A 72089-nucleotide genomic window follows, 5' to 3' on the forward strand; every position below is an offset into this window, starting at 1 on the left:
TCGGAGTCTCCCATTTTTTTTTTTTTCTTTTCCGAAAGCCAGTGACCAGTGATCACTACCAACTTAATCTTTGTTTTCGGTTATTTGTTCTATTATGGAGTAATTATATTGAAAGGAAGAGAATGATAAAATGATAATATTTATCTTTTGATTTTTTATTATTTGGTTGACATGTGAAAAACAAAAATGCAGATGGTATCAGATTAAGAGGAGCCTTAAAAAAAACAAAGGACATATGGTATCTGTTTGGATCCACGTTTTTCTCTCACATTTGGGGGGTTTTTTTTTTTCTCCGGCACGTACAAACAGTAACTGCACTGTTCATGCACATGGATTATTGTACAAGAGACAAAGTGCACTGTTTACACACTGTTCACGTATTGTTCATGGGTCTCACGGCATTATTCACACATTTAAAAAATATTTTGTTATAGTATTTTTAGTTTTCAGCTAAATAAATTGTATCCAAACGGACCTATAATTTACAACCTGTTTTTGACCTAAATCAAGTCGGGTTGAACCATTGAATTCTATCAACCCGGACCTGTCAGGTTAGGTCCAAAACCAAGATCGTATCAAATTTCACCATGTCCAACAAAATCAATGGCAAAAGAACACCAAACCCATCGTGCTCCACAGAGCACTTGATTTTGCCTAGCAGCCCTACAAGTACAAGACTTGCCAAGTCGAAATCCGACGTGTCACTTTGAATCTTTCACCATTTTAATCATTAAATTTGGACATTGAAGGAAGCACCAGCACTGGCATAGAAGATCCCACGTAAATACACATAAATACATTCACGAATAAAATCACAGCTGAACAAAACATACATATAAATTATTAAAATGTGTAATAAAACTTATTAATAGTAAAAAAGAAGCTAAAAATTTAGATAAACTGAAGTTTGTAGCTCATCTCAAACGGGCTCTTACTACACCTCAACTCTCACACCCACGTCTTTTTATTTATTTATTTAAAAAAAAAAAAATGCTATTTCCTAAGTATTTTTACAGCAAAAAAGTGGCAAGTTATTATGTTATTTTTTTTTCCTACGTCTAAAATTTGGCAAAAGAAAATTATGTATTGTTATTAACCGAATCAGTCAACGCAGCCCTCTGGATCCCCGCATCCGCTTCCTCTCAATCGTTCCTCCTTCGTACATAAAAACAAAATACAGCCACTAATACTCTCTGGATCTGAGTTCTGAATTCCAAGCGATCCGAATTCCGATTCTCGATAATTTGTCTTCCAGGTAATTCGGACTTTCTTGTTTTAATCAAAAATTTCAATTCTATAAATTGAAAGAATGGAATTCCTTAGCATTCTCAATCTGTGTTATTGAGTATTGTTTGGTTGCTGAGAATGTTAATGAATCCGCTTTAGCTTTTATATGTTTTGGTTTCCGTTCAAACGTAACGTGTTCGCTGAAGTTACTGAATGAGATTGCTTTAAAGCTGGTCGTGCAAGAGTACGAATATTATAACTGGTAATACATTTTTTTGATGTGGAATATTCACTTTTAGCTTTCAAACTATGATTCTATGTTCTCAAGAATATTCTTTGGTATTCTTATTGATTTTTTTAATCAAATTTTGCTAAAAATATTCATCTTTAATATTAAATTTTGCTAAGAAATTGCTTAATTAGTTTTCTTTTTTTCCCTTCAAGCCTAACTGATGTTAACGGAGACGTTTACGATTCAAATTCCCCTTCTCTATTACTGTCACTATTGAATTAGCCAGAAAAAAAGAAAAGAAAAGAAAGTTATCGTTTTTTTGTTGTATTTGAGATGAGCATGATTCGTAATTTCGTATTGAAATTTTGATAAGGCTTACATTGTGTTGCAATTTCAGTTAAGAAAATAAAGATTTGATTCTTTGGCTGTATTTGATAAACACGTGAATTGGTGGTATGGGTGGTATTTCTCGTGATTCTTGTAGATAAAAGAAGAAAAATATTTATTTCTTGGTCCCTGAAATTAACAAACAGTGATTAAGTGATATGCAGTTAGAGGCAGTAATGGCGGTTGCTGATTCCACGTCCGTGAAATTAGAAGAGTTCAAAATCCCTACTTACATGCTTGTACATGAAGCGAAGGTTGAGAACGTTCCTGAAGAGCCTAATTTTCCAGTGATAGTGTTCATCAATTCCAAGAGTGGTGGTCAGCTGGGTGGGAATCTTCTTGTGACATTTCGTAACCTTCTCAATGAAAAGCAGGTAAATATTTAGTCGTGTGTGGAATGTGGTAGATTTCTTATATTTAAGCATCTATTTTTGTCATGAGGTCTGACTTTAAAAGTAATTAATTTTCAGGTTTTTGATCTGGGGGAAGAGGCTCCTGATAAGGTGCTGCGCCGAATCTATGTCAATTTAGAAAAGCTCAAGATTAGTGGAGATGAATTAGCTGTTAAGATTCGGGAGAGATTGAGATTAATTGTGAGTTGAGTAGTTTTGGATGCTTTCTGATGCTTATGTTTCCCTTATAAGTACTTGTTAATTTTACAATGTATTATTGCGGCAACCTTGTATGCAGGTTTCCCTTTATTATTTCTGACTGTTATTTCCCTTTTAGGTTGCAGGTGGTGATGGAACGGCTGCCTGGCTTCTTGGAGTTGTTTCTGATCTAAAATTATCTCATTCACCGCCAATAGCTACTGTTCCCTTGGGAACAGGAAATAATCTTCCATTTTCTTTTGGATGGGTAGGAAATGACTTATCATATTAGCCTTTATGACTTAAAACTACCTATAAAAAGTTATAATGGCTGGATGAGCCATCTTCATTTTCAAGCTCAATATGCCGTAGTTTTTTTTTTTTTTTAATAAAAGCTATTCAATTTTGCATGCAATTATCTAATTTGAAAGCTTGTATTTGTCTTGATCCATTCCATTTTACTATTTTGGATAAAGCATTTGACATTAGTCAAGCATCTCAAAGACAGCACGTGAGGATGTATGTTGCTGTAGTATCTGGAAGATATTTTTTTACTTTACTAATGTAGCCTCTGAGCTTGAAGATATGTTGCCATCTATATTTTATGCAACATCCACTTTTGAAGATTGTGATTATATTGCTACCAAGAAGTTTCTCCATTTTAATATGTAAGCAGTATATGCATCGATGATTTGAATTGGGTAATGTGTATTTGCTTTTATAGGGAAAGAAGAACCCCGGGACAGACAATAATTCTGTGAAATTATTTTTGGGTGAAGTAATGAAAGCCAAGGAAATGCAAATAGACAGGTTATGAAGCTGGCTTGATCTCTTTTTTTAAAGCATAGCTTATAAAATTTTCATGAGTTGCTGCTTAGATGCCTAGATCTATTTGTGTTATACCATTTCCTTGGTGATTTATTCTTCATATATTTTATATTGGGTAAATATACTTTTGTTCCTTGAAATATAGATTAAGTTTGATTTTGGTCCCCGCAAATTTTTAAATGGTGACAATTTGGTCCCTCTAATTTTCTATCAAGTTTTTGCTATGTGGCTAATGGCATGCTAAGGTGACTTCTGATACACAGATACAGTAATATAAATTGCTTCTTTTTTGGACACCATAGTCCCACACATGTGCTTCCCCTTCCCTGCCCCAAAGCCTGTTTAGTAGGACTGAGAACTCCATGGCTGCTTACAAGTCCACACAAACTCCATTTATGCTTGAAATCTGAGGCCGGTGAAACTTCCTTCATTTGAGCCGAAATGCCATAGTCATCACTCCACTACCACTTTGCTAAAAAATTACAAGTAGACAATCAACCAATGCAATTCCCAAACAACCATACCCCCATAATCCCCATTAATGCTAAAATCCAAAATCTTTCTCAAAACCAAGCCCCAAGCATCACCACTGTCAAATCAACCTTCATGGCCAGCCAACATGTTATCGAGTCTCAGCCATGAGCCACCACACACTACACAAGTCCAAATCAAGCTGGCACCACCAAACTTCCCTGGTCAACAGGCACCAGTCAACCTTCTTGTGGAGTACCTCGGAAGAGGGGCTCAAATATTCTTTGGTTGAGTGGGATAAGGTTTGTTCACTTATTACTAAATGAGGTTTGGGGATTAGGAAGATAGGAAGCTTTTTTTATAATTTTTTTTTATGACATAGGAGACCTTCACTCAAATTAGTTGCATGTTGTGGAGCATACTGCACAACAATCCTCATTGTTAATCAAACTTCTACGAGCAATTGACCCTACCTGCCAGAACTAGTTACCGAGTAATTTAGGAGCTCTTCACCCGTGACGAGCTAAGCAATTTATCCTCAGGCCCATAGGGAGCTTTAATCAAGCCTTAATGAGGAAATAATTATGGTGCTTTGGGAATGAAGATATGCACGTATGGCGTAGAGTGATAGCTTCAAAGTATGGGGTGGTAGGAAAACCAAGTTGTGGGGCTCATGGGCTTAGCTTTTGGTGTAGTGTAGAGCAGGATGGATAGATTCCTCTGGCATGTGTCCTTTGTGGTAGGAGTTGGCACATGATTAAGGTTTTGGTATGCTCAGGTGACAGAAATACCTCAGTTTTAGCATGTTTGGATAGCCAATCGGATAGGGTGGACTGAGTTCGAATATGTAATTTCACAGAAACTTTCATGATTGGGAGTTAGAGTTGGTGAATTCCTTTCTAGAACTTATTTACTCAGGTGCCTAGGGGAAGAGGGATGTGATAGGATGAGATGGCAGTTGAATGGGAGTGAAAAGCTTGATGTCCATCCTTATTAAAAGGCTATCTAACTTACTTATGCTGTTTCATACTCTTGGAAGAGTATCTGGTGTGTCAAGGCCCCAGTGAGGGTGCCCTTCTTTGTTTGAACGGCAGATTGGGGAAATATTACTACCTATGCCAGCCTTATCAAGAAGAATTTATCTTTAGCTGGCTGGTGTTGTATATGTCAGTGTAGTGGGGAAATGGTGGTCTATTTGTTGCTCCATTGTGATGTTTTATATGTTTTGTTGAGTGTAGTCTTTAGGGTGTTCGGGGTTCATTGGGTGTTGCCCAAGATGATAGCATACCTACTGTTTGGGTGGAAGAATTGGTTTGGGATGCACTCTTCACATGTTTGGAATATGACTGATATGTTTGATGTAGATAGTGTGGGGGGACGTAATAGCTACGATTTTCAGGATATTGAGAGACCAGTGGATTAGTTGGAATCCTTGTTGATTCAAACTTTGTTTGATGGGTATCATCACCTGGGGTTTTACACACTATAACTTTATCCTTGAGTTCCAAGATTCACTTCACCTTTTTGTTTACTTTGTAATTTTTTTAGTTACTTACTTACTTTGAGGTCATTGTGAACATGAAGTAATATACTCTCTAAATATAATGCCATTACTTATAATGAAAAATAAAAAATAAAAAATAAACCACAAGAGAGAGGTCTTGTGATCTTAGTGATTTGAGGCAGTGTTTGGTTTTTATTGAATGGGTTTCATGGGCTTTGTGTGGTGAGGCTTTGGAGTTGTGGTGGTGAGCTTTTTCTTGCCGGTGGATTTCTGGTGAGGAATTTGGGAGTTCATGGTGGCTGGAGAAGAAAGGTAAAAGGAGAATTTATAGAAGAAGAAGGAAGTGAAAAGAAGGACAAAGAGGAATGACCAAGAAAAAAAAAGAAAAAAATTAAACTAAACTAGAGCCACATCAAATAAAAAGTTCCAAATCAGCAGCCCATTAAGGGATGTGTGCATAAAATTGACAGAAAATTACAATGGCACTAAATTGTCACCTTCTAAAAATTCAAGGAACCAAAATCGAACTTACCCCAATTTTCAAGACCCAAAAGTATAATTTACCCTTATAGCGTTACTCCCTGGAAGATGCTTTATCAAAGTATCAATTCCAAGATGATTTAGTCTTTATCCTTTCAACTTTACTCTTCTAACTCTAGAGTTTCACACAAAAGTGATCTAAAACTGAAATGATGCTAAACTTTTTAACGTTACATACTTTCCTTGCGATGTACATCTTAGATGAAATGAAGGCAATGTACTTTTGAGGAGCTGCCCTTCTTTGGCACAGTAATCTTTAGCTTATTATGAACTATGTTATCTACATTTCTTAGCAAGAGTGATTACTGTAGCTTGAGGTTATTCCTTCTTTAGTATACCATAAATAAGTTGGAGCTTGGTTGAAATTCCAATACTAGTTTGTGCATATTGTCAAAGAATTTTTGGGCACTCATGGATATGTGTGAGGTCGGCGATGTCAGTAAAGTTGGGAGGGATGTACCTTTCCTCTTAAGGTCTTTTTATTTAGTGCCTGAATCTTAAACTGCCATTGTGCAGCTGTGCTCCTTTGTTCCGAACATTTTATGGCTGTGCTACTTAATTTAACTGCCACTGTGCGTCTGTGCTGCTTAATTTAACTGCCATTGTGCATCTGTGTTCCGGTAGTACTTGGTGTTTCACAAGGCACTTATCATTTACATGTGGAGTTGTGGACAATGGATATTAATAGCCTAGTTCAATTTTGTTACAACAGCTATCCATCAGTTTTTCTTTCCTTTGTCTTCCCCCTTATCATCCCCCAAGATATGGTTATTGAATTTGTTTATTGTAATCCAGCTGGCATATTATCATGAGGATGAAGACTCCAAAAGAAGGTTCCTGTGATCCCATTGCACCTCTTGAACTACCACACTCTCTGCATGCATTTCATCGTTGCTCTGAGGCTGATGAACTGAATGTGGTACCAATCTAAACTTATATGCACTCTAAACAAAATGTATCTGTGACCCTGTGTGGCTTCTAAATTTAGATGCTGTATCTTGCATGCAAGAAGTTTTTTTTTAAAGCCCTCTTTTTCTAAACCGTAAACTAGTTTGTTTTTGGTCCTAGTAATACTTCAAAATTTTCACAAATATGTTCGAATATATCCATTTCTTTTTTCTGAATGGCTGGCTGTCTCCCTGGTCTATTCCCAAGTCATTCTGTACAAAGACCCAAGCTTCCATTTTTAGGGATGAACAAATCTATTATGACAATTGTGAAAAAAAAAAAAGGGTAAATTTCATTCATGTGGCATGATACATGACATTGAAGTTAAAGGCAGAAAAAAGGAAGAGAGAGAGAGAAATTTACTGCCCTGTTCAATGGTCATAGGGGGTGGCAATATTGAAGGTGGATGTAAGTCTCCATGACAGTGTGCAATGTTAGCTTTGTGATCTACAGAGATAATATGATAGATTGGCCGATATGCTGGAACATGCCTAGGCTGAATGATACAGCTATTATTTATTTGTAACCGCTAAGATTTGACCCAAAAAAAGCTTCAGGTAGCAGAACTGGAACTTATCATTAAAAAAAAAGGTAGCAAAATTGGAACTTCTAATTAATATACCTGATTATGATTTTCAGCGATTTACACAACTGATTTAGTCATGCTATCTTTAAAGAGTCTGCCCAGTTGGTTTCAGGCGGCAAATTTTTATGTGAAGAATTTGGAACAAAATATTTTAACTTTTGTGTGGCAATTATAATTGGTTGTTCTACCTGACTATTTATAATTTGACACTTTTGTTTTAGATTCTCAAATGAAACCTTCCTCAAGCCCAATTGATCAGTATGTAATTACTTCTTCTGAACACATCAGTCTCCATCTCTGCTAAATCGTAAATAAGCACTCCCAACCCAAATTCTGAAGTAGTTGTATAGAGAAGAAACAATAACCATAACGATAACATTAATGTTTTGTCCTGCTTGACATTCTTTCAGTGAAAGCTGTCTCCTTTTAGTGTATACTGCATTTTTTTGACCTTGCTTATGTCTGACATCTCCTCAGGAAGGTTGCCACACATTTCGTGGGGGATTTTGGAACTACTTTAGCATGGGTAAGAGTATGAGTCCTGAACAAACTTAAGCTGATACTTCGCAAGCTGTTAAACTAAATGTTTAAGTTACCTAAGTATGATTGTCTTTAGAGTGTATTACAGTTTGTGATATTCTTTGCATTACCTTTTCCTTTTGTCCTGTTATCCTCTGGTTTTAAACTTTTATATTCTTAACATTTAAACTTTTAAACCAATACAAATCTGATATTGGAGAAATAAATCTTACCATTTAATAGGAGCCTGGTTATTCAAAAATCCATATAAATTATGGCCAATAATTGAAAAATTAAATTCTTTTGTGCGCATTGATTTGAAATTTCTAGTTATTGATTGTTGTTTATCATTAGTATCCTATCAAAAAGTGATTAGGAACTAAGATTGATACTTCTATTTATTTCTTTTTTTCACTTGATTTCATAATTAATATCTTTTAGCTTATTTCTTGTGACTCTTTATGAATCCATCTGGTTTTGGAATAACATGTTATTTGTTGTCTGTAGGAATGGATGCTCAAGTTTCATATGCTTTTCATTCTGAGCGAAAGTTGCATCCTGAAAAATTTAAAAACCAGTTAATTAATCAGGTATTGCTATTGTTCCTGGACCATTTATGCTTATTTGTACTCTTCTATGGAGATATATTGAGACCTGTTTGAATTTTGGAGTACACATAACTGTTCTTAAGGATCTTGATGGAGGACTTTGATAAGCAAACTTGTCAGAGATGAAATAGTGTAGTAATTTTGCAATGAAGAATGTGATACTTGTAGCACAGATGTTCCTGGAATGTACACAGTTGTTATGTATAATTGCATTGACTAGCTATAAGAAAGTATGTATAATGCTTATATTGATTAGCTACAAGACGGTATGTATATTGCAGTGGCATTCTTATGCTTCTCATAATCATATATATAGTTTCCCTTTCTGAAAATATAGTATAATCATACATAAAAAATATGGACATTGAATCACTGTTCACATAGTGACAGTCAGGTAGACTTTTTTGGATCTTCGAGGACTAATTGAGATAATCAGTAGTGTAGTGACAAAATTGAAATTTGACTCATAGTTTGGGGACTAAAATCATATTTTGACCAAAAATTATATTTGTTGGAAGCAAATGCTACTTACTGCCTCCCTTTTCTTTAACCCTTTATCTAACTTTTATTCTTATTTCAATCCTCAAAATTAGAGTACTTATGCAAAGCTTGGATGTACGCAAGGATGGTTTTGTGCTTCTCTTTTTCATCCTGCTTCCCGGTGAGTCCAAAGATACGACCCTTTAAACAAGTCAATACTATTCTTTTCTTGTCCTTTTTTATATTATCGTCCCACTAGTCACTATAGATTAGCACCATTGGCCTTTGAGCCAAATGGCATTTCCACCCCCATAAGTATGGTGGGGGGGAGGGTGAGGGCGGGGATTCAGTGCCCGTGTATTTACCTCTCAAAATGAAGAACTAGTTGTCATTGGTTGTCTTTAGTTTAACTCTCTCTCTTTTTTTTTTTTCTTTTTTTTTGGTAGAAACTTTTCTAGGATGGATTAATATCAGTTCATGAATATTTTCAACTGTGCAACATGAGCCACTTTATGTTATCAACATATTACTAATGCACCAATGAGCTCTAACTCAAATGACACATCCTTTCTTTGTAAAAACAAGGTGAAGGGTGAGGTTGTGGGTTTGAGACCCACTGGGTGCCTAAATTTATCGGTAAAAAAAATCAACATATTACTAAAGTATACTGATTGAACTTCTTTACTTATTTATTTGTTTGTTTTGATAAGTGATCAAGAATTTTATTACTAAAAGAGGTCAACTAAAGAATTATAGCATAACCCACCCCCCCCCCCCCCCCCCAAAAAAAAATAGTGCAACATTCAATCATTAAACACAAGCAAAAAAGAAAAAAGGAAAAAAAAAAAAAGACTTAATCTCAATTAGGGGTGTCCACTGATCGGTCCCGGGTTGGGTTTGTGCCCAACCCGGACTTGACCCAACCACTTCGGGTGGGGTAGAACAGAACCAAAAGAAGATTCTTACTGGAATGAGGCGAAGACAATGAAATCTGGCCAGAATATTGATGGGGACGGCAAAGGAACCCTCAAATGGGCGGAGAACTCGCTGGAAAAGGGTGGAAGAGAAGGTTTTCGGACGGGTTGGGTTTGTCCTGTTTCAAGCTCTCTCACCCATCACTTGAACCGACTTCGTCGGGTCTACACCTTTCAGAACTGCCGCTGACTGACGGGCTCATCGGATTGGTTGGATGACAATGGGTTGGTCAGTTTCTTCGGGTTCGGTTCTTATTGGACAGGCCTAATCTCAATAATAGATCTCCATGCATTCAAAGGTTCGGTTATTACGTTCTCTCCAAATTGCTCACATAAGACAGTAAGGACTCACATCCAGATGATGAATTTTGTCATATCTTAACATGGGTTTCAACATGTATATTCCCTAAGGGGTTGCACAATTGGTTAGGGATCACACCTCATGAAGCATAGGCCACTAGTTTAAATCTTCCCTTCCCACTTTCCTTGGGCCCAAAACTTACTTAAAAAATAAAGAGTCAGTGTGTATCTATGCTTGCTAAATTATTTTCTAAAATATCACATGTAATAATATTATAATTTTAGTAGCTTAATTAAAGCGTGTGTTATTAACAAATATATTGAATTAAATTTACTAATTTTTACATTTGTGTTCAACAAGATAATTTAAGAAAATGCTATGGAAGCAACAATTACTTTTCGGTGATTTGGGATTTATATTCTGCATTTCATTAAGAAGAAAAAAGTCTTGTATTTCATTACTAGTTCTTTATTTGCAATGTGTCTTTTTATTTTAATACTGCATATTATTGTATGCCATATCTTACTGTAAAATTTTCTGATATCTAGCTTGTGCACTTAATAAACTTCCAAATTATAATAAAGCGGGATTCTTATGCACTTTCCTAGAATTCAGTGTTTGATGAAGGGGAGGAGAGGAAAGTAGAGGGAAGGGGAAGGGGAAGGGGAAGGGGAAGGGGAGATGTTTTTAAAGGGAGAGAGAAATGGTTTGAGGAGATTTGGAGGGATAAGATGCCCCTCCCAACCCCAAATTTTAAATTCCCCCAAACTGGGGGAATTTTGAGGGGGAGGGATTCCACTTATATTAAAAAAAAAATTATCAAATTTTTTGCTCTTAGTATGACCATTTATAAATATTTCTTTAAATTAAAGAAAAAGTGTATAATTTTCAATTTATATGACGTTGTATTATTTTCTCTCATTTCCGTTTTATTTTTGAAAACATCCAAACAAAGGGGAGGGATATCTATTCTGCTCACCCTACGTAATTGCACGTTGTATTTGTTTCCCTTACCTCTCCTCTCCCCTTTCCTTCCCCCTTGTAACTTCTACTCTCATCTCCCACCACACTTCCAAACACACTTTAAGAGTTTCCAAAGGGGATGTCATATATGCACCTATTAAGTTTATGAACATAACTCCTTAAGTCTTATTAATTATGGATTCTAGGAAAAAAATCATAGAGAAAAAAGAAATAAAGAAAGAAAGAAAAAAATTGATCGAGGGGCCATTTTTTTTTTTTTTGGGAAATTCATATCCGGAAAGCCAATTCTTTATCTTAACACTTGCTATATACAATGGATCACAATTTTGACTTTCCATCAATTATTATTTCATGTAAGCTTACATCAACAGACCATATGTTATCCATATTGTCCATATGTTATGGATCTTTATAAAATTTGGTAATTCTTTCAAAAGATGCATACTATGCATAAGCCTTAGCAAAACCAACTACCAAAATTTTTAGACAGAATTTATTCCTTATGTAAGAGATATAAACACTTATAATTATCAATAAGTCTAGAGACAATATTTTTCATAATTTTTTTCACAATTGCTAACATTGCCTGTTGTGATTGGTGCATAATAAAAGTGGTGTTAGTAGTGAACCAAAATAAAAATGATTTTTCTTCTAAATAAAAAATTATAAAAATGATGTTGCTCCAATTATAACAAATCATGTTAGTGGTTGTGAAAAAAGTTGTATAAACTTTTGTGCCCCTAGCATTGCTAATTGATTAGCATTCCTACTTATATTTGCTTCTTTTTATATATACATTTAATCATCATGGAAGTTGAAGAAAAATAATCTTTGATATCCAGTCTTACTATAATGCGTTACGAGGGTCTTCTTTTGTCATCTTTCCCTCGGGTTTCCTTTCTTTTTTGGACTGTGAAGTGAAGGAAGATACTCGCTGGTGACAATCTGAGGAGAAGAGGTCTTTCTATTGTGGATTGGTGTTGTATGTGTCGGCATAGTGGGGAGACAGTGGATCATCTTTTGATTCATTGTGAGAAGGCTTATTAGTTGTGATGTTTTGTCTTTAGATCATTTGGGGTTTTGTGGGTCTTACCTAAAAGGGTGCTAGATCTTTTCTTTGGATAGAGAAATTGGTTGGGGAAGCTTTCATCTGACATTTGGAATTTGACACTATTGTGCTTGATGTGGTGTATTAGGAGGGAGTGCAATAATTGCACGTTTGAGGATGTGGAAAGTTCAGAGAATCAGCTGTTTGTCATGTTTATTGGTACTTTGTTTGATTGGTTTCGGGCTTGGGGACTCAAATCTAGTGATCTCCTTCAAATGTTTATAGAGTCTTTTTTTATGTACGCAGTTTTTTTGTTCTTTTCTCTTTGTAATTTCTGGCTGCTTCGTGTCGTTTTGCATGAAATAGTCTTTTTTTTGGGTAAAATTTTACTTATAAAAAAAAATAAAAAATTGTTTTTTATGATGTATGAACAATTACCACTATGTAATGGAAGGTAAGGTTTTCAGCCTGTATTACCTGCTTTTGTTAGCAGTTTTTAGTAAAAATTGCAAATGTTATTCTTTCAATACAGGAACATAGCACAACTTGCAAAAGTAAAGGTTATGAGGAAACATGGTTCCTGGCAAGAACTCCACATACATCACAGGTAAATCACTGTGTTTATTTTTAGAACTAATTTAGTTTAGTTTTCGTGTTCCCAGTTTTATGCTGGTTGCTGCTTATAGACTACTTGGACAGTATATTATTGATCCCTTAAACAGAAAAAGATCATGCATTTATATGTGATTTGAATGTAATCTCAGCTATGTGTAAAAAATGAAAAATTACGACTGTCTCATTAAAAATTTGTGCTTAGATGTTATTGGCTGTTGTCTTGCAGGTGACAAAATCACATCTGCTTCCTTATATTAAACGTTAAAAAAGAACATACATAGCATGCAAAAGTTTTTCATTAGTCATTCTCATGTGTTAATGTCTGACTGCAATCTGTTTATCTAAGGTGTGAGATTATTCATCATCTATTTTATTTTATTTTTACATATGCCTTGGTGGGTTTTAAACCCATAGACAACCTTCATCATGTTTTTATGGGAGGAGGAAGTACGGTTTGAACTATTGCTCATTGGGGCTCTACATAATCTGTTTGTTGCTGACATTGTAGAATCCAATGCTTTAGTATGAGGTCCTAAATTCTTACCTTTTCCATGTAAAAGTTTTTTGAAAGCATTAATCTATAGTGCAACATCCTTTACCTGTAATGCTCCTGTATATAATTCCTTGATTTTTTACTCTTTTTTTAGGGGGGGAAGGGGGGGGGGGGGGGAGAATCAATTGAGTTCTTGCCTTCTTGGTTACTAAAAAAAAAAAAAAATGCAGCTACTAAATTTTTTCTGTCACTTCTTTGATCATGAGATGGTTCATGTGCTATCATAATGAGATAGATGTGTGTATCTCTTTTTTATATTTTTTTCCTAAAGTTAGATGTATCATTAGATTATTTAAGTTCAAGTTTCAATATTATAACCCTTTTTTATTTTCTGTTAAAAATACAGTATCCGGTCTATTATATGCCTGAACTTGCCTAGCTTTTCTGGTGGACTAAATCCTTGGGGAACACCAAATAGCAAGAAAAAGCGTGATGTTGGTCACTGCATTTAATCTTCTTTTTGCAAATCTATGTGTTGATCTTGAATAATTTCACACAAGTTGTTTCTGCTTACACAGTTCTAATTTCATATCCTGATGGAATATGATCTACAGAGAGAGTTGACTCCACCATTTGTAGATGATGGCCTTCTTGAGATTGTGGGGTTTAGAGATGCTTGGCATGGGCTTGTTTTGCTCGCTCCAAATGGACATGGAACTCGTCTTGCACAGGTAAGAAATCAACTGTTAAAGTGCTAGCCTCAATTTATTGGTAGAAAATTTTGTAGTTTTCCGGTGAACTAAAAGACAAATCTCACAAAAGGGCGTGCACAAGGAATTGCATAACTTTGGATATGGTCATAATCCATATATGTATTTGGCAGTCTATGGCTAAGAGGTTCACCATCTTGGTGTTCCAGAAAAGTCCAAAAACATTGGAAGTTTTATGTCATGGTAATGAGGTAGACAACTCTATTTTTGGTAGGTAAATGCAACTCACACCCCTATATGGGATTGATCCTATTGGCAGAGGAGACACTAGTTAGAAGATCATAGGCTTTTTTTTTAAAATTTTTATCTTGGTCCTTCGGAGAACAAATTTCTGAGTAGTTCTCCCAGCTCCGGTGGGTTAAGCATACAACCTTCCCTTGTGAACAGGTTGAGTGGTACTTTTTGGTTACAAGGTTTGGTTGTATCAGAGAATGACTTCACTAACCTACCATTTGACATATATTATTTTGAATTACTCAATGAAAGGATGAGTGAAAACCAACTCACCAATTGAATGACCCAGTATATAATTGTTTTTATGATTTTTGGCATTAGGCACATCGAATCCGCTTTGAGTTTCACAAAGGTGCATGTGATCATACGTTCATGAGGATTGATGGGGAACCCTGGAAACAACCTCTCCCAGTTGATGATGACACTGTTGTGGTAGAAATCTCTCACCTTGGCCAAGTAAACATGCTTGCCACCCATGATTGTAGGTCCAAAAGTATTAATGATCCCAAAACAACACCTAGCAATCACAATGACGAGGAAGAGGATAGCAATGAAGAAGACACTACAGAAGATCCAGAAGAGTATAGGAAGTTTGGTGCCGCAGATACATTTAAGATCCCTGATGAGATTGATCTTTCCCATCTTAGTTAAATCAATTCCTCCAAGCAATAGTTTGGCCTGTTGCTGGAGTTCCAATATAGTTTTGGGTTTCAGCACTTCTATAATTGCTTGGGCATAATATGATCAAGTTGATTGAAGCTTAACTGCCGTTGGTAATCTTAGTCATATTTTGGAGGAAGGGTGGGGAACATTTTAGTTTACATTAGCTTAGAAGAATTATTGCTAAACAATTAGTGATTTTTCATTATTAAGTACTGATTCTTGGTAGTTATTTTCTGTATTTGCAATTATATGTACTGGGTGCGTACGTGTGGATTTAGTCCTATAGGATTCAGGGGGGAAAAACAATTGTTGTAGTGAATAAATGTGAACTGGTCTACCTCAAAAAATAAAAGATAAAAATTGTGTACTCGTGATTTTTTTTTTTTTTTTAACAATTGAGACAGGCTTAGATATTCAGTTTGTAACATTCTCATCGATAAGTTTTTCCTCTCTCTCATGCTACTTCCAGCCTAATAAATAAAAGTCAAATTAGAGAATTTGCAAAAAAGAAAAATAGTAATAATTTACACAATTTAATTAGAGTTTGTTTAGAGAAAATCAAACCTAAGTTAAGTACCGGGTTGCTTTAACCCTCCAAATTTGAAGTTATTTAGGGAATATTTATAACGCAAAAAACCAGATAATAAAATAAATATTAGAGTGATGACATGGATAAATATGAGTTTTTAAAAGTTTAATGGCAACGATTAAAGAAGTATTAAAAAAAAGTTTCAAGTCTTCCCTAAAATTTTCATAAAGCTTGCTTGGAACAAACACGGAAATCAGAAAGAGTGCTCAGCCACTTAATGCAAATAGTCACCCTTCGAAGAAAATAAGAAAGGGAAGAGCAGAGTTGGGAAATAGGTCGGGTTATGCGGGTTTAGTTTTGACCCGATCAGATGTGAACTTGTTAGTTGAAGGCCGAATGCCAACTCGATATGAAATCAGTTAAATAAGCAAAAAATGGACGCCAAATAGATTTGATATATGTATTAGCGTTTCAAATTTTGTGACACTAATAAATAATATTTATAACTGATTAAAAAAATAATGTTTATAAAACTAGACCTAGCAAATGGGTTTGGTAGGATAGGTTTCTGTTTATCTGGTTGGGTAAAAGTCAAATTGGTTACAGATTATTAAATTATTGGATTAAAACAAATTGTCCTATGAACTTGCTCATTGTTTGATGGGTCGGATCTATCAATCAAGTATGATACATAGGAGCCCTAATGCAATAAAAAAATTTCGTATAAAGATGAAACTTATCCCAATACACTGTTAATGAGGTTGGAATGATACAAAAATTTTATTATTTTTATTAAATATAACTAATAAACAAATTTATACAATAAAAGTTTTTTTTTTTTTTTTTGTGTGGATGACAACCATTTCTGTCTTAATAAAGTGTTGGAAGATTTTGAAAGAACCATTATTGCTTAACCATCATATTGTTGGAGAAACAAGTTGAAAGAATGATACAAGAACATGAACGGAAGAATAAAAAGTTAGAATATGGAGTAAGATTCAAGAACTTGAAAACATGACACAGGAAAAAACTTAAAAACTTAAAAACTTGAATGGAAGAATTAAAAACTTGAACACATGACACATGGTTGTCCAATATGAAAGCCTAGAATACTACAACTAATAGGAGTAAGATATGAAGCATCTAAAAGGCAATTTGACAATGATCCAGCTCAACAATTATAGCTGCTTATCAATGCATTTGAACTAAGCCCTACAACACATTTTCATTCCAAGTTACTCCAACTTCCATCCTGACCTGATGCGTTCTAAAAATGATCTTAGACATACTATAAATCTTATTTTCAAAAACCAATGCATCAATTGATTACTGCAATTTCTTTATTTACCTGTTTTCCTATTTTATTTTAATTTCATTCCCTCTCGTAATTGAAGGTTATCCTATACTATACCATTTCCTTTGATTTAGTGGTGGACTCATGTAATAGTAATTTATTACTGATAGATTTATTGTTCTAAATAGCTTTAACAGGAATCCTCTAACATTTTCCTACTTGTATTGGACTTTTTTTTAAAATATGCATTTATATTTTGAATTTTACACTACACCCATTAATAACAAACAAGATGGGTTTTTTTTTTCAAAGCTGTAAAGGAGAAATTTGATGCAATTAATCATCATCAAGTTGCATGTGATGAAAACAATATGATTCCCCTCAACTCAAACTCCAAATCAAAGAATAATGGTGTAGAATCAATGCTCATGGTAGTTGGAGCCTGGATGAAACAATTGTAGGGTTTTAATTTCCTCCAATATTTCACATGAAAAATTATATTAAAAATAAAATGGTATTTTTTTTTTTATATACATAATTCAATAGTTGAGGGTGAAGCAATTTGAACTCTTGATGATGTCAGTTAAACTACAATGTAATATTTTATATGCTTTGATCACATGAAAAGGTATCCAAAGTAGGTTGTTTTTCATGAGTAATGGAATTCATAATAATTGTCTAGCATACAACATGCAACTTTACTTTTTATGTGTGAGTTACAAAACAAAAACAAAAACAAAAACAAAATATGAAAAGGAAATTTGATATTTTATTTTTTGGAGAGAGAATGATGAGGCTAGATCAAAAAATGAACACTGAAATGTGTTTTTTTTCCCCCTAGCCTCATCATTCTCTTGGCTATATTAGTAGCTTGCAAATTCATAACACTGATGGACAAACATGTAAACTTCAAATTGGAATGAATAGAAAATTTTGACATTAAACTAGAAAAAAAAAAAAAAAAGAGTGGGGGGGGGGGGGGGGGGGGGGGGGGGGCCTTGGAGCACCCACATAGCAGTGTGTGATTAGCCTAGTATAAATACTACAAATAGATTGAGTAATCATGTAGTGACAATACAAGAGAGATTTCTCTTAAGCATAATGTTGCTAAGATCATTTTAGGTACCTAATCAATAATTATAGTAAATTCAATTTTTTTTAGTCAATTTAAATTGGCTTCGAATTAGATAATTTATGAATCTAGTAAAATGTTTTGAGACCAACCCTCTATGAACACTCCTTATTTCATGTCTAAAAATCTATAAATATAAGAATTTTGTATTGATAGACCTTTTCAGCCTACACCAATCAATTGGGATTGTGAAGAAATAATATAAAAGTGCATTCATAACGAAGTGGAACCTAAGATTTCCCTCAACTCAATAAATCCTACTTTAAAATTAAGTGCTCACCTACAAAAACCCAAAAAAAAATAAAAAATAAAAATAAATAAAAATAACACACACAATTAATTAAATTGTCAAGTGCTTATTCAATTAAATAAGAAATATATATATATATATATATACACATATATATAACGTCTTCGTAAAAGAATTTCTTTTGATTATTGATAATAATAAATCTAAGTTAAGAAATGCTGCTAATACCCTAGCAAATAATGATTTGTTTCATTTTCAAACATTGCAACGTGTAGATGACTTGCAACTTGGCATTGTGATCCTGCATTTTAAAACACATGATGACCACCTTACCTTGTATGTAGCAATTGTCGCAAACAAGGACGTAGCAAATCCTCTCCCATATTAAAATTGCTTAGAATACAAAGAAAAATCTACATAGCAAAATAGAAAAAAAAAATCAATAATATAATTTGTGGGGGGAGTGGAAGAGTCCCCATCCAAGCCTTAAGTCCAAGAAGCAAATGGGCTGCAGAGAACAAATTGGGCCCAGCCTATATGATAGAAAGAAGGCCCAGGGGACAATGGGTTGTGAAAGAAAGGAAGCATCCTAAGTACTACGGAAGAAGAGAGCGACGCAGGAAAGTCATTCCCATTGAGAGAGTAAGGAACGAGCCTTACCCGAGGAATGGTGCTCGAATGATCCATGTATGGATTCCAGGATATGCCTGGAACCACGAGAAACTTCAAAAACAAGCAAGAAGGTTGAAGATTTTTTACTCCGCATTATTAATGGGGTTCTTACCTAAACTCTACCGCATTGAATGCATATGAGACAACCTGAATAGTACGTCAATCCCCAAAAGTCAGAGTTCCAGAATAAGAGTGGGGAGGAAACCGATAAAGTAAAGGAAAATATTCCTATGAATCTGACTGGCAACAAGACAGCTGTAGTGATAAGAGTAAGGAATGTCACTATAAAAGGGGGGAGAGAGGCAAATGAAAGGGCAGGAGCTGGAAAAAAGAAAAAAGAGAGAAAGGCGAACAATCTGAAAGAGAGATAGAGAGAAAGTGTGTGCAACACCATGGGAACGAGAGAATTTTCTGTTGTAACATCTGAGTGTGTTTATAATTAATTATGTGAGACATTATAGTGGTGATTTGTGGAGAACACCTGGGGGGCCAGTTTTTGTCCACCCACATAATTCTTTTATGATGATGATGATGATGATGATATAATTATATATATGGGACTCAACAATGTCAATGATACCAAAATATTAAGACACTATATGAAGGTTGGAATCTAGAGATTGAAAATTCACACGCTTTAGTAAATTACTGTGTAAGTGGGGATATTCTTGACACCTACACCTTTATACATAGATTCCATAGAATATATTCACACACTTGTTATGGTTAAATTGTAAAGGAGTGCATTTCTCTCTAAGGAATGGGTAGATCTCTCTCAAACAAAAAGTTGAGATGTGTATATGGTTTCTTTAGTCTTATAAGCTCAACTCACACTCTATCCATGTCCTAGAAGCAGAGGGTGGAAGTCTTAACTTATATGATAAAGCTGAAAAAGCAAATCAAGAAAAAATAAAATATTTATTATTTGCATGCCAATCGTGACCTACTAGCCGCAAGTAGGTCGCGACTTTCCTAGTTCACTTATTGCCTGTTTGGAAGTTTAGAGAGGGAAGAGAGTAGAGGAGGATAGAGAGGAATGGTTATCCTTCACCTTGTTTGGATATTTTTAAAATTAGTAAGGGAAATGGAGTAATTAACCCTTCCTCTTATTTGGATGTTTTAAAATTAAGATGGAAATGAGAGGAAATAATTTAAATAGATAAATTTACCCATATTTGAAAATTTTTTTCTTTTATCTAATTAATAAAGCAAAATCTTTTTTTTTTTATCTGTTCTTTGGCTGTTTGGATGCCAAGAAAATGCCATCCCATACCTGCACCACATTTCACCAATCCCTTCAATTTCCACATTTCAACAATAACTCAGCTGAGCATAAAAACTCAATTTTCAATAACATTCTATGTCAATATTAATTCAAGTTATCAGTTTTTTTCTAGGGAAAATTTGTACAGTTTCCATCAAACCAAACAGAACCAAATCAAAAGAAATAAAATAAAATTGACCTGCACTCCAACATCATGTTAGAGGTGACGACAAATTTCGTGCCGGCGAGATTTTCGATGATGAGATTGTTGCAGAAACCGATTAGATTGACGATCAAATCGATCAAAAAGCACAAAAGCCATTTCATAAATATGTACTGGAAAACCTTCACTTTGCCATTTCATAAATATGACCACCTTGACAGAAAAAGAAAGTTACCAAACACCGATACAAGCAGTTATCAACCAGCCTCACGTTTACAGAACCGAGTTGGAGCCCCATTAGAGGATCCTGTATGGGTCCAAACAAGTAGTTCCCTCCAAGCAACAACCTCGTTAATGGTGAGATTCCAGGTCCGGGTATTACCGCTTTGAAGGCGTACTGGGTCGGTATCATACCCGTGAACTTGTTGTTCTTCAAGGACAAAGTGGAGAGCCTTGGCATTAACGCCATGAATGAAGGTAAAAAGCCTCGGAGCTCGTTGTTGCTCGGTATCATACCTAGTGCTGTGTTTGATTCATGAGAATATGCTTTGAAAAGTTTTCAAAGTCAAATAATTGATTGTCAGTTTGGTTACCGAGGAACATAGTTTTTTAATTAGTAATTATGGAGGAAAATAATTTTTTAATTAGTAGTTACTGAGAAAAAGAAAAGAAAAGAAGGATATGTGTTAATTTTGTGGTTTGTAATTTTGTTAATTTAGAAAAGGTAAATTAGGGAATTCATTTGGTTAATAATTTATTTACTCTACTCTCCCTTCAAATCTTTCCAATTTAGGGAATTAAAAATGAGCAGTTAGAGGTAGTTGAAACCCCTCCAAACCCCTCCCCTCCTTTCTTAAAAAACTTCCAAACAAGATAATTGAATTACTCTCCCTCCCTTTACTCTACTCGCCTACTTTTTTGAATATCCAAACAGACCATTAATCTATCTACCATGTGTCATGTGCGGGCTGATACGTCACACTGAGGTCACTTGCAGGTCACAAAATATAGTTTTGAGACCAAGTTTGACTAGTCTTAATTACATTTTACCCAAATACGTTTTTTTCCAAGGGAAAAAAAATATTAAAATCAAAGAAAAAATACATAAAACTTTGTCACTAAATTAAGCCAACAAAAGCATGGACTTAACATAAGTAAATCTAAAATTAAAGCTCCAAAAGTCTATTATTTCAAATAGCATTAAGGAGGCCATGAATAGTGTTGAAAAACAATAATCATCATCACCCAAAACAATGCATACCCATTCACCAGAACACTAAAAAAATAAAAAATAAATAAAAAACCTTGTAATAAACTATAAAATTAATATTTGAAACAATAATAAGACACATTCATTGTTGTAGTGGCCATTGAATGAGCCAAAGGAGGAAGGAAGGATTGCATAAAGAGGGAGAGGAATGAAGAAGAAGAATGAAGTTTTTTAAAATAAAAAATTATCGAGAATTTTAAATGTATATATATTTTAAGAAATGAAAAATCTAGGAATAATATAAGTTTTTATAACAAAAACAAAAGACAATTTGAAATATGCATGCTTTCAAATTTTTAGTGCTCTTAATGCAAATAGTCATGCTTTTAAGGAAAGAAGAGAGGGAAATATAGATTTGAAAAACAAGTCAGGTTAGGGTTCAACCCAATCAAATGAGAGTCTAATAGCTGAACGTTGAATGCCAACTCAACATACAATTAGTTAAATAAGCAAAAAATGGACGAGAAGTAGATTAAGAGATTATATTAATCAATTTGATATATGCACGCTTTCAATTTTTTTGACATAAATATGTAATGTCTATACTACTAGACTTAGCAAATGGGTGGAGGATAGGTTTAAGTTTGATTTCGTTGAGTAAAATTCAAATTGGTTAAAGATCATTAAATGTTTGGAGTAAAACAAGTTGTTATTCCAATGGCGATTACCTCACAAGTCAAAAATCAATAAACGAATTCTGTACAACAAGTAAAACTTATCCTAATAGTATTTTTTTTTTCATGTTTTTTGTATTAAAAAAAAAAAGTTAACATGTTTTATAATTTCTTCTTTCTCAATTCTTTCAATAAAACACTAAAAAATAAAAAGTTGAATAATACATAAATTATTAAAAATTTATAGTTAGGTAAATTAATCCTAAATCTACTAGTTTAATGATTCTAAAAATGAATAAAACAACATGCATTTATATGTTATACATAAAAAATGGAATAAAGTTACATCACCTAGAAAACCACTAAGTGTGCATATGGACGAAGCTTTTGTTGAAAAATTCTTTACTTTTTTTTTTTTTTTTAAGAGAGTTTTAACTTATGGCGTCTAATCCTGATAATAGTTTTGTACCATCAGACCGACATCAATCGGTTTTTTGGTGTCGGCAGGAATTAAACCATAAATCTCTTGTTTAACCATCAGAGACTTTACTAATTAAGCTAACTGGAATCCACAAAAACTCATTTACTTATATTGCAAAGTATAGCTAAACTTTAAAAAAAGAATTTAGACTTTAGAAAGGTATAAATAAGTAAATGGCCTAAAAATTTAAAAGAAAAAACACTAATACAAACTCACATGGTAGAGCTTTAAGACTAAAAATACAATGTTTTAGGTAAAAATATAGTTAGGAAAAATGTATAATGGACTTATATGAAAAAGTACTCAAAGTCATTGTAACAGTAGATCTAATATTGAAAGGACAAAACTTAGGTACAGTATCTTAGGTGTTGTTTCTTAGGTTCCTCTTTTAAGATTTAGTCATGTGGCTATTTAACTAAAAAATACAATTCCATCCTATAAAAAAAATCCACATGGCAGAATCTTAAAAAGTGAATCTAAGGAACAGCACCTAAGTACTCTACTTAAGTCTTGAATTATTAAGGGACGAAAAGTATTAATTGGCTTTGTGTAATGTGTGGTGGACCACTTAAATAATAAAGCTCTATATATTATCTCTTTCTAAATTTTCTGTATTTCTCCTTCTTATTATTATTATTTTTTTTTACAACAAATACTTAAATTTGACAACCGCACATCAAATTTGCTAAGGTCAAGTCAAATAAGTTATATATAAAAACAAATCGGACTAAACTAGTTGCTATTTCTATTACTCTTACCCTTTTTTCATGCAAGTTTGGACGGTTTAATGAGTTCAAGTTTAGGTTATGTTTGGTAATTATTTTTGTTTTAAGTTTTCAAAAACTTGTTTTCATAAAAAAAAATAATTGGGAAAAAAATTGTTTTATTGTGTTTTCAAAGTTAAAAACATTTTTGGTTAGTTTAAAACAATTAAGAGTGAGCATTTCATGGACCTATTAAATAAGTGATAAACCAATGTTGTGAATTTCACTACAGTATTTGTTCCAGTTTTTTTGGTAAGAGCTTGTTGATATTGTATTTTGTTTGATCTTTATTAGCATGCCAAAATTCAAGCTTTAAGCCCTAATTTTTTTAAAATTGTGTTTTTTTGATAAGAAATAACATGAAAAAAATTCTATTTATGCCGATCCGATATTGGATCAACCATTTTAATGATCCAAGAGTTCAAAATCCCAAAAATTGACCAACGTCAACTAACTTGAACCAGAACTAGTCAAAACATTAACTAAAGATCTGACTATCTGATCAAGATATTTTTTTTTTCTTATTAAAGATCATAAAATTACCTCTAAAACAACAGTTTACAGACCAAAATTAGAGTAGAAGGATGAAATATCATAAAAATATCAAAATCCTGATTAAAAACATTATTTCATTCCAAGTCAAAATGCATTATTTAGGGATTTTTCGTGCAATAAACTTTACAAATACAACCACAACGGGTGCAAACGGCCTAGATCACATTAAAATATGATAGATTAGCTACTCTACAAAAAAAAGGGCTTGATGATATCCCCTTCGAATTAGGAGGAATTAATTTTCTAAAAAAGTGTTACATAAATTTTTATACTATGTCACCTCCTTTCTAAGCGTAATATCTCAGTGACCATAACTCCAAATTGGATGAGGCTATAACCTTTGGAAACTATACATCTAAATTTTTTTGAAAATGTCTAGTTTGAAGAAATCCGAACTCCTGAATAGCTCCAAAAAGTAGCACAAAACTAGGTTGAAAAAAGGAAAAATCAGAAAATTAGGAAATGAATAATGGAGGAGTTTCTAAAAGAAACGATGAGATGGCAGTAGGATACCATTAAGGTGTGCGCCTCAATTTTCTATAAATACACCCCTCCTCTGGTGGTCCTCTTGGAATTTTTGGGGAAAATTATACTTTACTCCCTAAATTATACTTCATTTTACACTTACACTCATAAACTATGAGAATGCACACTTTACCTAACACTTGCCCTCTTAAACTATGAGAGCGCCCACTTAACCGCTCAAACTATTACTCATATAACACTTTACATCCCATCCTATGGGTAATAGTTTAGAGAAATAAGTGTGCATTTTCATAGTTTAGAAGGGTAAATGTAAAATGGGTCACAGTTTAAAGGGGTAAGGTGTAATTTCTCCAAATTTTCATACACAAAAATTCCCTACCTTATCCAACCTCTCTAAGATTCTTGCTAGGCATATTTTCCCTCTCTACAATAGATACCAAACCCATAAATTCGAGCCCCTTTTTTCTCCCAAAAACCCATAAGTATGCCTCCAAAGTTCTTTGCTAGAGCTAGGGTAGTGTAGCTACTACTCTATTCCCCTTTCTCTTTCTTTCTTTCTTTTTTTTTTTTTTTTTTTTTTTTTTTTTTTTTTTTGCATATACATTCCTTTTACGTCTTCTTTTGTATATACATTCTAAATCTACAAAGTTCATTTATTTTATATTCTCTTTTATTATTCTAGCTCTTTAGTACATTCTCTTTAATTCCCTTTCTCTTTACAATTATGTCATTTACTTTCCTTGCTCTTTACATTCATGTCATTTATTTTCCTTGCTATTTACTTTTCAAATCATTTACTTTTCTTGTCGTTTAAATTATTATCTTTATTTTCTTGTTTGAAGGTAGTGTTTTCCTTTATACGTGTTCATGGGTATATGCTAACTGTGAAGGTTTCTACCTTTTGCAGTCATATTAAATCCCACAGATTTAAAAGAAAAACTAACCGGTGAATCTTTATATTCTAAATCAACATGATGAGCGGTGGCTTATCTTTCCCTATATTTTAATTTAAAAAATAGTAGTAGGAGGAGTAGTGTGTGTATATATATATAGTACTAATTTAAGCAATTTCGTTCAATAAAATTACATTTTACCTCCTTAACAGTATCATTGCTCATTTTAAGAGAAATTCTACAACTAAAAAACCTTTTACAACATTTTTTAATACTATTGAGGTAGCAAATTCTTACTGATTTGCATCTGGGCCTAACAATTACATCACCTTTTTTACTTATTGATAACCACTCATCACAAAACAATTTGGAAAATGGTTTGTAGATCTAGTATTTTCCTTATTTAAATGCAATAAAAAACTTATAAATCTAAAATCTAAAAAAAAAAAAACACACATACAGGCCCAAAAAAATTAGCCTAAGAACAAAAATTACCAATAGCAAAGCTAAAAAAAAATTAAGACCAATCAACCAATTTTATAAATAAAAATAAAAATAAAAACTTGGCCTTTTAAAAATTTTTAAACAAAATAATTTTTTCCTTATCTACAAAAGACGCACTCTACACACACACACACACACACACACACACACAAATAATTAAAGAAAACCCTTGCTAGTTAAGTAGCAAAGCCAAAAGTCAAAGCCATCGCACACAGCCAACAACAAAGTCGTCTCCCCTAACTCCAAGTCTTGGCTCCGTCCCTATTTGTGCATAACCATTTTGGTTTACTATGAGTATAAAGATTTAATTAAGATTGGTCTTCCTAGTCTAACCCTATACTGGGAGTTTAGTTTGTTGTGATATGTTCTTGATGTGATACACATTATGATGATGTGTCATTGAAGTTTTTGCTTTATTTTCTTTTTTCTAACATTACAATAATTTAAAACTATAAAATATATCACATCATCTTAATCTCATCACCTTCCTAAAAAATGTAATATTATATTATTGTATTAAGATTACATTAATATAATATTACAATAACATAATATTACGGCCTAATGTAACATCATAACGAACTAGACGCCCCCTAAATCAATATGATGGGTGAAGGTTTATATTTGATTTGCTATCTGTATAGATGTTTATTCAAGGAAGACTTTCTTTAATATATATGTGTGTGCGTGTGTGTGTAGATGGAATGAGTTCAAGTTACACTTAGTGTAACTTTAAGTAATGTTACACCATCCAATAACTTGTTATAAAATTCATATTTTGAAAATCCCACCGTTGAATTATATGTTCTATATGTTTTTAACATTCATGCCAATTTTTATGTCAATTGAATGTTATTTACCATTCGATCCATAAACTCATCTTTTATGCATTATTTTAAATTACAAGAACTTTAATTTAAACAATTGATTGATTGATAACATAACTATTAATTTTTTATCACCTTGGAATTTTGCAAGTATGGAGAATATACAAAGATAATGTAATCTAACGGTGGATTTGTCAAAATTCACATCCAATTAAAAAATATTGAGTGACGTAACTTGAACCAAACCCAATATATATATAAGCTAGGTTGAAGTTATACCTGATGTAACTCTAAGTAGTGTTACATTATCCAATAACTTGTTATATAATTCATATTTTAAAAATCTCACCGTTGAATTACATGCTCTATATGTGCTTAAGAAGCATGCCAATTTTCATGCCAATCGGATGTTATTTACCATGTGATCCATAAACTCATCTTTTATGTAATATTTTAAACTACAAAAACTTGAATTTAAATAATTGATTGATAACATAATTATTGATCTTTGATCACCGTGAAATTTTGCAAGTATGGAGAATATATGAATATAATGTAATCCTATGGTAGATTTCTCAAAATTCGCATCTAATAATAAGTTATTAATTGTTGTAATATCGTTTAGAGTTACATTAGGTGTAACTTGAACCCAAATATATATATATATATATATATACATGAAATTTATGGATTTTCTTGCCATCCACGAGGACCCCAACATAAAGCTGGAAAAACCCAATTCAAAACCAATGTCCCAAAAAACAAAAAAAAAAGTGAGAGAGAAAGACCATTACAAATATTCTTGAAAAAAACAAACAAACAAATGAGAAGTACTCAAAAAGTTGAAATCAAATTATAGTGGTCAAAAGAATGCATAATCACACTCTTTCTGCTAAAGTTTGTTATAGCTGGATATGAGGTCAATTGGGCCTCCTTAGAAATGGAATGGATTAGAGAAGTTAGGGAAGAGATGAGGAAGAAATAATTTGTTCTTATTGCCTGGAGATTCAATACAATCAATAGCTATTTATACAAGTCTACAAGGCTTACTGCACCACTAACTAACTACTGCCAGTTGTCCACCCCATACTAGCTAACTAACTACCATACAACTGTAATACCAGCTACTCATGATCAAACTGAATCAATCTTCCTAATTACAATAATCATGATCAAACTTAGTTGGGCTCCTAACAATTGCCCCTCCTTTAAAGCACCTTGCCCACAAGATGAGAGAATTGTTGCTGAAGTTGATACAAATTCTCCCAAGTAGCATTATCTTTAGTTCCTCCCTGCCACTAGATAAACACTTGTGTGACAGTTCTATTTCTGAGCTAATGGGACCTCTCTTGCAGTACAACAACTGGCCCTGGATTAAGAATACCTTCTGAGGTCACTGTTAGAAGAGTAGAACATGGTGTCACTTGCTGTCCAAGCTTAGCCTTAAGGCATAAAACATGAAATACATGATGAATTTGAGAGCCAAGAGGTAGATCTAGCTTGTAGGCAACTGCCTCTATCTTCTGTAGCACTTTGAATGGATCATAAAACCTTGGAGACAGCTTATTAAAGGTCTTATGGGAAATGGACTTTTGCCTATAAGGCTGTAACCTCAAGTACATCCAATCCCCAACCGAGAATGACCTTTTTGACCTATGCTTATCAGCATGAAACTTCATTCTTTCCTAAGCACTGACAAGATTGGACCTGAGTAAGAAGAATAGTTCCTGTCTAGACTTCAATTGAGTATCTACAGCCTCAACTTTAGTTGTGCCAAGTATATAATCAAGCAGCCTTGGAGGTGGGTAGCCATATAAGGCTTCAAATGGAGTGAGTTTAGTAGTAGTATGGAAGTTGGTATTAAACCAATATTCTGCTAATGGAAGCCACTCCACCCAACTATAAGGCTTGTCAATTGCATAAGCCCTAAGATAGTGCTCTAAGCTTCTATTCACCACTTCAGTTTGGCCATCTATTTGAGGATGATAAGAAGAGAACATGGCCAATTTCACTTCTTGAAACTTCATCAATGCAGTCCAGACTTGTGAAGTGAAAATTGGATCTTTATCACTCACAATTGAAGAAGGCATTCCATGAAGCTTGAAGACAAACTACATGTATAAGGCTGCTACCTTTGAGGCTGTATAAGGATGTGTTAGTGGAATGAAATGTACATATTTAGAGAACCTATCTACCACTACCAAAATGACATCCTTTTGCTGAGATTTAGGTAAACCCTCCACAAAGTCCATGCTAATGTCAAGCCATGGTCTTGCTGGAATAGGTAAGGGCTGCAGTAAACCAACTGATTTACAAGTCTCAATCTTAAACCTTTGGCAAGTTTCACACTCCTGAATGTGCATCTTCAAATCTTTCTTCATTCCTGGCCAGTAGAAGTCCTGTTGGAGTTTATGTAAAGACTTCAAGTATCTTGAATGTCCCCCCAAGCGTCCATTATGGATCTGCTGCAACATAGTGGTTTTAAGGTCACCTTGAGATCCTAAATAGAGCCTTCCTTTGTACAACAAAAAGACATTTTGCAAAGAGAAGCCTTTGGAAGCTTGCTCTCTTTCTTGTAATGACTGAAGTTAGGGGTATCCACGGGTTGGTCCGAGTCGGGTTTATGCCCAACCAGCAACCGACCCGCTTACATCGAGTGGACAGTTGAACGACCCGCCGCCGACCGCAGACGACCTCAGGTCGAGTCGGATCGGACGCTGGTGGATAACAGTCAGGTCGGTCGGCCTCGTACTGAGTTACAATCACCAAATTTTCGCCAAATCGAAGCTTAAAATCAACACATCAAGCCCAGATTTGAGCGAAAATCACAGATCTAAGCAAAAAATCACATAAAGCTCAAATTTGAGTGAAAAACTCATCACTATCGCATGATTGAAGCTCAAAATCACTACATCAAGCCCAGATTTGAACGAAAATCACCGAATCTAAGCAAAAATCGAAGCAAAAACCATCACATCAAGCTCAGATTTGAGCGAAAAATTCATCTCTATCGCCGGATCTAAAGTGAAAATCGAAGCACAATCTTCATCTCACTGCCGGATCTAAGGAAGAAAACCTAGATCTTCACCAGATCTAACCAAAAACTACCAAACCTTCACTGGAAAATCGGTGAATCTGAACGGATCTACGTAACCCCGACCTTCTTTCATGGGTTTCCTCGATCAGATCGGGTATATTGGGTTTTGAAGAATAAAACCCGCCATCCGATCCGCGTCAGTCGATTTTTGGGGGCAGAGACCTGTCTCCGACCATCACCGGTGTCAGGTTGGCAGGTTTTCGGGTCGGCCTGGACGGTTTGGGCGGGTGGGTCGGTTTACGGATTGCCATGGACACCCCTAAATGAAGTAATCCTTGCACCACCTGATCAGATTCATAACTAGCTTTCAAATATGCAAGCCATGTAAGAGCAGGAAAGGAAATGATACAACAAGTGCTCACTAGACCAGAACATGCATCATCAACAACCTGTAATAAGCTAGCATCTTCTTCGAAAGTGTCTATGTCCCTCATAGACAAAGCATCTGCCACCTTGTTCTCCTTGCCCTTCTTATATTCCACTATGAAATCATAGCCCAGCAACTTGGTGAGCCATCTCTATTGTGTTGGTGTACCAATTCTTTGCTCCAGCAAGTACTTCAAACTTTGTTGGTCAATCTTAATGTTGAAAGGTTTGCCCCATAGATAAGTTCTCCATTTCTTGACTACAGTCACCAAGGGTAGCAATTCTTTTTCATAAGTAGATAAAGAAAGACTTCTACCCTTCAAGGCTTGACTGTGAAAGGCAATGGGTCTCTAATCTTGCATTAAGACAGCACCTAAGCCTTGGCCAGAAGCATCACATTCAATGGTAAATGGCTTGTTAGAATCTGGTAAAGCCAGCATTGGAGGATTGGAGACAGCTAACTTGAGTTGAACAAAAGAGTGTTCGACCTCTTCAGACCATGAAAAAGAATCTTTCTTCAACAATGCTGTTAATGGAGCTGCAATTTGGCCATAACCCTGTACAAACTTCCTGTAATATCCAATGAGACCAAGAAATCCCCTCAAGGCCTTAACATCGGTAGGGGTAGGCCATTGCTACATAACAACAGTCTTTTTCGGGTTAGCTTTTACACCTTCACGAGAAATAAGATGTCCAAGGTATTCTACCTCCATACAAGCAAATATTCATTTGAATTTCTTTGCATACAAATGATGTTTAGCTAATTTACTCAAAACAATTTTAAGGTGGTTAACATGATCAGCCAATGACTAACTATACACCAAAATGTCATTAAAAAAAAAAAAGACAAGTACGAACCTCTTAAGATATGACATGAAGATATCATTCATCAAGGACTGAAAAGTAGAAGGGGCATTAGTCAAGCCAAAGGGCATGACTAAGAACTCATAATGCCATTCATGAGTCCTAAAAAGCTGAATTAGGAATGTCTTGCTTCCTCATTCTGATTTGGTGATAACCAGACCTTAAGTCCAATTTAGAAAAAAGACAAGCACCATGGAGTTCATCTAACAATTCATCTATGACAAGTATTGGGTATTTAATTTTTGATTGTCTCATGATTAAGTGATCTAAAGTCTATGCACATTCGCCAAGAGCCATCTGCTTTCCTGACTAACAAAACAAGAGATGCAAAAAGACTTTGGCTATTTCTAATTAAACCAACCTTCAGTAATTCCTTGAAAATCTTTATATTTCAGTTTTTTGGTAGTATGGATACCTGTAGGGTCTCTAACAGATGGGTTGTGCTCCATTCTTAAAGTTGATCAGGTGCTTATGCCCTCTTAAGGAAGGTAACCTAACTGGTGTATCAAAAACTCCACTGAATTCCTGCAACAGGGCTTCAATCTCTATTGGATAAACACTCTGTTGGGCACCTGCAGTAGGCCCTTGCATTGCAATGTGAACTAACAATCCCTTCTTGTATCACTACCAAAACATTAATACAAAGACCATGAGTTTGGATAATGGTTCCATTAGCTACTTTTACATCAAGAACTTGAGTAGTATCAATAGGAATGTGCAGTTTAGAAAGCAAGGACACATCAATGAAATTGTGGGTACTTCCAGAGTCTAAAAGAATTACTAACCCTTATTTTTCTATTCTGCCTTTGACCCTCATGGTTCCTGGAATAGGATTGCCTATGATAGCATACAAGGTAATTAATGCTTCCTCTACACGACTATCTTGCAAAACTGCTTCTACTTCTAACTCACCATTCAATTCTATAATTTGAACCCCTTGGTTAAATTCTAGACCAAAATCTAACCCTTCCAACAAAAACAACTTAGCCCCCTTACACTTATAATCTGGAGACCATTTATCATCACAGTTGTAACACAACCCTTTCTTCCTTCTTTCTTCCACTTGAGTAGGAGAAAGCCTCTTAATTGGTAGCTTGATCTTGGTTTCATTGCCAGTAGTCAGTTTAGGGGCCCCAAGAATAAAATGTCTGATTTGTTCTTGAACATTCTTGGAATTCTTCTTGTTTGTTAACAAATATTCTTCTTGAATCTTAGCCAACCCAAAAGCTGCATTTAAGGTAGATGGATTCAACATCTTCACTGGCAGCCTGATGTCATCCTTCAATCCACTCAGAAAGCAACTAAGCTTGTGCCTTGGAGACAATTCCTTGATTCTGTTGGATAAGGCCTCAAATTCTGATTTGTATGCAACCACTGTTGTTGATTGCCTCAATCTTGTTAAAGCTTCCATTGGATCGTCATAAGCTGTAGTCCCAAACCTGATATGTAGTGCTTCAATCAAGGTTTCTCAATCTTCAAACAACCCAATGTCTTCACCTTCTTGAAACCACACTAATGCCTCCCCATCCATATGGAATGAAGCTAGTAACAATTTCTCATCAAGATGAGTGTTGTAATACTTGAAATACTGATTGGCTTTATAAACCCACCCGGTAGGCTCCTCTCCTGAAAATTGTGGAAATTGCAATCTCAAGGGTTTGGAGATAGCAAGAACTGTTGAAGTGTTTGACTAAAATTCATGGTTTCTTATGGTCTATTGCCTAGTTGCTTCTAAATAATTCAGCTTCTATAGGATTGCACTAAGTTGCTGATTCATTTCATTTAGCGTGCGAGTGTGGATGCTGGTGATCTTGCGGATTTCCTCAATATCTTTGGCATGGTGATTAGAGGTTGTGCAAAGAAAAGCAATGGACTCATTGAGGATAGCATGGGATCGTGTTTCTGCTATTTGACTTGCAAGATGATCCTGCTTTGATACCAATTGCTAAAGTCTGTTATAGCTGGATTCGAGGTCAGTTGGGCCTCTTTAGGAATGGAATGGATTAGAGAAGTTAGGGAAGAGATGAGGAAGAAATAGTCTATTCTTATTGCTTGAAGATTCAATACAATCAATAGCTATTTATACAAGTCTACAAGGCACCACTAACTAACTACTGCCAGCTGTAATAACTAACTCTGCTAGCTATCCACCCCATACTAGCTAACTAACTACCATACAACTGTAATACCAGCTACTCATGATCAAACTGAATCAATTTTCCTAATTACAATAACCATGATCAAACTTAGCTGGGCTCCAAACACTTTCTTTAAAGAAACCCACTTGATGAGCCCTCAATCAAAAGCTTGGATAAACAATCTCAACCCTGCATGTACCCTTTTTCTCTTAGAAATCTTGTCCACCCGCTAACCATTGTTATCAAACGCATTAACCTCATCAAGTAGAGAAGACTCAATAGCCAAATGATTAGATGGTATGGGACTGACCTTGTCCATACCAACATGTCAATTAGTGAGTAAGAAACATAGCTGAAAGGGTTCGCGCCCACCAAAACAAGCTATTTGATACAGTGGAAGCACATCAACATCTACTAAAACCGATTACACCCCCTTCGATAGTCCTGTCAATGCCATTTTCACTGCTCCAAGATCATTTAACTTCTCGATCTTGCTCTCTACAAGCTCTACTTCTTCAACTCAGTCCACCTCCCTTTTTTTGATGTCATTTGAAAGAAACACGAGGGTTGGTTATCTGCATCATCCACACCAAGGCCCTCTTTGGCTCTACCCAAACTTGGCTATCCTAGGGCACAACTACTTTGATGAGAACACCATGTACTAGGGGTGTAATCGGTTCGGTTTGGTCAGTGTTGAATGCAATTTTTGCACCGAAACAAAAATTTCAGTTTTAATTTTTGAGCACCGAAACCGATTTGTAAGGAAGGGATGTCGAACAGACCGATTGCATTCAATTTCGGTTCCATTCGATCGGGTTTCGGTGTTTGGGATGTTAGAAACAAAAGCAATTAAAAAAAAAAAGAAGAAATTTGTTTCATTAAACAGAGATATAATTGAAACACAATCATAGTACAACAACTAACAAGAAAAGCAAAACCAACTCAGACTTTGTTTTCAACACAAAATACAGAGCAACACAACCAAAAACATAAAACACAAACTAAGATTAAGCCACCATCTACAACAAAAGGTAGCAGCTACAGAGTTTCTTTAAAACAAAATCAAGAAGACATACCCATAGCAAGTAAGCAAGAGAGAGAATCGTTGCTAGAAGAAACAAAATCAAGAAGACATACCCATAGCAAGAAACCAAGAGAGAAAATTGGTGTTGGAAGAAATGAGAAAAATAAGATCACGGTATGTGGATATCAAAAAAAAAAAAAAAAAAAAAAGATACAAAGTATGTGTTTGTGAGAGGGAGAGAAAATTGGGGAAGGGCGGCTAGAAACAAAAGGTAGCAGCTACAGAGTTTCTTTAAAACAAAATCAAGAAGACGTGCCCATAGCAAGTAACCAAGAGAGAGAATCGTTGCTAGAAGAAACAAAGTCAAGAAGACATACCCATAGCAAGAAACCAAGAGAGAGAATTGATGTTGGAAGAAATGAGAAAAATAAGATCACGTTATGTGGATATCAAAAAAAGAAAAAAAATGCAAGGTATGTAGGGAGAGAAAATTGGGGAAGGGCAGCTAGAATGAGGGTTGTAGACTATTAGGGTATAAGTTTATAACTTATAAGATGCTAAGGTTTTAAAAAATTTTAAACTCAAAAAGGGTAGCTCAAAGGATCAAACTTGTGATTAAGATGCTGAAACACGTTGTCATTCCACTAAGCTACTCACACTATTATGTTTTAAACTTATATATATATATATATATATATATATATATATATATATATATTTTTTTTTTCACCTCGGTCGGTTTCGAGGTGAAAAAATCCAGCACTGAAACCGAAATATTTCGGTTTCAAGCAATCCAAACCGAAACCGAAGCATACTGAAAAATTGGGCTCAGTTCAGTTTGTTTCGGGCAGTTTTTTTGTTTTATCGGTTTTTTGCACACTCTTACCATGTATTGTGACTTTTAGGGGAATAACATTGTTTGAGTGGAGAGAGAGAGAGTGAGAGAGAGAGAGATTACAAATATTTATTATCTGGTTTAATAAAGAGTATATCATTGTGGCTTATGTAGAATTCAAAGTGACATTTTTGAAAAAATTTTTTTACAGATGATGGTCAAAGCCACCTTGACCAAGAACCAAAGCCTTGAAAACTATGTTTATTATGCCTTAATACAAACAAAAAATTATGATGAGAAGAAATAGTACACTTTTGTGATATTGCAATAATTATCTTATACATTCTCTTCTTACAGTGTAAACCCCATAACCATAGTTATTAAATCCAGACCGAACCGGCTAGTCAGAGTGGAAACCTAGTGACCTAGCACTTAGATTGGTTCAGGTATTTAAATGGACCATTTCTGCATATGACCCGATCAAATCCAATCAAACCTAGTGGGTTTGTGGTGACCTGAGTAACCTGGATTAGTTTATATAACCTAATTGGGTTTGTAAAATTAGTAAAATTACATCTATAGGTCCACTTAATTGACTTCTTTATGTTTAATGTGTTATAATATGGTAACTTAAAAAGGAGAAACCCTAATGAATTTAAAAAAAAAAAAGTGCACTCCACTATTTGTCTACCTACCTCCAAGACTCTCATCCTATCAAAAGACTACTCTATTATTATGAAATCTTGATTTTAAATTATAATTATATTTAATTTAGACATATGCTTATTTTTTTTAATTTATATATTTATGTTCTGATTTCTTAGACTTATGTTTATATATATATATATATATATATATATATATATATATATATACACACACATTTTTTTTATTTAAAAAAAAATTATTTGACCTTGCAGTTTGACCAATAACACCCTGGTTGAACCAGTGACCTAGTAACCTGACTCATAGATGGGTAAATGTTTGAGCCAAGTTTAATAACTATGGCCATAACTGTGTGGGATTCACATGATCTGAGGAGAAAGCATATATAAGATGCATGAGATACATTTTGAGGAAGTTCTTTAGATTGCCTTGTCCAATTCCATCACCAAAGAAAGTCAAGTCCTTTAGAAGGTGGTCTTCCCCCAACAACACAATATTGTTTCTGGTTAAGAACTATTCAGTAGCCATCTTATTGCACCTATTTCATTGTTTGTGACATGATGCTTTTGGCAATTACAAGGATCATATTGTTAACTGGTTCCATCAGGAATTCTTCCAAATGGGGGCATCATAGACTTGTTTTGGTAGAGTATTCTCAGAAATAATATTCTTAAAAACAGAATATAATCTGAAAAGACTTCACTATCTTGTGGAATAAACAACCAATGATGGACATCTCAAGAAAGAGAAGAAAAATAAAAGTTGAGATGAGAGAGAGAAAGAGTGCTTATGAAATGTAGATTACAAAGGGCAATACCAATTTATATGCATTATAAGTATTACAGTTATGAATTATGAAATACATTTGGAAGTGAAACAAGATGAGTTTTAAGGAGAAATGTATATGTGGACATGGTCAATGTAGCCTGTATCACCATTCTGAACAACATGCTAAAAATGCATACTAACCAGCTGATGAAAGGTGCCTGAACTGTGAAAACTTGAACTCTACCTTGAAACCACTTCAAACAAATTAGGGGTTTGAAGCTTCATAGCGTGTGAAAAGCAAATGGAGGAACCACCACAAACTGAACTACTGGCCTGCATTCTGGTAAACCCCCAAACATTTTGTGACGGCCTCATTAGCCTTCTGTGTTTCTGCCCTTTCCTCTCTTTTTTTCTTCTCCCTGAAAGCCAAAATCATTGCAAAGAAATACTAGGGTTTATTCACCAAAAAGTAAGTATATGATTCCCTAAGCAGAACAATACAGCATAAATTAATTCTTTTGTTAGTGACTAGTATGGACCTAAGACCAACCCCAACCCCCCCACCCCAACTCAACCATTTGCACCCTGAAGAAAGGGCAAGAGGCAAAACCAAAATGGAACAAACAAAAACTTTGCACTCAAAAAAAGGCCCAAGTAATATAAGGACTTGAATTTCAAAATCCAACTTGTGGTGTCATGTAATTTAACTATAAAGGACTTTTTATCAGATTTTGGAAATTCAATCAACCTCAAGCCTAAAGTATGATTGCAATTGGACCTATCAAAAAAAAATGATTGCAATTGGATCTACCTTGCTTTATGCTGGGACAACATTTGGAAATTCTGATCCTTGTAAAAGGTTCATAACATAACACTGTTCCATTTTCCAGTTTTGTTAATTTATGAATTCAAAGACTTTTATCCAATCTGGATGTAGGTATAGTTATCATGCTCAAGTACCAAGAGAAGTACCTAGTCATGCGTACTTTGCAGCAAAGAAAAAGAAATTCTCTCCATTCTCATCTCTGTCTCTGTTTCCACACAGGTTCGTTTCTGTTTGCTTTTTATACTCTCCCTCTCTCTCTCTCTCTCTCTCTCTCTCTATATATATATATATATATATATATACCTAAACATCATTCATTGTTAAAACTTAATATGAACATATATATCCATTTTTGTGGCAACTCCCAACTCTCTGCAGATCTTATATTTTCTCAAAAAAAGAAAGAAAAGGTATGTATGTCTTTTTATGCTTAACAACCTTAATTGTCTCTTCTCTTTGTATATTTATTTTACTCTTTCCAGACAGAGTTCACATAATATGACATCCTTAATTTACTACTACTCCTACTAATATTCTCAATATCACTCTCATTCCTTTAACTTTTTAAGAATCCAGATCCAAATTCAAGACTATATAGTATCACAAATTTAAAGTGTTGTTTTTACCTATCCATATATTCCTTCAGCAGCTCTTTTGCCTGTACCAGCTTGGAAAGCAAATTGCGATATACGTCAAGGTCCCGATCCACACTTCTTTTGTTAACATTCAAGGCTGCACATAACTGTCGGAAAGCAACAAGAGATTTATTGTCAAACCATTAGTCAAAACCCCACTCCTAAATGATAATGATATATATACACACACACACACACACACATATATATATATATATATTGGCTCCAAGTTTTAACTGTCATTTTCATCTGAACTTCAGCTATCTTTAAAAAAAAAAAAAAAAGATTTCAGTGGCAGATACACAGGGCACAGTACAGAGTTAGCAGAAACTAAACCAAAATTTTAGTTAAAACTTACCTAATTACAAACTTTAGAAAAATTTATAGCTGAAAAATGCCAACACATTAGCAGGATGAGAATGAAGCCAAATATGTTTCTCTACCCCACAAATATACGCCTCTTACCCACCCCTACTTATGCAACAATGGAGATTGATTTGCTATCACTTTGCAAATTCACCTATTCAAGAATTATTTTAAGGGGCCCTGTGAAGTCCAATCGAAGTAAAAAGTCGTGTGGTTTTAAAGGTTTAGGTATGAGTCTTTTTGGGTTAAAATAATTTATTATTTGGGTTTTATTTTTTAAGTTATGGTCAATTTAATAGTTGGGAAAATCTGTAACTTCTGTAATTCCTATGAATCAAGGGTATTTTGGTACCTTAATTAAGTCTAGAATTTTCTAAGTGATCCTAAGGGTGCGTTTGGATTCCAAATGGATACTAAGTATCTTCTTAGTTTTTATTTTCTTTGGATCCAAGTTAGTCTTTTATTAAGTTTTTAATTTACAAGTCAAACTAGGAGTCCTATTTTTTACTAGCAGTTCTAATACTACTAGTACAAGAAAGAGAGAAAGAGTCTAAATATATTTGTGCTCAATGTATTCAATATATGGAGTTGATTAATAAAAATATTCTATTTATTATTGAGGCATGTTAGCCTTCTGCTTCTTTTGGGTACTGTGGTTAGAATACCATAAAAACTACTTTTTATTTTTTCCTTCTTCCTTATAACACCAAATCAAGCCCCTTCTTTTACCTATCGAAACTCTAAAACCCCCCATATACTTTCTTCTACCAAAAAACCATAAAATAACTCATCAACATTTTAATACATAATACAACCCCATAACCCTTTCTACAACAACCCTAGATCCTATTTCCACAAATCCTCCTAAACCTTAACCCACCACAAACACACATGGACAAGTTGCCCTTTTGTCCTACGTCACGTACAGCCACATCTACACACCGACAGAATCATATGTGACAATTATATCATATTCAATAAAGTTTAAGCTCTCACAAAAGAATCAATTTACTATATGGAAAATATGGCTACAATGCCAAATGCCCTTTTGGAATCAAGATTTTTTACACCATCATCCATCACAGCAGGTAAGAATTATGTAGTTCTTCTTTATTTTGTTACTATTATTATTATTTTATAGATAGTGAGGCAAGGAGAGGTGGGGTTCAAACCACAAACATGAGGCACCACAAAGGATGCCATTACCATTGAGCTATCACTTGAACACATAAGTATAATAAAGTTGAGGGTTGATATACCCTACAAAAATAAATGCTACTACTAGCAGTTTTGAAGTAATAATATCTGATGTGCACCATAAATATCACATCTTATGTCCACCAGGAGGCATATGAAGTGTTTCTTAGTTGTGGAAGCCTATAATTATCATATTATGACAGATAGATTTTTCATTTTGTTATTTGTGACTTGCAGCACTAAAATTCCACCACTTTGGGTGGAAAAGTGAAAACTATAAATCCCAATAGCCTAAAACAAAGCTGATGGAAACTTTGAGCACAAAACAAGGTTAAGATCCTAGGGTTAAACTTAATTCTCAAACCTTTTCTAAAATAGTGGGTTCAGTTGCATTTGCCAACTCAAGAAGACGAAAGAGCCCAACAGCAAAGAAACGGCTGTAGCTGAAACTCCCCTTCCCCCCAGCTCTTTCTGCAATGTCCTGTAATATTCCCTCAACATCTCCTTCCCTGGATGTAAATTCAACCAATGAACTAGCAGTTTGAGCCCGAGCCCATTCTTCCAACTTTTGTGCATCAATTCTGCAGTGCACAGCATAGGAAAAATTCACCATAAGATTGAGAATCCTTCTCATATATATGCGAAAGAACTTCATAAAATACAACACAAATGCTCAAAAGCTTAATATTGATTAAGGATTACTTTCTTTCCACGATTAATCTTCAGACAAGGAAAAAAGGAGTTTGATGTTAGTCATGTAATCAAGACATGGAGTGGGGCCTCTAATTTTTATAAGAATCCGTCTCAGGTTCTCAGACGGATTATTATTCACTTGCCATATCTTTCGTCCTCTAGCTAGAGCTTTACACATTTACAGCATGCTGTTTGTATGACTCATCTATTTTCTTAGTTTGATTTCTCTTAATTACACACAAATACCCGCAGAAGAAAGATATTGCAAGATCACAATCTTAGCAGCCAACCATGCCATAATTACTAAATTTCAAGGTGTTCTATGCTTAATAAGGTTACTGGTGCTTCGTCTGGTCGCAATTTAAAAATTAAATCTATAATTATGGAAACAGAATGATTCACTAGAGAAAGATGAGAAACCTATATTGCTGAGGATCCTCCTTTAGTGCTTTTATGTATGCTTGGAAGATGGCATCTCGATCCTCATCACTAGGGTATCCTTCCATGAGTTGATCAAACACGGTAACGAAACCAAGAGCAAACACAGGGTCATAACGGTAAGTTCTCTTGTACCTCATCAAATGTTGCTGGACAATCAGCTCCTGCAGCACAGTGTTGTACACAGTCGGAATTGGTCGCTTATATGTGCTAAGGAAATTCAACTTTGTCTCAGACACAGTGGGCACATCTGCAATCAAGCAACAAAAAAAAAAATCATGGCCAACAAAGATTTTAAGATCTTTATTTCTTACTTGGACTAAAAATAACAAAGGCACCTAGAGCAAATAACTTCAACCTACATATAATATTGTCTTGACATAATTTAAAATTTGTGGCTTTGGAAATGAAATCTCCGGAAGGACTTTAGAGTTTAGAGTGCCCTTATAATTAGTTATGTTTCATCAACGTTCCATTTGTTTCAATCGAATAAATACGAGATTTCGCAAATGAGTCTTCTGCCTATAATCAAACTCAAAATTCATTCTTGTTCCCAATCCTACTATTTTCAAAGATGGATAAAATTAACTCCAAGCTTAATTGCATTAAAAAAAAAATGTGCATTACAGTGACTTTTTCAGTTGAACTTATTTACAATTATGTAAATTAATGAAAGCACAAATGCAGTAATCCCAGCTACTAGTAATCCCCAAAAAAATTAAATAAAAAAAAAAACCGCTCAATTCACCAAACCAATCGTAATTACTTAATATTCACTAACTCGAGCTTAAACAAAACTAAAACTTCACTTTCTATTCATTTTTTTTTTTACTCGATTTTCCTTAGCAACCAAGCAGAGTATAGGGAAAATAACCTGTGGAGACGGACGTGCAATGAATAACCATAGGAGAAGCGGAACCCGAAGATCGCGCGCCCACATAGTGACAAGAAAAGTTGGTACGGAACCAAAACGCTTCGGAATTCGAAGCCAAAGTACGAGCAGACGGTACGGTTGCTTTTCTCTCAGAGCATTGACTTACTGCTAAGAACGACAATGAGGCAATAGCCGCCATTATAGAGAGAGGGAGAGACAGAAGAGCGTGTTGTATATAGTTAGTGATTTTCCGGGAAAATGTGGTTCATCACTAATCTGGTTTTTTTTTTTTTCTCGGGAAAATTGCGAAAGAGGTCCACGAAAAGTTAGGCTTATCCAGTGAGTGTGAAAATTGAAAGTTTTGTTTTCGAGGAGTGTAATGTTTAGGGAGGAGCGTGTAAGATGTTGACACGTGGAGTTTTTTTTTTTTTTTTTGGGGGCCTGGGACATTTATTTCTTGTTTTGTTTGGACTTGTTTGCGTCGCGTTGGACTCCTTGGGGTCCGTGACTTAAGTGTGTTTCTCACTTCTTGCTTTTGCGGTGAAGGATGGTTGAATGGGAGAGATGGCGATGGATTGGGTTTGGATGGTTTCTGGTGGTCAATTTTTGGCATATTTATCTATATGGTATATTATTATTATTAACAATAAAACTTATTGTCAAGGGCTTTTTTTTTTTTTTTTTTTTTTTTGCCAATGCAATATTTGGGAAGTCAAGACCGACACCCGACTTTGGGATTGGAGTATAGCCCAAAGGCTATTTGTGACGTGTAAAAAGCCTATTTTGCTCAAGATCCAAGTTGCAGTCAACAAAGATTATAATAAGACTCCAAAAATACCTCCTGCAAAGATAAGTTATCACAGAGGAAAACTACAAAGGATTGTGTAGATGATTGCGGATATACAATCTCTAACTCTCAAGTGTGTATGCTAGGGTTTTTCTCTCTGAAAAGCACTCCTCACAATATGTGGGTAATGTGGGTATATATAGTGTGGGTAAAAACATGGTGGAGCAGATAAGCCAAAATAGCAAAATAGAATGTTTCGCGGGTATTTCGCAGGTAGGCCTTACCCGCGAGATACTCGTGAAAACCAGCTGTAACCAGATTGTCATGACTCTTCTCATTCCAATCATGGGCTCTTTACGTAGCTTACTTTGCGAGAAGTTTACTCGCGAGATACTCGCGAAAATCACTCCTTCTTCAATGCAAGCTTAAGTCTTCACACTCTCTCTCACACAACCCATACAATGCAATCCCACATAAAATACAAGATTAACATAATTAAACAAAATTACAATCAAATTTGACACGAAATTAAAGTCAACACAAAATAGTTGTAAATAACAATTTTACAATCTCCCCCTTTGGCTATTCCATGACAAAACCCCTAAAATATACTCTAGACTTAAGTTTGGGAACAATGGTAAAACTCATTCACACATAATCTAGAAACTGTGAAGCACTTGCACGTATACACTTGTATCCTAAAACACTCGCAAACAAACAAAACTTTCATTAAGCTTATGACAAGTTGAATACAAGGCACGTATAGGAACAAGTAAAATGCGATCAAGCTAACAAACAAGATATTGACTATGAAGCATAACTTACTCATACAGAAACAGTCATTAAAGAATGACTACAATGAACATTTAACAAGTAAATGATCATTCGGACACGCAATGCAATTAAGAGCAATGCAAAAATCAATTGCATGTCCAAACACACAACCAATGCAAAACACCAAAGAATTTGCATTTAAGGATACAAGATCCAACAAGGGCACAAGTGTGAAGTACTAAAGAAAATGTATGCATTAATCTAAAAGTTCTTTAGAAAGCTACAAAAGCAAAGATACATAAACAAAGTACTAAATGCAAACTAAAGTTTTAACCTAGAGTACTTCAAAGCTTTAAAAGAAAGCAATGTAAATAGCTAAGAGTTATAAAAACTATGAACCACCAAAGTAAACTCCTAAACCACCAAAATAAAATAATATCTATGGCTATGCTCCCCCTCAAACTCAGCAGCTCCCCCTCAAAATACTCCCCTCTTTTAACTAGAATGGCCAAAGAGGCTAGAACTCTTCAAATTTTGATTCAGAACCCTATTGTCGACGCCGCTGCTCCATCATCATGTCATCAATCTGAGATGAAAGTGTAGTAATTTGGCCCTAAACATACATAAATTGATCTGAGGTGTGTTGCACATGTGATTCTATCATGCCATACATCTGCTCAACCCTTGCAATGAGACGGTCAAGGCGATCGGGTCCTCGTACTGGTGCTTGGAGGATGGCTGTGTAGAGCCTTTCGAGGTTGATGTAAACCTGTTTATCTCTTCCTCTGTGTCCCCACCTTCTTCCTCAACATCGTCCCTTGGGATTTGAGAAACACCGGTTTTTGGTCCAGTGATATGAGCTTTGCTTCGGGTCATTGTTGGAGCACCAATCGAAGAGTCTCTTTGCACCACGATGAGACCACTCGGAAACTTTAGCTTTGTCTTTGCAATGAGAGCCATGATGAGACTAGAGAATGGCATTACAGTTCTCGAATTCCTCTTAGAGATGGCTTTTGTTAAGAGGTAGAAGATGTGACCGCATATGTTGATCTCCTTATGTGTGAAGAGATCATAGAGAAATGTAGTTCTTGGTGTTGACAATGTTGTCAAATTCATCAAAGGGTAGAGGTTGTGGATCATGATATAACCCAATGTCCTCATCTCTAGATTGAAGGGAATTGTGTACATTGACTTCTTTTGGAGAGTACCACCGAGGCTATCCACCATTGGCTCAAGAGAATCCAACCTATCATCATATTGGATGAAGATTTGTTGTGATGGTGGACGAATTTCCAAGAACTCTTAAATGGAATCCCTTATGATAAAGAATTCATTTTGCCGTACCCAACAATTAATTCACTCCCTTTCCACAATGGCATTTGAAAAGAATTCCCTTATGATTTCAGCAAAGACATTTCCACTTGGATTCAACAATTTTTTCCAAGTTCTCTCCTTGAACACTCAGGAATGCAAGTGTTTTCAAGTGTCTCCATCTTTACAACCCTTTCCAGGATGATTGTTGCGTTTTTGTAGAAATTGTTGTATGCCAACCCTACATCAACGTTTCGAAAATTCTCGGCGTCCGTGCATGGACGCTTTGACCCTTTCTTTGTGGTAGAATGCTTAGTAGGAGACATTTGCAAAACATTCACAAAACACAAAAAGAAAACACGTGCTAAAACACAAACACAAGAACACAAACTTGATTAGTACCAAGTTAGTCTATAAAACGACTACAAAGTCCTAAACAGAACATAAACAAAGTCACAATATCATGTTATGTGTGCTAAACATGTTATAACAATTATCTAGCATGAGTGATATGCAAAACATGACAAGTGAACAAGAGTGTGCATCAAGTGCGCATGTGTGATGCATGATCAAGCCATGACAAAACACATTTGGGTCAAAGTGTGTAAAACACACAACTAATGATCAAAACATGTATAATCATGGCAATCCCCAAAGTTTGGTACTCAACGGAGTCCAAAACAACACCGAAATATCATTAGAACATTTTATCAAACATTTGGTATGCACCCACACAACTAAGATGTAAACAATGCATGAACATGTGTAAATCTTGCCTAAATACAAGTTAAAATGCCATAAGGGGGTAACACAAACACAAACAAAACTAATGGGACAGAGCCCAATCAAGAAATTGAAAAAAATTCACAAAATAGAAAATTCCCAACCCTTTTTCAAAAATATCCCAACTCATGCAAAATCTATAATCTAAGACATAATCTTGTGAAATAGAGAGAAAAGATTAAATGAACATACCTTAGAGATGATTTGAAAATGATTACTCTTGAGATTTGGTTGGGTTTTTGAGAAAAACTTGGTTTTGGGTTGAGAGAGGCTCGAGGGAGGAAAAAAGGGTTATGTTTGAAAAACTGTCAAGATCAGCCTTTAAAAACTAAAAACACGTGCTTTTCGCGGGATAGCTTCTCGCTAAGTTACTCGCGAAAAATGCCACTGAAGCAGAAAACTTTTCGCAGGATGGACTTACTCGCGAGACAATCGCGAAAGTTTCTGTCTGAATTTCATGAGTTTTCAATTTTTGCCAATCTCATTTTTGCTAGAAGAGCTTAGTCGTGAGCTTCTCGCGAAAATGCCTCTGAAGGAGTTTTTGATGAAAACATAGAAAATGCATTAAGAACAAAAACTTAAAACACAAAAGCATAAAAACACTTTCAAAAACATATAAAATACTCAAAAATATTTTTGGGTTTGATCGACAAACAATTGAGTATACACATCACATTTGAGCATGTACAATCACACAAATGAAATAAGCATTCATTGAATAATAGACTTGTGTGTTGTGCGTGTGTATCAAATGTGAAATAGTCCTTAGTCTAGAGCGAAATTTCAATGATCAATTCAATCAAGTCATACATAACTAGTACTAAGTCAAGTGGTTTATCTCAATTATAGAAATGAACATATATGACCTCCCACAAGAAAATGATCACAAAACTTTGAAGCTTTTCTTTTTAGTTTCTTACAACTTATAACTTATGATCATATAATAATATTACATCTCATTTTAAGATCGATACCTACAATTTTTCATATTTCAATTTTGTAAGTAAGCCTTTGGCTTTTTGAGGTACCATATATTTCAATACAAGTCGCTTTTTCTTTTTCCTAGTCAAATACTAGTATGTGAGACGGCTTTTGCAGCTCATTATCTCTTTTCGAGATTCGACATTTGTTGAGCTATCGAGCAAAAACATAAAAATATGGGAAGATATATAGACACAAGTCTATGCATGTATCAAGACCAACAAGACTATTGACTAATCATTCATGACAAGCTTGAAGATTGATTTACAAAAATCACACATAGATTTCAAGATTTTTTTCACAAAGATAGATGTGCATACAAAACAAGCTAAGTTCGTACATGCACTCTGTCATTAGTACGAAGGTACTAGGCCAAACTCACATGTGATAAACACAATACAAGCGATCAAAAATTTGGAAGATTTTTCAATTTTTATGGGTTTTTGAATTTTTCAACACACTCGAAAACATAACAAGTAAAGTAAGATCAACAAAAGCAACAAGTACAAAACAAAACTTGTAAAAGAAACATGCTATAAACCGGAAGCAATGACATAAGAGGATTATGTATGTCATGATGCATGAACCTATGACCCTAAACATTGGAAGAATTAATGCATCGACATAGAGAGTGATCATGCATATGTACCCTTCTTTACCCACACTTTACGAGTGTTTTGGGTGAGACCCTTAGATGGAAGGGTACGACTAACATAACTTTCCGACCTCGAAATGAAGCTAGCAAGGTATAGAGAGATGTTCTTCAAAACTTCTATAACGTCTCCAATAAAATGTCCCTCACTTTCTTCCTTAGCTTATGCTTCCTTTGGCCTTTTCTTTGAATTTTATTGGCCACACATAGAGTCAACCTTCTTGAGTGCATGAAGCTTGAAACAATTCGGCCTTGTGTGCCCTGAACGGCACAATGATGACACACATGCTTCACTTGAGGCCCCCTTTGATTTTTGGGTAATGACTTCCCTTTATCCTTTGGTTTTGCATTAATGGTTTTCTTTACAGCAGCAGGGGTCTCAATCTCAGGCTTCTCTTCTTTGATTTTCTCAACATTCTTGGCTGATATGAACCTCTTTTCCTTCTTGGGTTTGCTGCTAGAGCTTCCCTCTCCAATATAGCCCAAACCGATCTTATCATGTGAAGATTTTTGTGAGGAAAGCACGTTGTCAAGTTTCTTGGTGGAGATACACTCAACCTTGACATTAACTTGGATAATTTCAAGTTTAAGAAACTTGATCTTAGAATACATTTTAACCAATTCTCCCTTTAGTCCTTCTACTTCACATTTTTCTTCCTTAAGTTGCACAAGGGTAAACCTATTTTCTTCTTCAATCTTCTTCATCTTTCTCACAGCATGGTTCAAAACCTTTGCACATTTTCCACAATCTTCTAGCAAAGCATCATATGCTTCGTGAAGGTTGTTCTCACCTTCGTTTTGGCATACCTTTTCATCTTCCGAGTCTTTAACTTCCTCACCCTTGAAATGCTTACCAAGTTCATCAACCAAATTGCTCAATTCATCCTTAGAATCAACAAAGGTGATTGCCATGAAGGCCCTATAATTTCCATCACTGTCACACTCTCCTTCCGTGTTTGAATTTGAGCTTTCGGAGTTGCTAAGAGTAGTAGCAAACACCTTACCCTTCCCTCTCAAATAGTTGGGACATTCCTTCTTGAGATGTACATGACCGTTGTATTCGTAGCACACAATTCCTTGAGGGGATTGAGAGTCATTCCCATCTTTCTTCTTGAACTCCTTCTTATCACATTTGGAGGATGAAAACTTTCCTTTGCTGAAAGACTTCCCACTGTTTTTCATCTTCAGAAATTTCTGGAAGTTCTTCGCAAGGAATGCTACCTCCTTCTCCACATCATCTTCTTCGGAGGAGTCATCCATTCTCTTGTTGATGGTTTTAAAAGCAAGTGATTTGCTTGGAATGTGGGAAGGCAGTCCAAGCTTATATGTTTGGAGAGATCCAATAAGCTCTTAAATCTTGATCTCATCCAGATCTTTGTTCTCTTCTATAGTTGTGACATTTTCACAGAAACTCTCCTATAAGGACCTCAATATCTTTCTCACCACCTTAGCATCCTCAATCTTATCTCCGAGATTGAGCTTGGCAATCACGATTTCATTAAGTTTCCCATAGAATGAATCAAATGACTCATCGTCACTCATCTTGAGTTCTTCAAATCGGGTGGTAAGCATTTGGAGCTTAGTGTTGACTTTTCTTGGTACCTTCATAGGTAGTCTTAAGGATTGTCCAAGCTTCCTTGACGGTCTTCACATGCGATATCTTGTGAAATTCATTAGTAGACACACCACAAAAGATAGCATTAATTGCTTTACTATTGGCATTTACCAAAGTAAGAGCTGCCTTGTCCCATTCGAACTTAGCTGTCGTGGGTCTAACATACCCATTCTCAACGAAATCTCATACGGGCTCATCTATAGCACAAAGGAATGCCCTCATACAGACTTTCCAAAACGCATAGTTGCTCCCATCAAATAATGGTGGAGCATTGAGCGATTGTGATCGATCCATCACAGAAGGGGTATAGGATCGCACTTAGGTAATGAAACCACAGCAAGTGCACCCGCTCTGATACCAATTGAAAGCTTGGATTTGTGCTAAAAATATAAGAGCTGTTCAGACCCCAAATTAAAAGATTACGGCTTAGTTGATTTTACTCTAACTTAAATTAAGTGCAGAAAAGAGTAAATGCGAGTGAACAAATAATAAAACTACTCTAAGCCATATTCATCATAATCCAACAGTAAAATGAAAGCTAAAAGAGTAGGAAAGAGAAATGCAAACACAAGATAACACGCCGATGTGTTATCAAAGAGAAAACCGAAGAACTCAGCGAAAAACCTCTTCGCCGCCCTCCAAGCTCCTACTCCAACAAGGCTTCTCAGAACCGAGTCTTGTCTAACTTTCCAAATCCCACAATGCGCCCGATTGCATCTGTCAAAGCTTGGCTTCTTCCAATACTTCCCAGCAGCACCAAAACATCACTTGATACTCAAATTGGGTGTGGTAAGTGTTTGGGCTATCAACCTCTTAAGAATATGGATATGAAAAGGTATGAGTATGAGGAAAACCACAAAAGATTGTGTAGATGATTGTAGGTATACTATTTCTAACTCTCAAGTATGTATGCTAGGGTTTTTCTCTCTTAAAAGCACTCCTCACAATATGTGGGTAATGTGGGTATATATAGTGTAGGTGAAGACGTGATGGAGCAGATAAGCCAAAATAGTAAAACAAAATGTTTCGCGGGTATTTCGCAAGACGGCTTTACCCGCGAAATACCCGCAGATAAGGCCTTCTTGCGAAATACTCGCGAAAACCAGCTGTCACCAGATTGTCATGACTCGTTGCATTCCAGTCATGTGCTCTTCACATGGCTTCTTGAGAAGTTTACTCGCAAGATACCCGTGAAAACCACTCCTTCTTTAATGCAAGCTTGAGTCTTCATACTCTTTCTCACACACAACCCATACAATAAAATCCCACATAAAATACAAGGTAAACATGATTGAACAAAATTACAATCAAATTTGGAACAGAATTAAAACCAACACAAAATAGTTGTAAATAACAACTTTACAAGTTTTGGGTATTAATTTCCATGCACTTTAAATAAAAATTTGTATAGTTTCTCATAATTTTTGTCATGGATTATTTTGTTAATGATATTTTCTATAGGGATTTTGAATAGTAACCTCCAATGTTTCTTGTGAATAATATTTACCATAGGTTTTAATAGAGGAAATATCCATGGGTTTTAAATAAAATATGGCAACAACCACTATAGTGGAATAATGTGATGTTCTCATGGGTTTTCTATAGATAATCATAATGGGCTTATAGGATATATAATTATCATGGGTTTTGGAAATAAATATCATAAATGTTGTGATATAAGATAAATTGTGACCATGGGTTCTTATATAAACTCCATGGGTTTATAATATGGCATGAAATAAATATTTGTTATGGATTTAAGATAAATAATCATAGTTTTCCATGAGCTTTTATATTAGTAACACAAATTCGTAATTCTCCATGGGCTTGATATACGTTTGCCAGGGGTTTTGAAAAAATGAATAGTGTTATGTAACATAAATAGTTACCATGGGTTTATAATATGATATGAAATAAATAATATTCATGGGTTTAAAATAAATAATCATAACTTTCCATGGGTTTTTATATAAGTACCACAAATGCATAATTCTCCATGGGTTTAATATATGTTTGCCATGAGTTTTGGAGAAATGAATTATGTTACGTAACATAAATAGTTGCCATGGTTTTTATAATATAGATTCTATGGGCTTGTAGTATTATAGTAATAGGTTTAAGAACTTAAAGTATTGTTTATCATTGGACTTTAAGTGAAATAATTATGATATAGTATTTTGCCAAGTATTGTTAACCTTGAGCTTTTTACTAAATAGTGCCAAGTATTAGCTTAGGTTTTTAATAGTGCCAACATAAATTGGGATTTTGATATTGCCAATTAGATTTGGGCTTTTGAAATATTGCCGAACATAAGTAGTCTTGGGCTTTAAAAAAAATGTGATGTGTGCATTGGGCTCATGGGGCAAGTTTTGGACTTGTCTAAATAATGATAATAAAATTGGATAAGATATGAGTTTTTAGGCTTTTGTGATGGTTTATATTATGGCCCAATTTAGATAATGAGATAAGAAATATTTGTGGGCTAATGGGATGAGAAATATTCGTGGAGGACCAAAATAATTTATGAGTGAAATTTTGGTATTTTTGGTGAATAAATGAATGTGATTAAATAGGATTGGGGCACATGGCATGAATGAAAAAAAAAATTGTACCTCAATACTTATCAAAGAAAATTATGTAAATTTGAAGGGAAAAGTTAACGAATGCCCTAAGATATTATTTTAAGAAATTTTTATAAAAAAATTCTATAAGAAAAGAAAAAGAACAATTTATTTATTTTGACAGTTTTTTATATTTCTTATAAAAGTAGTATCAAAATTTTTCTAAAATGGTTTATTAACAATTTTCCTTAGGACAACCATTAACAGGACCAAAAATTAAAATAAGTTTAATGAGTGATTTGGGATATTATTGGTAAAGGGTAAGTTTGTAGCCTGTGTGATGTTATTTAGGGGAATAAGGAATGAGAATTAATTCGATAAAATGAATGTCAAATTGAGTAAGAAATTTTCTACAATTTTCCTCATTTACTTTCCAAAAATGGGATTTTTGTTGATTTTTGAAGTTGTTAGTTCTTGTTCATATTGATTGGGTACTTGAATTGAGATAAAATTGATGTCAAATTGAGTAAGAAATTCTCTAAATTTTCCATTCTTACCTTTCCAAAAATGGGATTTTTTTTTTTTTTGGTTTTAGAAGTTGTAAATTCTTTTTCATACTTACTGGTACTACGATTGAGTTTCTTTTTTTTTTTTTTTTTTTTGGTAAGAAACCTAAAAGAAAATTTTACAATCCAATTTTTTTACTTGTCTAATTAAGACCCTTCCTTTTGCTATCCGTAGAAACGATTTGTAGTAATAATAACAAATGACAGGGATGAACTATTGCACACTGAAGAGTTCCAAAGAAACTGTAGAGCTCAATTTTCAGTAGTCATTTTTTTGAATTAGTGCACCCCATTGTTTTTTTTTTTTTTTTTTTTTAAATTTCAACTTCTTTTAAACTCAATTCAGCAATAAGATTGCCAAATCTCAAAATTTTTTTTGCGAAATAACACCATTTTGCTAACAATTTCATTAGTTAGCAATGTTTTCAAACTATTTAAGAAACTAGCATCTCGAGTCTCTTAGATTCGAGTTCATTGTAGCAACTCAAGTCTTAGGGACTTGAGTTCCATGTGTTGGCATAATTGAGGTGGATTAAAATCCATGTGGAACTCGAGTTTTAGAGACTCAAGTTCCAACTCCTGCAAAATAAATACTGTTCTTCCTTCTTTTTTCTTTCTTAAGACTCAAATCAAGGATTCAGAAAATACCCACACCCAAAGGCTCTAGTTCTTGTAAATCTCATTTATAGAGAGAGAGAGAGAGAGTGTGTGTGTGTGTGTGTGTGTGAGAATCTGAGGTGAAGAAGTCATCCTTATGATGGTGGTGGCTGGAGTTTGCCAATAGATTGAGAGAGTCGACTTGAGAGAAGAGGGTTTTAGTTTGGGTTCAGAGAGATGAGCTTGAGATCGAACCACCGCCGATGGTGGCAACGTTGGTTGGAGGAAGAGCTAAGGAGGTTCAGCCATGGAAGTTCAGAGAGCAGAGGGAATGGAAGTTCAGTTCGAGTTGATTTCCCTTGCCTGGAGCCTTTGCCACCTGGGTTCAGTCTGATCGTGGGGGTTGCTTTGTTAATTCGTTGTTGCTTCTATGGGTTTGTTGCTTTGTTGCTTCTTCTTTGGGTTGCTTCATTTGTTTTTGTTGCTTCTTCTTTGGGTTGCTCTGTAGAAGGGAACTCTAGGTTGCTTTGTTCTTTAGGGAACTCGAGTTTTTAAGACTTGAGGTCCATGTGAATAATAATCCACCTCAGCTTTGTCAGCACATAGAACTCGAGTCTCTAGGACTCAAGTTGCTGCAGTAAACTTGGGTCTAAGAGACTCGAGATGCTAGTTTCCTAAATGGTTTGGAAATGTTGCTAACTAATAAAATTGTTAAAAAAAAATGGTGTTATATTGCAACAACAAAAAAAATCCTCCAAAACTCTCCTAAATTCGATCTTTATTTTCCGAGACCTCCACCGAGCATAACCATGCCAGCATTTTTGCTGAGCTTGGCTAAAAAATTCAAAAGTTAAGTGTCTTGATAAGAAAGAATACCTAACTTATGGAATCAATTTTGATCTGAAGAAGAAAAGAGCTGGTCATTTAAAGGGGTCAATTTACTTAATAAAGACCATAATTTATTTTAACTTTTATTTATTTTTAGAATCAATCAAAGCCATAGCTGAGTTGCTTAGAAAGCAACTTTTTTTTTTAAAGAAAATTAGAAAGCAACTTTATCTTTGCCTTTCTACCTTGTGCCCCAGTAATAAATGTTTATTAGATAATATGTATGTATAAATGGAGTAAAGATTTTTTAGTATTTTTTTTAATATTTCTAAAACTAAAAATCATAGGTTTCAATTAACTCAATTAATCATGTCGTTCTCAGAAGAAGAAAAAAAATCAACTAATAAAGTTTGTTGTCATTAAATAAGAGACTTCAGTTAAAATTCCACTTATATCAAAAATCAATTGTTATTTTCACCTAATGGTTAAAAAACAATCATCATAAAGTGGATGTCATAGATTTAAATTTAGTGTGTGTAAGCATAAAAATGTAAATTAAACCCTTAGAATTTGGAGTAATTTTGATTTTTTCTCCTTATAATTAACATTTTTAATTTTCGTTTTTCATGTTTAAGATCTTTTCTGATGTCATCCTTTTGTTGATTTTATGTGTGTGTATAAATATTAATGTAGATACTGTTTTTACTTTTTAGTATTTGAATCCCCAAATTATCTCTTTGATCCTTCTTCTGTAATGGTTCATAGTACATAATCTTATCCCAACTTTTAACTTTTAAGCCAATTAAAATTTTAAAATAAATTAATCAAGATTAAAGTGATCAAGGTGATCAAGTTCTCTTGTAACTCAACCAAAATTAAAATATAATAATCACATTTTTCTTCTACAGTATGCTCTGGAGTCTAAGATGAGACTGTTCTTTTTTTTTTTTTTTTTTGCTGCTGGAAGATGAGACTCTTAATTTTGTGGTTGAGTCCCGCCACATATCTCTCATGTCATGTTACCACTCTCCCATATTAGGCCATAGTACCATCTCTCTCTCAAGTCTCATGTGACCAATGATCATGTTCTCTTGTGAGTTGTGACTCACCCAAAAAGATAAAATAAAATAACCACATTTTTCTTTTACACTAATTTTGACCAATGGTAGAGTCTTGCCGTACATCTCTCATGTTATAGACTTATAGTACCATTCCCATAGTAAGAATATGTAAATCTTTTCCCTAATTGCTATCTTTCTTTTCCATTTTTCAATCTCTTATCACTAAATTTTTAATCGATTCCAATTGTTTAAGGCAAAAAAAAAAAAAAAATGTTTTGATTTCATTCAAAATAATATCATTAAAAATATAGTTTTACTTTCATTAAAAATAATCTTTTTAAACTAACTAATATTACCAAAAACTAGGATGGTTTATTATTATTGACCCTTTTTTTAAGTATTAATATTGACCCTTAGTCCAAGTTAAAAATTATTGTTAATAAAATTTAACTAATGGATTCTATTGCTGCAACATCAATTCCCATAAGCAGGCCAAAATGGGCTTTTACTCCTTTCTCACAAACTTTCTAACAAAATGCCTAATGTCTGAAACTAATTAGAGAAATGCCTTTGAAACTTGATTTTCTAAAAATCGAGTTTCAAATGTATAACTCGATTTTTGGAACATCGAGTTATAACGAACGTGTATTTAGAAATTTTTTTTTTTTGGAACTCGAGTTCTATATGAAGTACTTGAGCTTCACTTGAATTTTTTCAAGGAACTCGAGTTTCAGAATTTTTTTTTTTTTAATTTTCAGTTCGCTATAACACGATTGTCCAAAAATCAAGTTTTAAATTGAAGCTCGATTTTAAAAATATCGTATTTCAAAATAAGGGCATTTTCCTAAATAGTTTCAAAAATAGAGCAAAATGCTGGATATTTTAAAAAAAATGGGGAAAAAACCCATTTTCTCCAAGCGTCCTAAGAATCTTAATAAAGGACAAGGATTTTTTTATTTATTTACATACACAATAGAAATATTGGGCCATGTTGAATCCAAACATGAAAATGCCCACAGTGGGTTTGTTCTAGTCTATAATGAAGAGTTCGTGACTCTTCGAGAAAGGGTTTGATTATTTGTGAAAGATTGTGAATCTTGATGAAGGGTTACAACTTACAACCTTTGATAGATGTTGCGACTTGCAATTATAAGGAGAATTGTAACCTTCATTGAAGGGGTGGAAATGTGTCCTTAAGTAAGACTTCAGATTTTTGTTAACACAATTAATTTTGTGGAACATTACACTATATATATATATATATATATATATATATATATATATATATATATATATATATATATATATATATACATACACACACACACATTTAGGTCATATACATTGTGTTTTGTAATTATAACAAATATCACCATGTGAGTCTTATCAAAATTTTGTTCACGAGAGAAAATTCAAGACAATGTAAAAGACTTACAAAATCTTGTTTATTTGTGACTTTAATGAATGAAAATGGTAAAATTGCAAAATAATATTATTTGAATAATTATTATTTAAATTGATACTTGTTTTGAAGTTATTTCAATCTAGCCTTTTTTTTTTTCTTTGAAAGCACGATTTCATAACTTAAAATCGTATTTCAAAATTCCAGCTGCTTTGGCTGAATTTTAAGTAAAATTATGTTTTGAAAACCTAATTTTTAATTAACATTTAAAATCAAGTTACGACAAAACGTGACTTATAGAAAAAAAAAAATTTAGATTTTCAAAATAATTTCAAAACAAATAACATTTTAAATAATAATTATTAAAATAATATTATTAATTTGATAAAACTTTCCAAACTAAAAGTTAACTCAAAAGTTTTGCTCAGCATGGTGTTTTGGGTCCAACTAACTAATGTTGAGGATGGAAAACCCAATACTGTCAAGCATGTTCGCTAAGAAAGTCTATATTTTACTTTCTCCATTTGCTACTTCTCATTATAGGTAGATCCAATTAATGCTTCTGTAAGGTTGAATTTATTCAATCATGTGTTGGCTTTATTCCGTGCCAAATTTTCTTGTATTTTAGCAATTAGATTTCCTGTATTTAGGTGAGAATTATGTAAGGGTTGTGTGTGAAAGAGTCTGGAAAAAACTCAAGATGTGTGCACTCAAAGGAGTCTCACGACTAGATTTCGCGACTAGCAAGTCGCCAAAAGTGGCACACGAGTGAAGCATGCAGGGAGCTGAAGGGTCACGACAACTGGAGCACTACAGGACAAAAAGGACAGTCTGGTCTAACAGTTATCTCGCGACTTAGACTCACGACTAGTTCCAATCGCAAGGCCGAGTCGCCATAATGCCCTGTTTAGATGAAAAATGTCTTTTCACATTCCTCACGTACCCTACTATAAATATCCTTATACTCACGAAATGTAGAGAGCATCCAAAGAGAATTTTGAGAGAGAAACCCTAGAGAAAAACAAGATTGACTCATCCACAATCTTAATATTTTGATTCTCCAAATTCCTCTACTCGCACCCTTTCCATTGATATACCTTTGAGAGGTTCATTTGCCAAATCCTTATCTCACTATACCTATATCAATGAGGAGGTATTTGGTGTTTGGCAAGCAGTTTAGAAAGGACAAATTCATTTGGTTGATGCAATAAGCATATTTCGAGATTCAGTAAGCTAGAGAAAACAAGGCTCGGTGTAACCCTATTGGAGCAAAAAGCTTGGAGGGCTTAGGTGCATTGGGTAGATTAGGCTTGGAAGGTCTATTGCTATTTATGTATCCCAACTTCATTCTCTAGTGGATTATTTGACCACTTGGAGAGCGGCGGAGATGTTTTTCACCAAGTACTTTGGTTTTCTCTTCAATAACACATCACCGTGTTATCTTTGTGTTTGCATCTCTCTTCCCTTACACTTTACCTTTTAATTACTGCTATGTTTGTGATTAATTTTAGTTTAGAGTGTTTTACCAATTTGTGTTTAGCTTATATTCATCATTCTGCACATATTTTGTTTATGTATAAGCTTGTGTTGGTAATTTTGTATTTGGGGTTCTAAACGTTCATTGCTGTTGTATACGCTAATTAAATTTTCAATTGGTATTAGAGTGGGTACACTTGTGTGGTTTCATTACCTAAATGTGATCCTAGGCCCCGTTTGAGATGGAACGATCTCAATCCCTCAATGCACCTCCCTACTTTGATGGTAGTAACTATGCATTTTGGAAAGTCCGTATGAGGGCATTTTTATGCTCCATTGATGATAGTGTTTGGGACACTATCGAGATAGGATGGACTAGGCCAGAGGTTGCCAAATCCACTTGGGATAAGGCAGCCCTTGTGGCAGCTAATGCAAATAGCAAGGCTCTTAATGCTATTTTTTGTGGTGTTTCTCTTGATGAATTTCACAAGATCTCTCGTGCTACAATTGCCAAGGAGGCGTGGCAAATTTTGGAGACAACCTATGAGGGAACCAAAAAGATGAAGGACACCAAGTTGCATATGCTTACCACACGCTTCGAGGAGCTAAAGATGAGTGAAGACGAGTCATTCGACTCATTCTATGGGAAGCGAAATGAAGTGGTGATTGGGAAATTTAACTTAAGAGAAAAGACGGAGGACTCCAAGATTGTGAGGAAAATTCTACAATCATTACCGAAAAGCTTCCGTGCAAAGGTTACTGTCATTGAAGAAAGTAGGGACCTTGATGAGATCAAATTTCAAGAACTTATTGGCTCACTTCAAACATATGAGCTGTCTCTACCATCATATAGGAAGAGCAAATCTCTTGCTTTCAAGACGATTAATGAAAGGGTCGAAGCTCAAGACTTCTCGAAGTGGCATACCTTGCTAAGAACTTCCGTAAGTTCTTAAAGCTCAAGAAGAATGGAAAGTTTGTTGAGAAGGAAAAATTCTCAAATTCTAGGAAAAAGAAAAAGGATTTCAAGAAGAAAGATGAGAAGGATTCTTAATCCCCTCAATGAATCGTGTGCTATGAATGCAACGGTCATAGACACCTCAAGAAGGAATGTCCCAACTATTTGAGAGGGAAGGGTAAAGTGTATGCCACTACACTTAGTGACACAGACTCCTCTAATTCAGACTCAGAAGAAAGTTATGACGGAGAGGGAAACTACTCCGCATTTATGGCCATTACTCCCGTGCAATCTTTGGATGATTTAAGTGTGCTAGTGGAAGAGCTTGGTGAGCACACCGAAGTAGAGTCGATGGGGATAGTAGAGGAATCCGATGATGATGAAGATGAAAGAGCAATGGGATTGTAAAAATCCTACAATTCTCTCCTTAGGAAGATCGATGAATATGCAAGAGTGGCTAGAGCAGCCATTAAGAAAATGAAGAGAGCCGAGCAAGATTATAAAAGTCTTCTAGTGCGGTACAAGAGGTCTAAATGCGAGGTTGAGGCGCTGAACAGAGAAATAACCAAAGCCTACTCCAAGATCAAGTTCCTTGAGCTTGAAGTGTTCAAGCTAATGCTAAAGTAGAGCAGTTTGCCTCCAAGAAGATTGATGAAGTGCTTGCTAATCAAAAGTCATTCTCTGACAAAAGCGGTTTAGGATACACCGGAGAGTAGTTCAAGTGCCAATGTGTCCAAGGAAAAGAAGTTTGTAAAAGCAAAGGAACCAATGATAGCAACTCCTATTGTTGAGAAAGTGAAGGCTGAGAAGAAGCAGAATGTACCTGCTCAACGGGTTTTGACAAAGCCTACTAACCAAGTGGTGGTCAAACCCAAGGCTAAAGAAAATCTCTTCCAAAGTCACAAAGAGGTCCACAAACTCAACATTTCTGCCATCATTGTGGAATTTAAGGACACACCAGACCTAATTGCCATAAGCTTCAAGCATTGAAGAATGCAAGTGTTCAAAGGCCAAGAGGACAAACAAAAGGCAAAGGGAGTGGGACTGCCAAGCAACAAAATGGGCGAGAAGTTGATCTCGGATTGAGAGATGTGATGAAGATGATTGATATCATCACTTCTTGTTTGGCAAGCTTCACCCAAAGGTTTGAAAGTCACAACTCTTGTACCCAATCCTCTAGGGATATCACCACAAACACACGTGTTGTGTGGATAAAAAAGGGTACACATGCATAAGCATTAGAACATGTCCATGCATTAAGACTTCCTATTTGATGTGACATTATTTGGTTGTGTGCTTATGTTTTATCATTATAGCATGTTTTTACTATTTTGTTTGTTGTTTTTAAATGCTTTGAGTTTTTGTCCCTTTTGATCAATCTTTACTTGTCTTTGTGTCAAAAATCCAAAAACACATAAAAAGTAGAAAATCCTAAAAGTTTGATCGGCATTTTTGTATTTTGTCACATGCATGTTTTGCCTTGTACCTTCGTACAAATGGCTTTGTGCATTTACAAGCGTAGCTTGTTTTTCATGCACTCATATCATTGTGGGAGAAATCTTGACATTTATGTGATTGTTGTAAATAGATCTTCAAACTTGTCATGAATGATTAGTCAATGGTTTTGTTGATCTTGAGACATGCATAGACTTGTTCCTATATATTTTCCCACTCTTTTATGTTTTTGCTTAATATAGCTCAAGCAATGTTAAATCTCGAAAAGAGATAATGAGCTGCAAAAGTCATCCCACATACTAGTATTTGACTAGGAAAAAGGGAAAGCGACTTGTAATGAAAATGTATAATGCCTAAGAAGCCAAAGGCTTACGCATCAAATTGAAATATTAAAAATTTCAGGCATCGATCTCAAAATGAGATGTTATTGTTCGTAAATGATCAAATGTTATGAAATGTAAGAAGCCAAATGAAAAGTTTCAAAGTTATGTAATCAAGTTTTGTGAGAGGTCATATGTGCATATTTCTATAATTGAGATTGGTCACTCTTCCTAGTGCTAATTGTGTATGCCTTGGTTGAATTGATCATTGAAGTTTCACATTAGACTAAGGACTATGTCATTTTTTATATCCACACAACACTTGTCTATATTCAATGAATGACTTATTCATTTGTGTGATTGTACTTGATTAAATGTGTTGCATGTGCTCAATCATATGTTGATCAAACATAAAAAGATTTTTGAGTATTTTTAGTTGTTTTTGGAAAGTATTTTGTTTCAAAAAATTCAAAAATCTATGCAACTCTGTTTTGGCGACACACTCGCAGGTCAAGCTAGTCGCGAAACCCCAGTCGCAAGCTTACTCAGAAGCTCTTACGACTCTCTAACGAGTCAATCCCCTAGTTGCGGAAAAGACCTAGAAAATTTTCAAAAATTCTGGGTTTTTGGAATTTTCGCGACTCATTTTGGTAACTTGTTCAAGAGTGAAGTTCCAGTTGCGAGCTTAATTAGAAGAATTCACGGGTCCCCTCGTGACTCGCGAGTGGACATCCCAGTTGCGAAAAACACTTGAACAAATTTTTTCAAAATTTGTGCCAAGTGATTTTGGTGACTTGACTTAGCGACTTGCTCGTGACTTATTCCAGTCGCGAAAAACACGTGTTTTGCACAAATAGGGTTAAATCCAAGACAGTTTTTAAAAACTTTCAGTTTTCCCTTACATCACGTGCACACACATTGTCTTGGCCGCCTTTCCCCCTTCCAAAACCTCCATTTTCACTCACAAAACCTCCATTTTCTTTATCAATCTTCAAGAAAAGGTATGAGTTTTCTTTTATTTCCAAAGTATTTCATGTTTTTAGCCCTAGTTTTCTTGGATTTTGTGTTTATGATGAGATTTGAAAATATAATGTTTGAATATGGTTTTGATGATGTTTTGTTGAGTTTCGTCTATGGGTTTTGTTGATTTTGTAAGTATAATGTCTATTTTAGATGCTTTACATGATTGTTCTTCATTGTTGTGCCTTATACCATGTTTGTGTTGTGTTGAGCATATCATGCTCATGATAAAATGTCTCTTTAGATGTTTTTGTGTGTCGCTTTGGATTCCATGGAATACAATGGTTGTAGCGGTAATCATGTTTCTTTGATCTTGAAACATCATATGATTATGTGGTTTTCTACTTTGCCCTAATTTTGCACACTTTTGCATTTGATGCGCGCGCGCACACACACACAAACACACACACACATTTTGACACGTTTTAGTGTTTATTGTCATGATTCTATCATGTATTGATGATTTATGTCGTCACATGTCAATTTGAATTCCCCCATATATTTGTTTTTAGGGTGTTAATTCAAAATTTCTACTTAGGGACTAACTTGTTGCTAATCAAGTTTGATGTTCTTTGTGTTTCATCTTGCTCTTTGATATTACATGATATAGCTTGACAATGTCTCCTTTCAAGAAATCAGTTGCTTCAAGAAATCAGCTGTGAAAGGCAATGGCAGCAAGGGAAAAGAACTTGTAATTGATCTTGAAAGCCTCACCCCTAAGTCCAAGAAGACTCGGACATCAATGGGCTTTTATGATGCCGAGAAGTTCAAATCATATGCAGCATCTCAAGCATATGAGAACTACTTCAAAGTTGCCCCCTTGTTGGTAGCAAGGGTGGTGGACCAAGCCTCTCTTCTCGATATGAACATTCCTAAATGGTTCGCCACCAAGGATTGGAACTTTCTTCTAATCAGCTTTGCTGAACCGTATGAAAATATGGTGAAGGAATTCTATGCCAATGCCATTTCTGAAGGAGATGAGCTGAAATGTTGGGTTAGAGGAAAGAACTTCATAGTGACAGCTTCCTACCTTGCTAACATCTTGCTCATCAACTAGCCAATGTTCCTAAAGCCACCGATGTATGATGACTTGAATTGAGAGGAGGACCTACTTCGGGAAACTCTTGGAGATAACTTGGAGTTCTCTCCAAATGGGAAATCAATTAGTGTTTCATCACTTTCTATCGAATTGAGGGTGCTCACGACGATCATGTTCCACAACCTCTATCCTCTCTCAAGCACCAGATACATGAATCTCGGTAGAGCTTTATTTCGTCATGACCCGATTAATGAAGAAGAAATTGATATATGTTCTCATATCTTCCATATTTTGAGCAAAACTGTTGAGAGAACTACCTCAAGGAACTGCATTCCTTTTCACTTCCTCATTTCAAAAATCTTGAAGCTCAAAGGTGTTCATCCAATGGAAGATGAGTATCCCTACCCTCAGCCAAGTCCAATCAACATTCGCACTCTCAATGCGAGCATTGGTCATAGCCGAAAGGGAGTCAAGCAAGAAATTCATGCTCCTCAAGGTGATACAAGCTCTAGTTCACACTCAAATGATAAGAAGTTAGACAAAATACTTGCATCCATGCAAGAACTTAGCACCAAAGTGGTCGGTCTAACATCTATCATGTACTCTCAGCAAACCCGGTTTGATACAAAGTTCACATCTCTCCAAACTTAATTGGATCAAATCCAAAGAAAGTTAGAGGAAGATGAGGACTAGCTATTTCGTAACAAAAAGGGGGAGATGGCTCAATGAAAGGGGGAGTGTCATGATAGGGGGAGCTAGGTCAAAGAGGGAGCATTGGAGATGAAGAGCAAGAAAAGAAAAGCCACAGCAAACCTAATATTTTTTCATGTTTTTTTTTATAGTCTATGTTCATATTTCATGGTTTATGTTATGTACTTGACTATGCTTTACTCTGTACCTTTGCTTTGTAGCTATTTAGTACTTTTAGATTATGTATGCATTTTCTTTAGTACTCCATTCTTGTGCCCTTTGTTGTCTTGTATCCTTGATGCAAATAACTTAGTGTTTTTGTATCGGTTGGGTGTTGGACATGCAAATGATACTTTGCATTAAGCTTATTAGCTTACATGTTTGGATGTTCATTCCTTGTGTGAATGATCATTGTGATCACTATTTATAGTGATTTTTCTTGTTTGGTCAAGTCATGCTTTATTTCTATACTCTTTGTTGCTTGATCGCATTGTGCTTGCTCCATATGCATTTCAAGGTTTCTGCGTACAATGATATTATTGTGTTATTGTTTTCGGGTAACTTGTTTATATAGTTCAAGAGCTTCACAAAATCTAGAGTTAGGTGTGAGTGAGTTTTGGCAACTGTTCCCAACTCACATTTTAAGTCTAGAGTCTATTTTAGGGTTTTGTCACGAAATAGCCAAATGGTGAGATTGTAAGGTTGAATGTGTTCAATCATGTGTTGGCTTTATTCCGTGCCAAATTTGCTTGTATTTTAGCAATTAGATACCCTATATTTAGGAGGGAATTATGTAAGGGTTGTGTGTGTGAGAGTGTGAAGAAAACTCAAGATGTGTGCACTCAAAAGAGTCTCGCGACTGGATCTTGCGATTGGCTTGCGCAAGGAGCTGGAGGGTCATAACAACTAAAGCACTACAGGACAAAAAGTACAGTCTAGCCTGTCAGTTATCTCGCGACTTAAACTCGCGACTAGTTCCAATCGCGAGGCCGAGTCACCAGAATGCCCTGTTTGGATGAAAAATGTCTTTTCATATTCCTCGCGTACCCTACTATAAATAACCTTATACCCACGAAATGTAGAGAGCTTCCAGAGAGAATTTTGAGAGAGAAACCCTAGAGAAAAACAAGATTAACTCACCCACAATCTTAATCTTTTGATTCTCCAAATTCTTCTACTCTCACCATCTCCATTGACATACCCTTGAGAGGTTCATTTGCTAAATCCTTCTCTCACCATACCCATATCAGTGAAGAGGTATTTTGGTGCTTAGGAAGCAATTCAGAGAGGACTAATTTGTTTGGTTGATACAATGGGCTTATTGTAAGATCCGGTAAGCTAGAGAAGATAAGGTTTGGCGTAACCTTGTTGGAGTAAGAAGCTTGGAGGGCTTAGGTGCATCGGGTAGATTAGGCTTGGAGGGTCTATTGCTATTCATGTATCCCAATTTCATTCTCTAGTGGATTATTTGACTGCTTGGAAGGCGGCGGAGAGGTTTTTCACCGAGTACTTTGGTATCCTCTTCGACAACACATCACCATGTTATTTTTGTGTTTGCATCTCTCTTCTCTTACTCTTTACCTTTTAATTGCTGTGTTTATGAATAATTTTGGTTTAGAGTGTTTTACCAATTTGGGTTTAGTTTATATTCATCATACCGCACAAATATTGTTTGTGTATAAGCTTGTGTTGGTAATTTTGTATTTAGGGGTCTAAACATTCATTGGTATTGTATACGCTAATTGAAATTTTAGCTTCCTTAACAAATGTTTAAAGGCACCAGTTAACAAAACGTTTTTATTTATTTATTTTTTTCCATCATCTCCACTTTTCAGCAGGTACAGACAAGGCATGCAAGTTTTTTTTTTTGGGGGCCATAAACAGGAGACTTTATTGATTGAAAAGAGTTTATACATATTTTTTTTTTATAATCAAACAGAGTTTTACATGTGAACAAAGATAGATGGGCAGTAAATGGCATGCAAGTTGCAACTACGGTTAGGTGTCAATCTTATCCAAATGACTAATACGTGTATATGCTATCTAACGACTCACGTGGTAATGTGCTTTCTGTCCCAATGTTTATGGATGTACCATGCTAGATTGCTAGGTGTCTTTCTTAAACTGCAATAATCTTCTTTTAGGAAATGCTATTTTATTGCAAAGCAAGAAGAGATTAAATTATGGAGAGGGAACAAGTAGATATATTCATCGATAAAAAAAGCTTAAAATCTGTCAAAGCAAGAAGTCTCCAGGTAAAGATTGATAAGAAATAAAGCATATAGTTCTCTATTATTTAGTTAGTTTTGTGATCGAATCTTGCCCCTAATAAGACTAGACACCAAAGGTAAAGGTGTATTTGACAGGTGATATAGTTTATTACAATGACATTAGTTTAAATAAGGTTAAAAGAGATTACATTGCTTAGGATCACACCCAAGCCGGCCAGGTCAGTATGCATTAGGATTATGCACAAACCAAGTCAGTATACACGCTCAAAGTATTAGATTTTTACTCTCTCTCTCTCTCTCTCTCTCTCTCTCTCTCTCTATAATTATAGTGCTTGTTTAACTAGAAGAATATTTTTGGTCATTCAGAACCATTTCAAGTACTGCTATGGTGGGATTAAATACTGCAGAATATTGAACTTGATGGAGACGGATTTGCCAAGTGGATCATTAAGATCTTTGAAGGCGTTAAGTATTCTTCTATCACATGTAGAGATACTTTCCACTTTCCACATTGTCTTTCTGAAACCAGGAACCATCAAAAGCAAAACCGCCATTGTTTCACAGATTGTGCCCTCCCTATATATAGATTGATAAACTCTTTCCAAAGTCCCCTCCGCCTCTTTTCCTTTCCCTCATCCATTCTCTTTGTAGAACTACTATGCCACTGTAAGCCAACTCTCTCTTTCTCTGAAAAGAGTAACATTTGGATTTATCTATTAATTACTGGAGATGATCCTGAGGTACATGAGCAGAGATTTCTTCCAAGAAGGTTCACAAAGGATGCGAGGAATTAATGACCAAGGTCCTAAAAGTGACTACACCATCTCATCTTTCAAGGACTCTGGTTGCAAATCCACTTCTTCTAAGCAAATGAGAGGCCTATCAGGTGGTTTAATTGCTGATTCCTCTGTTAAAGCTGCTAAAACCAGCGAGGATGATAAGATTAAACAGGCTGAGGAGTCCCTTCGGACTGTGATGTACTTAAGCTGTTGGGGTCCCAGTTGATGTCCAACCAAAATTTTCAAAGCAACTCTGAGTTTTCTGTAGCTACTTCTTTCTAAGACTAAGACTATGAAAGTAGCCCACTGTACATATAGTATGTGTGTATGATGTTTAGGAAGTTGTAATCGCATGGATATCTATGTTTCATCTTTTATATAATCAGAAGAATATTAAGTCTTCACTCTTCAGCAATAATTAGTGGCATGCTCATTGTGCATAATCCATGATTTTGCTATCAAAGCAAGGCGAGCACAATGCTAAAGACACTATTTTTCACAAATTGCTAAGGTAATAAGTTGTAATTGGTTTAACATCAATTTACGTTGATCTACCATTGACACTATTTCTATTATGAATTAACATAACATGTAAGATCAATAATTTCGAAAAAAAATTGTCCCAAAATTTATTGGAATTCTTATACATTTCTTGACCTACTTCACGTGGGAAGTCCATTGAACTGCAAGTGAAGTTGCTTGCTATGACATAATACATTAAAAAGATGGACTAGAATCAAACATTTGTATGCAATAAACTATGATCCCCTGTTTCCCATCTCGTTAAGAAAGAGGTCAAGGGCAAAAGCATTTATCAAATGGCTAATATCTCTAGCTTTGATTCAAGTGTCAAGCTCTTGTTCACAGTATAGTAAAGCTTAAATATTCATTCATGTACTAAAAACTTAATCAAGAAATTGAAGCACTAGCTTGTTCTTGAAGATATTACCATTAAATAAGCCAAAAATAGGGAAAGGGCATAAAAAAATTTTAATGGTAGAATAATTTCTAGCACGGATATTATATCAATCAAGGGATTGAATTTTTTATTTGTTACAATATGTTGCTCACTTCTATACTCCTTACGATTTGTAGTATACGTTAAGTTGTCACTTTCCATTAATTGTGACCATCTAGTTTAGTTAATCAATCTTATTGAATTTGGAATCTAATCAAACCATCACTGTTATTCAATTTATATAATATATGTATGTATGTAAACTTGTAATTAGTTTATCAATCTTGTTAAGCAAAACTTCTGCCATATCTGAATATAAACCAAATCTTTGTTCAAGAAAAAGCCTGGTATTTCCTGTTGCTAAGATTAAAGTATCAAACTCTTGACCAGGTAAGGTAAAGCTTGATTATTCATTAGCAAAGATATATATATTACCATTACTAAATAATAATAGTGCAAGTATATTTGCATAATAATAATAATAATAATAATAATAATAATAATAATAAGCGGCTTATCTGGTCCCAGTTAGACATTTGTTTCAACCTGTCCCATTTAATTATAAGTGATCAGCCAGTTGTTCAGAATTTCTCATTCCACATATCCTTGATTCAATTGGGTCCCTTTTTGGTTTCTCTGCCAGAAAATCTTGGCCAAAACATGTTCTAACAAATATTAAGTAGACACTACTCACTACCAAGTTCTTGGTTATTAGTTGAAAGACAGGTCCATGTGATCCTTCAAATGCTCATGTCTCTCACCAATTCCCGCCCAAATTCCTCTACACCTCTCACTTCAAATTTCAGAGATCTTCACATACACCATGCACCTACATATACACATACATATCATTCCACAGCCACAAGTCTTCACATCCTCTGGTATCAAATCCTTACTTCTTCCTCCTCCTCATCTATGATCTTTGCCATTTTTCAGGCAATAACAGAGACATATAGCAATGGCTATTCGTTTGCTTGGTATTATACATGCTATGCACATTCTCCGCCGATCAAACTCATTTTCAAAACATGCAGCTTCAAAATCTTTAGATGTTCCAAAAGACTACCTTGCAATATATGTTGGAGAAGGTGAAAAGAAGCGATTTGTGATTCCTATTTTGTTCTTGAACTAGCCCACATTTCAACAATTGCTAAACAAGGGCAAGGAAGGGTTATTGTACGTCATTTTCTTTGTACATAGAGTCCGTTTGGATAGAACTTATTTTGCTGAAACTGAAAACTGAAAACTGAAAACACTGTAGCAAAATAATTTTTAAATGTATGAATAGTACTGTGGGACCCATTTTTAATGAAAAAGTTGCTGAAAAGTGAAATTTGTGGGACCCATGAACAATGCATTTGTGCACTGTTCATGGCTGAAAAGTCAAACCTTGCGGCTGGGTTTAAAAAAAAAAAAAAAAAAGTAAGCAAAACGCGGACGTGAGACGCAGACTTGGGATCCAAACGCCCTCATATTGTCATGAATTTTAGTGAAGGGTTATGAATTGGTTTAGTTTTAGAATTTGAGCTTCCCATCTACTATTGATAATGTATTTTATATGTGACAGGTGGAATTTTGTGTTGATTATATATTGTGGGTTGAGGGTGGTTGTTTTCTTTTTAGATTTTATGTGTATCATTGCAGCTTTTTTGGAATTGTGGATTTGGGATGCACTATAGCTTTTTCTTTTTTCTTTTACGATTAAAAAGTTGGATTCAATGTCCCTTTTAAGGGTTATGTATTGTTTTGGCTTCAGAATTTGAAATTCCCATGTACTATTTATTATGCATTATTATTTGACTAATATTTTCCTGACTTGCTATTTGAAATTGTCATGTAAGTTTTAATTGTTTAAAGCCAGATTCACAATGGGTTCATGTCTTGCCGCAATTGGCATAGTGCTAAGTTACACACCTCTATTCTCCATTGGTGTTTTGAACTACTACTTGCAAACAGGGAAAACAGAGTCGACACATGGTTGTACCATACAGAATTCAGGCATACAAAGAATTCAACCTAAACTCTTTGGAACCGAACACTTTGCCTTGCCACAATTTATTCTTAGTTTTAAATCCATGAGTTTTCTCTTGGTCAATACCAACAACAGCATTCTCAAATTACCCCTACGTCATGGATGGTCGCTCAACCTATGGAAGAGCCTCATCAGCTGGTTGTGGCATCAATACTACTCTACACAATTGAATCTTACAAGAATAAGCGAAATAAAGAGAATATCATTAGTTAGTTAGCCATTATTTTCTTTTAAACATTTTGGTTGTAAAATTGAAATTGTCTTGCAAGATTTAGTTCGGTGTGATTCATTGTGATTCTTAGGAATAGCAGATTTGCTATTTGAAATTGTCAAGTAAATTTTAATTGCTTAAAATCAGTTTTTTTTTTTTTTTTTTTTTTTTCTCTCATAGCAAGGAAGTACACACAAGAAGTGATGTGAAAAAAATATTTTTTAAAATTTTTAGGGGACATTGGACACTATATGCTTAAATATACTACGTTATTAAAGCAAAGCTCATTAATATGTAAAACGACCCGCGCATTGGGCGGGTTAAACACTAGTAATAATAATAGTAGTGCACAAATTGTGGAGCCTAAGAAGAATCATGTATGGCTGAAGAATCCCGTATCTGAGCACAAAACCTAATATTATGTTAACAAGGAAGGCTATTTTGGAATATATATTAGGCTAAAATGCAAAACTGGCTCTCTAACTTTCTTCAGATTTCATTTCAATCCTCTAACTTTACTTTCGTTCATTTTAGTCCTCTAAATTTCAGATTTATTCAATTAAAGCATTTCCGTTAACTTTTGTTAAAACATTTTGAAAAAAAAAAATCTGGAAAATATTTTTCAATCATTAATTGAATTTTTTTAATTTAAAAATTTTGAAGAAAAATTTATAAAATTGAAAAATTAACCGCAATATATAACAAAAATTGATGGAAAAGTCTTAATTGAATAAACTTAAAAATTAGAGGACTGAAATGAATAAAAGTAAAGTTAGAAAACTGAAATGAAATCATAAAAAATTTAGAGGGTTAGTTTTGCATTTTAGAGAATGTACATTTTCTTTATTAGAATATATTGCTTAGTCGTCTATACATCATACCCTTAGGATTTCTAGAATATGGTATCACTTTTGTTTGGGATTATGGGGCTAACAATGGAAAGATCTCAACAACAGTAGACTTTGTGGAACGAATGTATCGTTTCCTTCTTTTTTGCTGAATAAATGTATCGTTTCCTTCAAGGCAGACATTTGTCCCCACTCCATTAAATTGACTAAAATGCTACAAACGAAATTGTCTTTAGGATACAACTAAATCGGGATTCTTCAAGAAACAAACTTAGAAAATTCTATGAAGTTCTCTTAATGTGTGCAAAATTTGTAAAAATAACTTAATGTGAAAGCAGGGACGGAGTTAGAACTCCGAATTAGGGGAGCAATAGTATAAAATGAAAAATTATCACAAGAGAGAGATAGAGGTTTTAACACAAAGACACATCATAAACTCTACTAAAAAATTATGGTAAGGGTAATACAAGCTATACTACAAATAACACACTTTTTTAGTCAATATGAAACAATTACTAATTTTTTATTTGAAAGGAGTATTTATTTAGTATTAACAAATACACAAATACTAACTATACATCTATACTATTTATCTATTTTGTATTATTTGTCACTAAAAAAAATTCAACTTATATAGACATATTATAATAATAATAATAAAAATACCCACTGACATAATCTTACATCCAAACTTACAGTAGTGAGCCCGGCCTCAACCCACAATTATTGTAAAGAAAAAAATTATTTTTTTGCTATAAGGAAGGTGAAATTTTTATCCAAATTGTGATTTTGGACTCATTTGATCGACTAGATTATTTATTTATTTATTGTAGAGAAATATCTTTCAATGTACCATGAGACACTCATGACTCACTATACAATGCACATGAGTCATTATTTAAACAGAAAAAAGATAAAGATAAAAGGCAGAAAGCTCTCTTCTCCTCTCCTCTCTCTTCTTTGTTTCAGAGAATAAAAAGGGAACTGAGAAAGTGAAACAGATAGATCACTCTACCTACTCGTTTGTCAAATGAGAGAGACACAAAAATACCAAATTTGGGGGTTGGAGTGCGGCTCTACTACTTATTTATTGTGCTAGAGATTTGCTTAATTTGCTGTCCTGCTATGCTGCTCAGCTGTCTCCATGCGGCAATAACACTACCTCTCTAGCTGTCCCCTCCGTTCAACATCTTTCACTCTCTCCGTTAGGGTTTTTTTTTTTTTTTTTTTTTTTTTTTTTTTTTTTTAAATTTGATGGAATGAAGGAAAGATTTAATCCATAGATTAGTGTTGTTTCAAAAAATTTTAAGGGCTAGGCTTTTTTATTTTGGTAAAATTAGTTGATTGTGATAAATTTTTTAACTTTGGCATTGGTGATTTTGTTGTTAGGCTTAATTTGTTAGGCCTTAATATTATTAAGGGGGCTAAGTAGGGGTGTCCAAAAAACCCAGAAATCGAAAAAATTGCTTCAAATCGACCAAGTCGTTGCCAAAATTTCAGTTCAGTTCGGTTTCCGTTTTATTATATTAAAATCCGAAATTTTCGGTTCGGTTTTTAGTGGTAGACTTTCATGCACCGAACTAATTGAAACCGAACCGAATCTATTATTATATTATATTTTATATTAAATATATAATATAATTTTTGTAAATATATGGAGCTTTGAGCTTCTGTTAGTTTATATATTCTTTGCTTTAGAACTCCATTGGTTTATATGTGCTTTGGGCATCCATCATTTTTATTTTAAAACATTTAGGCCTAGGCTTTTCATTTTATCTGATCAGAATCATCATATCCATTCGGCCTTGGCTTTTCATTTAAATGATTTTATCTTTTTAAACTAATACATATAAAAAAACTAATAAACTTATAATAAAAAAAAACCTAATAAACTTAATTAAATAGAAACCCTACAACACATTCATGCCTCCATCTCTCTCACACTCACACCTCCATCACTCTATCTCTCTCACTCTCACACAGCCTCCATCACTCCCTCTCACACACATCGTCCTCCATCAGTCCACATCTGTCGCTGACCTCCACACTCCGACCTCCACGACTACTCCTCACGCCAGCCTCTGCGTCTCTCATGGTATGATCTTCTCTTTTATTTCTATTACTTCTTTTTCTTTGTCGGTCTCTAATATAGATCATGAGAGTACCATTTGGATTCTGGCCTACTGGGGCTTCTTCTTTTGCAATATTTCTCTTAAATTTCTTTGTTTCACATTGCATATTCCAACACCTCAAATGGGTACACTTCACTTTTCTAAGTTTTCTTGCTTCCTTTTCAAACCGACCGAAACTGCAATAAAACCGAAACCGATTGATTCCTAATTATTTCGGTTGGTTTTGGTTGAGAATTTCACAAACCAAAATTTTCAGTTTCAGTTGGCCAAACACAAAAAAACCAACCAAACCGAACCGATTACACCCCTAGGGCTAAGTGTACAATTTCATTGAACCAAATTAGTAAATCAATACATGTAGTATATACAAATATTTTTTTTTTCAAATTTTGAGGGTTATTGCCCCCCAAAGCCAAATAATGGCTCCGTCCTTGTGTGAAAGCCTAGTTATAAACAATGAAAAGTAATCTTTGAAAAGACACTAAAAAGGTCATTTGGGCTAATACAAGCCCTCTAAAACGTTGTCTTAGTTGTTACT

The 72089-nt window shown here is 34.7% G+C and overlaps 3 protein-coding genes across 5 annotated transcripts; 1 reads left to right on the forward strand and 2 right to left on the reverse strand.

The window, feature by feature from the left end:
- The first annotated feature begins 1037 nt into the window (after positions 1-1037).
- Positions 1038-15369, forward strand: LOC142639146 (diacylglycerol kinase 5). 3 transcript variants are annotated; one of them, XM_075813264.1, is made up of 13 exons: positions 1038-1255; positions 2011-2220; positions 2317-2439; positions 2576-2704; positions 3161-3246; positions 6575-6698; positions 7791-7839; positions 8340-8422; positions 9034-9101; positions 12760-12834; positions 13742-13829; positions 13950-14066; positions 14661-15369. In XM_075813264.1, the coding sequence occupies exons 2-13, from the start codon at positions 2023-2025 to the stop codon at positions 14988-14990; spliced, it is 1470 nt and encodes a 489-aa protein (XP_075669379.1). In that variant the 5' UTR covers positions 1038-1255; positions 2011-2022; the 3' UTR covers positions 14991-15369. The 3 variants fall into 3 exon arrangements, with proteins under 3 accessions (XP_075669379.1, XP_075669380.1, XP_075669378.1); XM_075813265.1 differs by lacking the exon at positions 1038-1255 and adding an exon at positions 1468-1489; XM_075813263.1 differs by lacking the exon at positions 1038-1255 and having other exon boundaries at positions 2005-2220.
- Positions 15370-28034: 12665 nt separating this feature from the next.
- LOC142639856 (uncharacterized) lies at positions 28035-28379 on the reverse strand. The gene has a single exon (XM_075813992.1). It carries the CDS (start codon positions 28377-28379, stop codon positions 28035-28037), a length of 345 nt encoding a protein of 114 aa, XP_075670107.1.
- Positions 28380-36458: 8079 nt separating this feature from the next.
- Positions 36459-41859, reverse strand: LOC142640432 (protein THYLAKOID FORMATION1, chloroplastic). The gene is made up of 5 exons (XM_075814529.1): positions 41488-41859; positions 40596-40863; positions 39847-40063; positions 37911-38026; positions 36459-36877 (listed from the first exon to the last, which is right to left on the reverse strand). Exons 1-5 carry the CDS (start codon positions 41684-41686, stop codon positions 36784-36786), a joined length of 894 nt encoding a protein of 297 aa, XP_075670644.1. The 5' UTR covers positions 41687-41859; the 3' UTR covers positions 36459-36783.
- Between the last annotated feature and the right edge of the window lie 30230 nt (positions 41860-72089).

Source organism: Castanea sativa, chromosome 6 (genome assembly GCF_040712315.1).
Source record: "Castanea sativa cultivar Marrone di Chiusa Pesio chromosome 6, ASM4071231v1".
In the NCBI taxonomy this organism is placed as follows: Eukaryota; Viridiplantae; Streptophyta; class Magnoliopsida; order Fagales; family Fagaceae; genus Castanea; species Castanea sativa.

Coding starts and splice junctions, on each gene's coding strand:
- LOC142639146 (XM_075813263.1), top strand. CDS start 2,005: ATGCAGTTAGAGGCAGTAATGGCGGTTGCTGATTCCACGTCCGTGAAA. Junction 6,699..7,790: donor AGGCTGATGAACTGAATGTG/GTACCAATCTAA, acceptor ACATCTCCTCAG/GAAGGTTGCCACACATTTCG. Junction 9,102..12,759: donor CTTTTTCATCCTGCTTCCCG/GTGAGTCCAAAG, acceptor CTTTCAATACAG/GAACATAGCACAACTTGCAA.
- LOC142639856 (XM_075813992.1), bottom strand. CDS start 28,379: ATGAAGTTTCATGCTGATAAGCATAGGTCAAAAAGGTCATTCTCGGTT.
- LOC142640432 (XM_075814529.1), bottom strand. CDS start 41,686: ATGGCGGCTATTGCCTCATTGTCGTTCTTAGCAGTAAGTCAATGCTCT. Junction 40,064..40,595: donor GAGGATCCTCAGCAATATAG/GTTTCTCATCTT, acceptor TGTGCACTGCAG/AATTGATGCACAAAAGTTGG. Junction 36,878..37,910: donor CTGAAGGAATATATGGATAG/GTAAAAACAACA, acceptor TTTGGCTTTCAG/GGAGAAGAAAAAAAGAGAGG.